Raw genomic sequence first — 72,089 nt, forward strand, 5'->3', positions numbered from 1 at the left:
CTGTTTCTCAACTTGAAAAAAAAAAACAATTAGCATCCAGATAAAACATGCCGGGATACGAATAGCAAAAAACTCTTCCGGCTGGGGCTTTACCGGGGTAGGTAATGCCCCAGGGCCAATGTTAAATCCCTCACTTTGCTAAAGCTTCTAACTTTCCTGGGGCATTACCTGGCTGGTAAAGCCCCCGCCTGTCTCGGTTTATTGTTTAATTATAAGCATTTCTTCATACTACAACAAATGCACAGGCTCGGCACTACAACGAACCAATGAGTGTCCACCACATTGCCTTGATATGGACAGAAGAACCATAACACTGGCTTTAATCTGGGGGAGACTGTTTCTGACACATTTGGACATTTTGATATACAATACAATATTGAAGAAGATATACAAAAATGAAATTATTTAATTGTACTAACATTGTAAAAATGGCTCCTTTCCTTGGCTGGTTTTCGTTTCTGATTATCACTTCCTATATATATTTCAGTCGTAGAGCGTTGCAATTGTCTCAATGAACAAAGCACATGATCAAAATGTAGTATAAGACTATACATTATTTTCTGATAGAAAGACATCATTCCATGATGGACAATCTGGTGCACAACTATTTTTTTCTTTTCAAATGCCCCTTTGAAAAGGGGAAGAGGACAAATAGCATCACCAAGGGTTCATAGTTGCTTTGCATACAATTAAAGAGTCTATATTTTGGGAACACAAGCATGACCACAGATCTTTATATTTGACAAATATATCTGTGATAAAACAGGGTTTATGGTCTTTCCAGTGAAAACTTTACAACGAAATGAAAATGCATCAAACGTTTTGCAACACATTTTTTTTCCATTGAATGCATTTTTTGTAATAATTATTTTGTGGGGGTCACATCCTAAACCCCCCTTTTTTTTGCCTTAAAATCCCACCCCAAACAAAATGAACCCTTTAACCCACACACACATACATTCGATGGAAAAATTAATTGCAAAACCTTTGATGGAAAAAGTTTCGTTGTAAACTTTTTCGATGGAAAGAATGGATACCATAAAACAGTTGTTTGTTTGAATTACTATGTAGGCGTACATTGGGCGTGGTGCCCATTTAGATTTTCACAACATTCATCGTAACATTAAAGTGTTTGCAACCATGAACCATATGCACTCATTCGGACAGCTTCTGGATTTAGATGTGAGGATAAAATAGCTCCAATGTTTATCACTCCTTAGGCTCTGAGCGCAGCCCTGTGTTGCTTTTTTTGCAGATAATAGTTCCTCTCCCTTATGAGGAGAGCCTCTCAGAAATGTTCAAGAGGAGAAGCTGAGGGCAAGTCAGGTCTCAGGGCAAGGATGTGTGTGGACATGCTCAGCCCCAATGCACAGACGTCCTTAGATAATTATGCCATCTGGTAAACACCTATTGAACTCTCTCCCAAAGCACCTCTATGAGAAAAGGGGTGACTAAGATCAACCAGGGATCCTGGCTGCTTTACATAAATCGAAAAGGATTCTGGCAATATAAGCATGACAACAAATCTTTATATTTGACAAATATGTTGGTGATAAAACAATTGCATGTTTTATTATACCCTTGGCTCAGTGATCACTTAATTTTTCACAACATTCACCCTAACATTAAAGTGATTGTAACCCTGTACCATGCTGAAAGTTTAGGTTTCGGATGTGGAGATAAAATAGCGAAGACACCTTTCACTCCATTGAAATTTAAGAGTTAACCGGGGTTTTCCTCCCTTAGACAATGTTTCCTTATCACATGCAGAATTTTAGAAGAGGAGTTACTTACAGATGGACAAGCCAGGTTTCAAATGCACAGACATCCTTAGGGAATCCACTTGTTTCCATGCCTGGGCCTTGCGAGACCCCTCATAAGTGTCTTCCATCTGCCCAGCCTGCTCGGTTTCTTGAGCCGTTGCCTCCATTCTAATTCCCTTCTTCCCTGTTCCCCATCACCGCTTTCCTCTACACTCCATTGCCCCCCCCCACCCAGATCCTCCCTCCCTGGGCATCAACTACTGCTACAGGTGTTGCAAGGTAGAGAATAGAGGCCACTGTGACCCCTAAATGACACCCATACCATCATATGCTGCAGTGATGTGTCAGGATTTTAACAGGGTAGGGGTCTTTTCCTTTGAAGGGCAAATACAACAAATGTGACAAAAATGAGGTTAATAGGGTAGCACTTGCTTTGAAAGCTGCTAGGGAGATTTTTGCACAACCCTCTGGTGAAGGCGATGTAACCCTCTAACCTGACGGGTTTCAGTTGTTTCAACCAAACGGCAAGATCAGAACTCTGTAAGGTAGCAGCAGCAATGGCAGAGCAGGTAGGCTTAACGTCAGGAAGGAGGAAAGCCGGCAGTGAAGTACTATTAGTACACACAGGTAATCCAAAAAACAACCACTCTGATGTATAAAACAGTGACAGTCAGTTAAGACACCACCCCCTCATATACTAACATGTATGGCCACTATCTGTGGAAAGGCAGAGTACGTATGAAGATAGGGTCCCGAAGATGCCCCTCCTCACCCCCAGATGCATGTCGAGACGAAGGGTCAGAAATGCTTGCAGCCACCCATCTTTTTTTGGATGGATCCCGAGTGCACCAATGATTGACAAGTACACTGAAAGGTATTCACTCAGCCAGCCATACAGACGGATTACAATGCAAGTCTTTACATGTGTGGGAGAAGAACTGGAGATCGTGGACAGAGAAACCTATATGGACAGTCTGGACTGAGCACCAAGAAGCCACGATACTGATGTCATTAGTGAAAACAAAGCGTTAGACATGAAGCATATTCGCAGTCCTGCACCGCATCACACAAACACACACTTGTATATATGAAGAACAAACTTGCACAGTTCTATAGCTAAAGGAAAGATAAATATACACACTGTCAATGCTTCTATTATTTTGTGCATTAGCCAAATGCAGTAACACAGAACCGCAAGGCACAAGAGATCCTGAGCAAGCTTGCAGATGCTTAACGCGAACAACCCTATGGGACTACAGGTATATATGTGAAACCTGGTAGGACCCTGTGTGACTAACATATAGAGAACCTGGCATAACATTGACAATGTAGAAACCTCATTATAAAGGTTAGGAAAATTACAGCAGGCCTCAAGCCACTGAGCATGAGAAGAGCAAAGCTGATTCAGGCTGCATGGAGCATAACGCAGACTCACAGCCAATGTTAGAGATACGTGCACACACAAACCCAGACAAGGGGACTAGCTGCAGGGAAGCGGAATACATCCTCATAATTACAGGCTGAAGAGCTCAATTTTGTGGTCACTAAACATGCGGTACAGCCAAACGAGACAATGGACAGTCATCCATGGTGGGAAAGGGGAGCCGATCTCAGCAAGCCAGACACAGACTCCAATAAGTGTTACGACGTGAGAAGCACATTCTCATAGGAAAAGCTGGTACACACAAGTTACAATGCAGACACATAATCGTTCACATTACTTTGAAAAGATACACAGCGAGCTGAGAACCAATTCAGATCCTAGGCATAGAGAGAGCAGCTCTAGCCATTCACAGAATAGAAACCCAAGGGTGGGTGGCGAGGGGTGCGAACCAATGGTAAGCCCATTACTCTGCAACAATGTAATAGATAGATTCTTGGGGACGGGACAGTCCAGCCACCTGACCTGCAAGGACCAGTAGGATAGGTCCCCTATAGGTAGCAATTGGGGATTGATACTCTCAATCCCCAATCCCCCATGCTGATAGTTTTTTTGGAGAAGGGCCCAAGTGATCATGACAGAGTCGCACAAAACTATGCTGCATGCCATGGAAAGCTGAGATGTACCAGAGAATTCCTGTGTTCTTGCATTGATCCCTGTTGGTTTTATTTACAATAAACCGCAGTATTACTTGCCGCTGGCTGAGTCCTCCGTTTATTCTGTGGAGGGTGTTGGGCCCTCGAAGTCGGCAGACCACCCAGCCATACTCGGGCATACTAGGGAGTCCCTTCCAACACGTATAGTAACACAAGGGGTTAACCTCTAGGACATACAGGCTCAATAAAGTGCCAGAGTACTGGCACTTTACCAGATCGTCCAACCACATGTTTGCCGGTAGGTGCTCTTTACTACCAGCAGGCCTGACCTGTGGGTAGTTCAGGCCCCTACCAGCAAAGAATTGCCAGAATTACCAGCAGCAGTATTACCCGTGCCGGCAACCCCATCCCATGGTGTCCTATGGGACATCATGGAATGGGGAGTTCCCGCCATCTCACCCGCCTATAATATCCTGGTAATACCAGGCGGTGAAGACGGTGGCACCGTTTGCCAGTATCACACCGGATACCGCAAACACAGAGGGCCTATAGTATTAGAAAGAATATAAATGTACACCATACATACAGTAAATGTAGGATCTAGGGGAGGATATAGGGGAGCACAATTAAGAACATGAACGCAGAGGCCACCAAAGTCAGAATATGCTGCTCAGGCTCACATCAACAACCCATTATATACCTAGGAAAAATGAATGCAGTAACGTTGTGCAGTAATACATTGTATTAAGACCTTTCGCGTAGGCAGGGGTGTAATGCACAACTATAAAACTACACATAAATCAGTGGTACAAGCTAACATTCTACTTTTTGTCCTAGAACTTCAGTGACCAAGGGGGTGAAGAGGCCGGTTAGCACCTTAAGAATGACGTTTGGAGAGGTAAATTCACAAGTAGCCCCATCAGATTAAACAGGTCAATAGGGAAAAGTAAGCTAAGTACCAGTTCTAACCATTAGGTGCGGAGATAGCAGCAACCATCCATAGGGGACCCAAAAGGAGAAACTTAGCAAGTGTTACAGTGCCTGGTTTGAGACTCAGCAACTAGAAAATGCAAAGGAGAGGGGCACTACAGGTGTAACTAGGGTACACATCATATTCCATAGGATTATGAGTGTCAAGTGTTTCTAAGATTAAGGGCCTCATTACACGGAAGGCGGTGAGCCATGGCGCTATTAGCGCCATGGCTCATGCCGGTAAAATACCGGCACCGCCTTGGCGGAAAGGGGATTTACCGCCCCATTCCAAGGTTGGAGGGGCGGTAAATCCCCCTTCCGCCATTGCCCTTCCCCATACCCATTTCTGCCCCATAGGGCTCTATGGGAATGGGGAAGGCGCTAATTACGGCACCACAATTTTGCGGTGCCGTAATTAGCTCTGAGGTCCCTTAGGGGGTTGGTTTTTAACGCCTGCAAAAAGCAGGCGCTAAAGCACCAACCCGCTAAGGGACCTCGTAGTACGGCGGTAAGGGTTAACGGTCACCGTTGCCATTAACGGTGACCGTTAACCCTTACCGCCGTCCGTGTAATGAGGCCCTAAGTGTGATTTATGGTGCAGCAAGGTATAGTCTCCAGGCCTATGGAGACTCGATACAACTGTCACATCACGGAATACCTGGCGTTTGTGGAACCGATGGCGACACGAACGCTAGTTTTGTTTTCATTTACCTCCGTTTTGGCCACGCCCCCTTTCCTACGTTTTTCTTCCCTCTGCCCTGATTTCATTGGTTGTGACGCTCCCCGACTCGGACTCTTTACCAGCTCCTTCCGGGTCGGGGATGCGTCGCAACGTTTCCGGGTTTTTCGTATCCCTGAGCCTTGCTGCTAGTTTCCCGTTTCGCCTCCCCCGTGCCAGCTACTACTTCCATTCCTTTTTATTTTTGTTTTGTAGTACTGCGCCTTTCTAGGCGCCACTTTTTTCCACCTTAACTAGCCTTTTGCTGTTTTCCCTTTTCCGTAACTTTTCTTACACCTACCTTCTTCGCCTCCTTCCAGCCTGTTACCCCCCTTCCTTCCTTCTTCGTTCTACCCTTTTCCCGTCTTCCCCTTCTTGTTTTCCTTATCTTTATTATATCTTTTTTACCAGGTCCTCCCTTCCTTTTTCACTCCTTGTTCCTTTGTGTATCGCTACCATTGCCCTGCCGTGTACCAGACCCTTGCCTGTACTCCGGATTACCTATTCTTGCCGCCTAAAGATACCTGCCTATTACTCACCGTGTACCAGACTCCTGCCTGCATTTGGACTGCCTTTGTTTATCGATTTAAATTCAGACGCCTGTGTTTGTTCCTGGTTGTCTGTGGACTACCGCCCTTCCAAGATATCACTCCACGGAATACTTCCGGTCTACAGTTCTACCCACCTTTCCGGAGACCAATCTACGAACAATCTAAGATTTAGGGGTTTTTTGTGCCTTCTAGGCTTTTTCCCCTCCTAGGCGATTCCGGGAGAGGAGCCCCCTGGTCTTCCTTACTGGAGACAGGGTGGCTTCCTTTCGGGGCCGTCCTTACCTCCATAAAAAAAAGGAACCTTCCAGGAGAAGAGAAAAGAAGGGTACCTGGAAAGAAGAAGAAGGTGAGGAGTTAGGGGAGGGGGTAATTTCAGAATCTGATTCATCTGACAAAGAGAGCACTGATTCAACTAACAGACCTGACAGATTGCGACGCCCAAAGAAAGTGATGGCCACCAACAGCAGGTACAAGAGCTAGTAGCTGCCGTACAAAACTTAAATCTGGAAATGCAGAACCTAAAGGCTGCTAATGCCACCCTACAACAGCGACTGATGGACCGAGAAAGACTCTCACCGGACTTGCCTCCGCTCCCACTGGTGTCAGGGAAATTTGACGGCTCCCCAAAGAAAGTCAAAGAGTTTCTGGATGCATGTAATTTACATTTTTCTTTTCGCACACAGACCTGTGCCTCTGACCACGCAAAGGTAGGATTTATGATTACACACATGACCGGGAACGCCCTAGCCTGGGCTACTCCACTTGTTAATCTACCGGATCCGGTACTTCAAGATTTCAATGCCTTTAGAAATCTGCTACAACAAACTTTTCTACGAACTGAAAGTACTTTTCTTGCCTCAGAAGATCTGCTTGACATTAGACAGGGTAGCTCAGATCTCCTAACCTACATTACTACCTTTAAACAAGTGGCCGCCGAAGCGGGTTGGCAAGAGCAGGCCCAGTATGCGATATTCCGGAGGGGTTTAAGGGAAGATCTCAAGGACGAGCTAGCACGAATAGAAAGACCTGGATCTTTTGCAGAGCTCCTTACCGCGACCCTGCGGATCGATTTCAGAATATCAGAAAGACGTCAAGAGAAGAAAAGATGGAAATCGAACGCACCCCCTCTCTGGGATTCATCATCCTCATCGGTACCCTTCCAACGACCCACTAAAGAAGAACCCATGCAGATCGGAATGGCTCGAGCACCACTTACACCAGAAGAGCGAAAAAGGCGAAGAGAGAACTCCCTGTGTATGTACTGCGGGTCGCCTTCCCACTTACTCAGAGATTGTCCTGATGTACCAATCAGAAAGTCGGGAAACGTGCGCCCTCGGTAAATGTTGGGACACATAACCGAGGGGCCGTTTACAGTCCCTATGCTCCTCTCTCAGTATCTTCAACCGAAGTCTCTGAAGATTCACGGTTGATGGTACTTACCGTCACTCTCAGAATCGACTCGAAGGAAGTCACCACTTTAGCCCTACTTGATTGTGGGGCTGCAGGAAATTTCATGGACATCCAATGGGCAGACAGGCAAGGAATCAAGAGGATTGCTAAACAAGAAAATCAGAAAGTCGAAGGGGTGGATGGCAAGCCCCTGAGTTCGGGCATGATTACTCACACCACCATAGCTCTTACCTTGTCTGTCCAAAAACACGTTGAAAGTATCACATTTGATCTCATAAGAGCAGCCCACTTCCCCATTATTCTGGGTATCTGCTGGTTACGCAGACACAATCCCAAAATCGATTGGTCTGGTAATCTGTTAGACTTTCAATCTTCGTATACGCTTGCCTGAACCCGAATTCGAGATGGTAAAGACCTCCAACAGCTGTGAAGTACGAACAGTACATTGTCTACCACGCTACCTTGAAGAGTTCAACGAGGTGGTAACAGAAAAGATACCCATCGAACTCCCACCACATCGCCCTGAAGATTGCTGCATAGATCTAACCCCAGGAGCTTTGGTGCCTTTTGGGAGGATGTTTTCCCTGACTGTAGAAGAGAAACAATACCTTCGAGAATATCTGGATCACAACATGGAAAACAGACTCATCAGACCTTCAAAATCACCCGCCGGAGCCTCACTATTTTTCATCTCTAAGAAAGGATCTAAGGAATTGAGGCCGTGTATAGATTATCGCGGTCTCAACCAAGTCACCATCAAGGATAGATACCCCATGCCTTTGATCACCGAAATCCTACAAGCAGTTCATGGAGCCAAGATATTCACTAAACTTGATCTAAGAAATGCCTACCACCTCCTTCGGGTCCAAGACGGGGACGAATGGAAAACGGCGTTCCGGACACCATTCGGCCTTTTTGAGTACAGAGTAATGCCTTTTGGGTTAGTTAACGCTCCATCTATATTCCAACGATTTATGGACCGTCTATTTTCGGATCTTCTGTGTCAAACCACCTTGGTATATCTAGACGACATTCTTATCTTCTCCAAAACTCCGGAAGATCATGAAAGACACGTCAAAGAAGTTTTTCACAGGCTTCAAACAAATCATTTGTCTGTCAAACTTACTAAATGCGTATTCGCAGTCTCCTCCATCCCTTATCTCGGGTTCATACTCTCGGACCAGGGAATCGCCATGGATCCCTACAAAGTGTCTTCCATCCTGGAATGGCCTTCTCCGACTTCTCTCAAAGAGGTCCAACGGTTTTTGGGTTTGGCTAATTTCTATAGGAGGTTCATCCCAAACTTTTCTCAAAAAATCCTACCTATCACTTCTCTTCTAAAGAAGACGACAACATCATTCAAATGGTCTATCGAGGCCGAAAAGAGTTTCAAGACCCTCAAGAACGCTTTCTGCTCAGCCCCCATCCTACAGCAACCTAACCAACACCGGCCCTTCATTTTGGAGACGGATGCTTCCTCAGCAGCTATAGGAGCGGTCCTACTTCAAGAGATACAGAATGTTGAACATCCAGTGGCTTACTTCTCCAAAACCTTAACCACTAGTCAAAGGAATTATTCAGTCATAGAACGAGAGTTGCTAGCCATGAAAGCCGCATGTTTGGAATGGCGTCACCTCCTCCAGGGAGGAGTGTTTCCCTTCACCATTCGGACGGATCATAAAAACTTACAGGTCCTAAAACAATTTGAGTGCTACAACACCCGACAGGCACGATGGGCACATTTTTTCGCACAATTCGATTTTCGTATCACCTACATTCCAGGCAAACTGAACTTGGTAGCAGACTCGCTTTCCCGCCGAAGCGACTACCTGTCAGAGACAGAAATTTCTACCGAATACATGTTCCCCAAGCCAAAAACCATTGGTGTGGTTTCATCATTCCTCAGACAAGTACAAGAGGACTCTGGAGGTCGTTTCGAGTTGGAGAAACACCCCAAAAACGTGTCTTATGAAGTAAGAAAAGGTCTGTATCTAGTCAAGGGAAGACTGTACCTACCCACACAAACTTTCCGCAAAATGGCACTAAACTGGTGCCATGACTCCAAATTAGCGGGTCATCGAGGAGGAACCAACACTTTCGAATATCTCCAACGACACTTCTATTGGCCAAAGATGAAAGAGGATGTAGATCAATATGTTCAGTCCTGCATTGTCTGTCTTCGGAACAAATCTTCACGCCAACGACCGATCGGTCTCCTCAATCCATGTGAAGTGCCCAAGAGTCCCTGGAGCACCATCTCTACTGATTTTATCGTGGATTTACCCCCATCTCAAGGTTATACATGTATTATGGTAGTAGTGGACTCATTCACCAAACTAGCTCATTTTTCTCCACTACCAGGGGTTCCCACTGCGGATAAGATGGCAGACATATTTCTCCAAGACATCTTTCGGTTGCGTGGTATGCCAAATAAGATAATATCGGACCGCGGTAGTCAATACACCTCCCGGTTCTGGAAGGCAGTCTGTACCAGACTAGGGATCGAAAGAGCTCTCACTTCAGGTTTTCATCCACAATCCAACGGACAAACAGAACGATTGAACGGAACGCTAGAGCAGTATCTACGGTGCTTCATCAATTCCCAACAAGATAACTGGAAAACCTTGCTCCCACTAGCAGAATTCTCCTATAATAATTCAGTACATTCTGCTATCGGGTATAGTCCTTTTTTTTGCACCTACGGATACCATCCTCGTTCCATACTTCCTATCTCTGATCTTTCTTCTAATTTACCCGCTGTTGATTCATCCCTCTCTCTTCTCAAGGAAACCCATAAGAAGGCACAGGAAGGCCTTCGATCGGCTCAAGCGCGCTATTGCGTTCAAGCCAATAAACATCGTCGGCCAGTTCCGGGGTGGGAAGTAGGAACGAAAGTAATGCTTTCCACTAGATATCTCCCTCGCTGGGTTCATCCCTCCAAACTTTCTCCAAAGTTTCTAGGGCCATATGAGATAATCCAAAAGATCAACCCAGTGGCCTTTCGTTTACGACTACCCACTACACTAAAGAGGGTTCACCCTGTATTTCATGCCTCTCAACTCAAGTCTTTTCAGTCTGACCCTTGGGCACGTCGGGCTAAACAAAACCCGATCCCTCGGGGTTCCTCACAGACAGAGTTTGAAGTGGCCCAACTCTGTGACTCAAGATATCGCAGGGGTAGATTGGAGTATTTAGTCAAGTGGAAAGGCTATCCATCCTCAGAGAATTCTTGGGAACCCATCACTCACATTAATGCACCGTTCTTGCTTCGCAAGTTCCATTTTTTTCACCCGGGGAAGCCAGGGGGTGGAGCTTATCGGAGGGGGCATACTGTCACATCACGGAATACCTGGCGTTTGTGGAACCGATGGCGACACGAACGCTAGTTTTGTTTTCATTTACCTCCGTTTTGGCCACGCCCCCTTTCCTACGTTTTTCTTCCCTCTGCCCTGATTTCATTGGTTGTGACGCTCCCCGACTCGGACTCTTTACCAGCTCCTTCCGGGTCGGGGATGCGTCGCAACGTTTCCGGGTTTTTCGTATCCCTGAGCCTTGCTGCTAGTTTCCCGTTTCGCCTCCCCCGTGCCAGCTACTACTTCCATTCCTTTTTATTTTTGTTTTGTAGTACTGCGCCTTTCTAGGCGCCACTTTTTTCCACCTTAACTAGCCTTTTGCTGTTTTCCCTTTTCCGTAACTTTTCTTACACCTACCTTCTTCGCCTCCTTCCAGCCTGTTACCCCCCTTCCTTCCTTCTTCGTTCTACCCTTTTCCCGTCTTCCCCTTCTTGTTTTCCTTATCTTTATTATATCTTTTTTACCAGGTCCTCCCTTCCTTTTTCACTCCTTGTTCCTTTGTGTATCGCTACCATTGCCCTGCCGTGTACCAGACCCTTGCCTGTACTCCGGATTACCTATTCTTGCCGCCTAAAGATACCTGCCTATTACTCACCGTGTACCAGACTCCTGCCTGCATTTGGACTGCCTTTGTTTATCGATTTAAATTCAGACGCCTGTGTTTGTTCCTGGTTGTCTGTGGACTACCGCCCTTCCAAGATATCACTCCACGGAATACTTCCGGTCTACAGTTCTACCCACCTTTCCGGAGACCAATCTACGAACAATCTAAGATTTAGGGGTTTTTTGTGCCTTATAGGCTTTTTCCCCTCCTAGGCGATTCCGGGAAAGGAGCCCCCTGGTCTTCCTTACTGGAGACACGGTGGCTTCCTTTCGGGGCCGTCCTTACCTCCATAAAAAAAGGTACCTTCCAGGAGAAGAGAAAAGAAGGGTACCTGGAAAGAAGAAGAAGGTGAGGAGTTAGGGGAGGGGGTAATTTCAGAATCTGATTCATCTGACAAAGAGAGCACTGATTCAACTAACAGACCTGACAACAACACAACAACCACCCGACCTGTTGTTGTCAACAGGTAACCCCATTGCACTCTATGTGGACACAAGTCCTACTAAAAATTTTTAAAAATCATATGTTTAGGTTAGTGGTGCAGTAAGACGACACTTCACCAACAACCTCTCTAGGTATACAACTCAAATCAACATAAATCTCATTGTTAAAGAAAACTGAAATTTAATGTAGTCAGGGTTCATTTACCCACGAATACGAAACCAAAAGGTAAAGTCACAATTAAAGCCATAGTGGAATTATGTCTTTACCTATTTGGTTTTTATTTTGATTTTATAACGTGCTTAATACCGAGTCCAGTTTCTAAGCGCAAGACCGGGATTCAAACCTGTGATGCTATGTGTTGTCTTTCTTCCAAGACAAACGCGCTGCCCCAGAGCTATGCTCCTGACCATACAACAGTAATGTTACAGGGGAAGGAAACACGATGGGCCTCATTACCAGTATGATGGTAATTACCGTTACTGCCACTTGGTCCCGTAGGTTTACCATGAGATTACAAGTGGTGGTAGGGCAGTGTTAATGCTCATTTTCGGAGCTCACAGGACTCCATTTGAATATCGGCGGGATTACCACGAACAGTAATTACACTGTTGTAATTACGTTAATATTTTACATTCAAGTGGCGGATTTACTCCCATCATGATGTTGGAGGAAAATCATCAATTTTAAGGTCAAGCTTTTAGTTCGCGAAATGGTAAAAATGGTAGTCTAATGTTATTTTATCTTAACGGAACGTATAAAGCATACACATACTTCTGAGGCATCTTGGTGCTGGCCTAGACAAGTGAAGAAGAGAGAACTTAGAAAAGATATGTCTGCAGGGAACGCCTGAATGGCATAACGTCGTCAATCGTCCGTAGGGCTAAAGGAAGGGAGTTCATAACACAGACGATGCAACGTGACAACATTTCGGAAATCAATGAAGACACTGCTATTTAGTTGACTTACCATTGAACTGTTCTCTGTCATTTAGGCTGTTTTGTCTATGTGTGTGCCCTGATGCCTGCGGGCTATGGCGCATTATAAATACATAAATAAAATAAAATAAAATAACTGAAAAAGACCGGCCACCAAACCTGGTCAGCCTAAAGCGAGAACCCTCAACCAAAAAGGCCCCAGCAGAATGCAGGGAGCTGCGAGGCACATAGAACTTGAACTTCACCTGTTCATAGGCCACCCCTGTCCCATGGAGGGCACGGACGACCAAACCGAGTGCTTTAAAGTGTACCCACTTAGCCACTGGGAGCCAATGAAGGCTACGTAGGACAGGGGAGATATGGGCCCTACGGAAGGTGGATGTAGCCACACGGGCTGCCGAGTTCTGTAAAATCTGCAGGCGCCCAATAAGGTAGGCTGACTATGACAGGAACAGTGAGTTGCAATAGTCTGGGACGATAGTACCAGAGAGGGAACTACTGGTGCCGAAGGTGGAGAGGCAGAAACGGCAGGACCTTGCGGAGCATCTTAAGTTTAAAAAGCCCCGCCTGGCAAATTGCACTGACCTGGGCAGCCATTGATAAGGATGAGGTGATTTTCACCCCCAAGTCTTTCACTATCGACACTAGGGGGTGGGGGAGGACAGGGACCCAGCAAAGGCAGGGACACTAAAGAACAGCAGCCTCAGAAGGCCCCACCACCAGAACCTCTGTCTTTCCACCATTCAGTTTCAACCAGTTAATACACATCCATTCTCCCACGGCTTCCAGGCATGTCCTAAGCCTGAGAGTAGTCTCTGTAAAGTGCCAAGTCAAGGCGGACCAGGATCTGCACATCATCCGCATAGACGTAGCAAGAGAAGCCGTGGGAGGCAATGAGCTCTGGGAGCGGCTGTACATAAATGTTAAAAAGAACCGGGGAAACGGGGGAACCTTGAGGAACACCCCAAGCGATTAGGCGGAAGGGAGAGGGACTGGTAACGGTCAGACAAAAAGAAAGTGCACCAGGACAGCACTGCACCAGAGAGTGCAGCCCAAGTGAGGCAACTCAGCAGGACTGCATGATCAGTGGAATGAAAGGCGGAAGATGGGTCAAGCAATATCAGTGCCCCAGGGCCGCCCTGATCATGCAGTCACGCAAGATCTACCACCACTGAGACCAGGATCCCTGGCTGAAACCCTGACTCAGAAGGGTGAAAAAAAAGAAGAGGAAAGTGGTAAGAAGAGGACAGACCAGTGACTTGAGAAGTTTCATCAGAAATGGAACCAGAGAGATAGGCTGGAAGTTAGCAAGCACTGAGGAATCAAGGGTGGGTTCTTTCAATAGAGGGATCACCAGGGCGTGCTTGAGGGAGGCTGGAATAGAGCTGGTTTTATGATCAGTGGTATGAAAGGCGGAAGATGGGTCAAGCAATATCAGTGCCCCAGTGCCGCCCTGATCATGCAGTCACGCAAGATCTACCACCACTGAGACCAGGATCCCTGGCTGAAACCCTGACTCAGAAGGGTGAAAAAAAAGAAGAGGAAAGTGGTAAGAAGAGGACAGACCAGTGACTTGAGAAGTTTCATCAGAAATGGAACCAGAGAGATAGGCTGGAAGTTAGCAAGCACTGAGGAATCAAGGGTGGGTTCTTTCAATAGAGGGATCACCAGGGCGTGCTTGAGGGAGGCTGGAATAGAGCTGGTTTTATGATCAGTGGTATGAAAGGCGGAAGATGGGTCAAGCAATATCAGTGCCCCAGTGCCGCCCTGATCATGCAGTCACGCAAGATCTACCACCACTGAGACCAGGATCCCTGGCTGAAACCCTGACTCAGAAGGGTGAAAAAAAAGAAGAGGAAAGTGGTAAGAAGAGGACAGACCAGTGACTTGAGAAGTTTCATCAGAAATGGAACCAGAGAGATAGGCTGGAAGTTAGCAAGCACTGAGGAATCAAGGGTGGGTTCTTTCAATAGAGGGATCACCAGGGCGTGCTTGAGGGAGGCTGGAATAGAGCTGGTTTTATGATCAGTGGTATGAAAGGCGGAAGATGGGTCAAGCAATATCAGTGCCCCAGTGCCGCCCTGATCATGCAGTCACGCAAGATCTACCACCACTGAGACCAGGATCCCCTCCATGCCATGACCTGGCTGAAACCCTGACTCAGAAGGGTGAAAAAAAAAAGAAGAGGAAAGTGGTAAGAAGAGGACAGACCAGTGACTTGAGAAGTTTCATCAGAAATGGAACCAGAGAGATAGGCTGGAAGTTAGCAAGCACTGAGGAATCAAGGGTGGGTTCTTTCAATAGAGGGATCACCAGGGCGTGCTTGAGGGAGGCTGGAATAGAGCTGGTTTTATGATCAGTGGTATGAAAGGCGGAAGATGGGTCAAGCAATATCAGTGCCCCAGTGCCGCCCTGATCATGCAGTCACGCAAGATCTACCACCACTGAGACCAGGATCCCCTCCATGCCATGACCTGGCTGAAACCCTGACTCAGAAGGGTGAAAAAAAAAAGAAGAGGAAAGTGGTAAGAAGAGGACAGACCAGTGACTTGAGAAGTTTCATCAGAAATGGAACCAGAGAGATAGGCTGGAAGTTAGCGGAATCAAGGGTGGGTTCTTTCAATAGAGGGATCACCAGGGCGTGCTTAAGGGAGGCTGGAATAGAGCCGGTTTTCAAAGAGTCATTAACCGCCTGGGCGACTAATGGGGCAAGCTGAACGATCACCTCCTTCAGAACCCACAAAGGGATGGCATCGTAGGGGAGGCTGATTTCAGCCTACCAGAGGCGGCTACAATATCCTCAGATGAAAAAACAGGAAAGGCGCCCCCAATAGGGCCCAGTAGCACAACGGTCACCTCCCAAAAACGTGTGGGGGTGGGGGGGGCTGCAAGTAAGAACAGTGAGAGAGAGAGTCACACAAAATGTGTGACGTCGGGACCCAACCAGGGAGCGGACAGGCAGCAAATCAGTTTAAGTAATTCCTGAGGCTGGTTAAGAGATGTTTCAGAAATACCGTTATTGCCAAAAAAAGGTTTAGTATCAGAATTACCACACGTTTTTTCACAAACTGATGAACTTGTAAAGAGGCTCTATAACCTTACCAAATCATCTTATCTTTATGAATGCAATGCATTGTATCCCATTGCAACTGCAGCTGCGATATTGGCAAAGCAGTGAAGAGAGCTGTGAAGTAGAGTAGTACAGGAACATGTAGAGCACTGTGTGCGGCAATAACTCTAACGGCCACTCTGCTCCACCTCTACCTTCCTACCCCCAGAGCGTGATGTCACTTCTTCCTTACAGAATTGATGTGATTGGGATGAAGTGGGAGCTCTGAATGCACCACTGCTGTAGAGCTAAGATGTAAGCCCTGCAGCCAGCATTCTGTAAACATGTGTCCTGTCCTGTGGCGCTAAAGTTACACCTATAACCCAAAACTATTGCAGTGGAGTACCGATAGGAAATAGATGGCATGTGCTGAGGCATTCATAGCTTGTGGGTGTTGTTTGGTTATTTACCCACCCATTGTCTGGCCAGTGCCATGCTAATCTCTATGCCCATTTCCAGCCCGTACCTGCCCCTCTCCACTCAAAACTTATCCTCCTGGAATATCTTTGAGGAAGTTCTATCAAGCAGTAACATCAAACGTTGGCCTGCCAGTGTTATTTCTACTGACAGTTAATTGATTAGTTGCAGTTATGGATGTGCTACTGGTGTAATAAAAATATCTCAAACACGTGTGCCTTCAGCACTCAATCTATATCTGTTCCTTCCACTGAAATCCATTTAAAAACAAGCATTGCCAAAGCCAACAGTTGTAGTTTGTGCATAGGTATTAGATAGACATTTGCCAGGCCCTACTATCATAAACAAGCCCAGATAATCACACCATGTTACAGCTCTTGTTAGTTTATGGCCAGGCAGCACCATTATGTTGGCTTTGCGCTCTGAGGCCTATGGGCATGTGGCGTGTACATTTTTTTATAATAAATAAATAAAATAAATTGCTTGTTAGATGCATAGTCAGGAAACTGCCCAAGGGGCCGATGAAACCCACGGGTGATTGGGTGTGAAGAACACTGGTACCTGAGACCCGCAATGAAAGGCAACCAAGATTCACAATCATAAGCAACTGAGGTCCGCAATGAAAAGCAATTGAGGTCTGCAAGTGAGGTCCACAATGAAAAGCAACTACGGTCTGCAATGAAAAGCAATTGAGGTCTGCAATGAAAAGCAACTGAGGTCCACAATGAAAAGCAACTGAGGTCTACAATGAAAAGCAACTGAGGTCTGGAATAAAAAGCAACTGTCGTCTGCAATCAAAAGCAACTGAGGCCCACAACTGAGGTCCACAATCAAAAGTAATTGAGGTCTGCCATCAAAGGCCACTGAGGTCCATAATCAAAAACAACCCAGGGCCTCAAGCAGAAATAATTGAGGAATGCAAACAAAGATAACGTTGCTCTGCAATCAAATTCAACTGAGCACCACAATCAAAAGCAACTGATATCTGCAATCAGAAGTCACTGTGGTGTAGAATCAAAGGTAATTTAGGACTAAAATCAAAAGCAACTAAGGTCCGCAACGGAGGTTCGCAATCAAAGACAAATGAGGCCCGCAAACAAAAGCAACTGAGGTCTGCAATGAAAAGTCACTGAGGTCCGCAATGAAAAGCAACTGAGGTCTGCAATAAAAAGCAACTCTCGTCTGCAATCAAAAGCAACTGAGACCCACAACTGAGGTCCACAATCAAAAGTAATTGAGGTCTGCCATCAAACGCAAATGAGGTCCCTAACCAAAAGCAACTCAGGGCCTCAAGCAGAAGTAATTAAGGTGTGCAAACAAAGATAACTACGCCCTACAATCAAAGGCAACTGAGGTCCGCAATCAGAAGCAACTGAGGTCCGCAATCAGAAGCAACTGAGGTCCACAATCAGAAACAATTGAAGTCCACAAAAGGGATCTGCAATTGAAAGCAACTGATGTCCATATGTAAAGTCCCCATTCTAAAGCAAATAATGTCTGCCGTCAAAAGCAACCGATGTCCACAATCAAAAGTAACCGAGGTCTGTAATAAAAAGCCACTGAGGTCTTTGTCACCAGTAAGTAACCCCGTGATGGAAAATAACTCACTTCTGCAGTCAAAATGTAACTTGGATTCTGCTGGGAGGAAGCCACTTGCTGTGCAGGAAATGACACATTGTAGTATGAACCAGTAGGCCGGAGTAGTTACTATGTTGTGGTCATGATTGCCTTGTCAGCATCAGCACATGTGTTTATAACTTTTGTATAGACGACAACCTCGCCTTATGGTTGCTTCCGAGCACTGACTGGAATAGCAAAGTCTACAGGTAGTTAGAACCCAATTGACTGCAAGAGGGGATTCCTTATCCAATGTTTCTCAGTTGCTGCCCTGTCCAGTGAAGGCCCTCAGACAAAGTTCGGTCTGAACAGCATTTGCATCTAGGCGGGACCTGCTTGGGGGTCAGGGCATTCCAGTGTCTGAAACCTTGTACCCCCAGGGTTCTGCCTCTGTGCTTGCACTGCTTAACAGATGATTGGGTGATCAGGTGCACATAAGCCGCCCCAGGATTACTAATCAATGCCTAGTGATGGGGCAGTTTCTCTAGGAACCCAATACCTCTTCTCCAGTAGTAAGAATGGGGTTTATTCTGTTTCGTACTCCACTAAGAGGTGACATAATGCTTTCAGAGTTGATTTGCGGTGGTCCTGTTTATGAAGAGGCTGCTTGGTTGTGCAGTCTTTGCAGTTTTTTGAGAATGAAATGTTCAGGTGCCCCGTATAAAACCCCTTGGAGTTATCTATACATGCCATGACCAGGGCTCTCATCAGTTCCGCCCGGTGTCTGGCTTGGAGGAGCGGTCAGAGTGTATTGAGCAAGAACAGGGAGGGGTTAATGCCCTTGAACACAGCCTTGATATGATGTGCACATGACAACTCTGTGCGGAATCCCACTTGCAGGCTCTTCACCCAATATTCTCTCTCACCCATCACGACGATGACCGTCTTAGCCCCGTTGACCAAAGGAAAGATTCCCATATCCCATAGTGGATGTGGTCAAGACACTTGGTACTGTGTGCCATATTCCCAATAAGCTCTTAAAATACAAATGGATTTGGAGATCATCTGCATACTTTTGAAACTGTATATAATGTCCTAGAACCTGGGCAAGTAGGTGCATGCAGATATTGGACAAAGAGGGGAAGGTCAGGATCTCTGAGGCACTCAGCAAGCCATCCTCCATTAGGACAATACTAATGACCTAAGATGCCCTTCTCTTGAGGAGGAAAGAGCTACTCTTTTAACGTTAAACTTATGGGAATCCAAAATCGGCTTTAGCAAAATTTGGATTTAAAAGGATATTGTGCTATCTGGCCTAGTTTGAAGCTGTCTCATCCATTAATAGTCGTGTGTAGCTTCTTAATTTGTATTAATTTAATTTAATTATGGGCATAAATATGCAAGTCATGCTGTTGGAGATATTTTGTATGAGTCAGCACTGTATGCTGTGGGTCCTTTCATCTGTCTCAGAGGGATTTCTTGAAAGAGTAAACTACAAGTGTACAAGACTACCATCTTGGAATAATAAACCTCTATCAGAAAATAATATATATGGTTATTCTAGTTTTTGATAATGTCATTTCTCATTAAGTCAAATGTATTTTTAAGGATAAGGTTTGCCCTCTACTTCCACCGTTAAACCAGTATATAAAGCTAGAGCAGTGGTCTTCAAACATTTTTGGCCTGGGCCCCCCTGAGCAAAATCTGGGCAGGCCGGGCAAATGTGCCAGATGAACTTTTGCACGCCGTCATCACACCCTACTCCCAGTACAGAGCCTGGCCATTCCCCACCCTTCTCCCACCACTATCCCAGTGCACCCGCCCATCGTGCTCCCACCACAGTCCCATAACACAATCATACATGCATCCATACACATATTTAAATAAAAAATAAATCACCATAAACGTACCTTCTGCAGCGGCCTACACGTGGTTGCTGAAATGCCCCGCTCCAGCTTGCTCTGCCCGTATGTGCGAGGAGGCGCAGGAGCACCCTCTCGCAGGTACATACATGCAGTGCCCCAGCCAACATTTCCAATGAGTTATACAATGCTGGCGAAGCAAAACGCCCCTAGCGTTGCATGGCTCAGTGATCATGTGCGGCTGGGGAACTGAACTGTCAAAGGCAAACAGTGTTTCCCTTTGACAGTTCAGCCAGCCCAGGAGCACTCCCTCAGCTGGAAAAAGCAGCTGAGGGAGTGCTCAGTGTTTCACTGGGCTCGCTCCTCCATAATGGGTGAGGGGCCAGTGGGTGGACGCCCCCTCACCCATTATGGATGAGCCGCCAGACTTGGACTGGCCTATAGGGCAATAGGGCGATGACCGTACCAAAAATGCAAAATGCTAGTGTAGGCCAATCAAAATGGGCCACATTTTTGGCTAATGTGGGCCAGTTTGAGGAGTTACTTCACTATGCAGCTAGTAGTTTTGACCATTATTGCTGAATAAACATTCTTTAAATATCACAATTTGTTTACATTTGAACAAAAAACACCCCCTTGGGTACTATTTAAACAGTCGATGACTAAAGGACTGAATATCCATTTGCAACTGCTGGCCACTTTTTCATTGGTGCCTAAGGCCATTTTATGGTCCAGTCTGACTATGTGAGCTTCCCGTGCCCATTTCCTCCAATTAAAAAAAACTTTTTTTTTTAAACATTTCATGCTGGGCTCTTGCGCCCCCCCTGGGAGGTGGCCGCGCCCCCCTGAGGGGGTGCCCTCCACAGTTTGAAAACCTCTGCGCTAGAGTCATTCACTCAGGCATTTAGAAAGGCAACTAATCAAGCTTTTGAAGAACTGAAAATCTACTTAATTGAATAAATGGTTTTCTAGTGACATCCTTGAAGCTAGAAGAGCCAAGCGTAAAGCTGAGCGTCTCTGGAGGAAAGATCAATCCGAGTCATCGTTGGCACTTTATAAGCTAGCAGTTAAAGCCTATAAACTGCTCATCTTTCAAACCAAATCAGAACACTTTAATACTAGGATCCAGCATGATAAATCTCACTCGAAGGAAATCTCTTCTATCCTCAAAGAACTGAAAGACCCCCCATTACGCTCGCTGTTCAAGAAAGCGACAAGTGGTGTCAAGATATCCATGCAGGCTTCTCTGAAAAAAACAATAAACATCAACAGGCGATCGAAGTACAGAAAAAACAACTATCAGAATGCAAGGAAACCCTCCCATTAATACTGACAAATAAGAAGGACCCACTGGACCACCATTCAAATCTCTTTTCCTTTGAAAAGGTCACCCTGGTTGAGACATTGGAGGTTATAGTTAAACTAAGGCCATCTTCATGTCAGGGAGATACCTTCCCTGCCAACCTATTCAAGGAGTATGCGGCTACCTTAGCTCCTTGGGTAGTACAATTTTTCAATCAATCATTTGAAGAAGCCTATGCCGTGCTGATCTTAAGGAAGCTTGGATCACGCCTCTTATAAAAAAGGAACATTTAGATCCATCAATACCGGGTAATTATAGGCCTATAACTAATGTGCCGTTTCTACACAAAATTATCGATAAGATTGCCCACCTGTAGTGTCAGAAGTTCGTGGATGCAAATGAAATACTGGCAAATGAGCAATCCGGATTTAGGGCCAATCATGGAACGGAAACTGTGCTCTTGGATCTTCAGGTTAACATTGCTAATATCATTGAAAAAGAAAACCCTGCCTTACTTATGTTACTCGATCTTTCCTCAGCATTTGATCTCATAGATCACAATCTCCTGGCCGAGAGATTAAGCACAACGGGTAAATGCTCCTCATCAGCCATAAACTGGTTTAAATCATTTTTTGGCCCAAGAATGGCTGCCGTGGTGAAGAATAACTTCAGCTCCCTAAAAACGTTGTTGCCGTTACTCTTTAATATTTTCTCCAAACTCTTATGTGACATGCTCAAAAACATAGGTGTTCAGTTTACAAACTTCGCTGATGACACCCAATTGGTTTTTGAACTGACAGGTTGATACGAAAAGGATGTGCAGAGAGTAAACAAAGTTTTTAACGCCATACAAGAATGCATGGCCAACAACTCCCTTGCCCTTAATGAGGCAAAAACAGAACTGTTAATCCTTGGCACTCCTCCGAAAATAGGCAAGTTAAACCTACAATTCAAAAAAAGTAAGATTAACAATAGCTTCATTGAAGTTTCAGAGCATGTCAAAACCTTGGGGATTTTTATGGATTCTCATCTCTCTTATAAAAGTCATGTCTCCTACCTAAAATCATCATGTGCATTTCACACCAGTCTCATCTGTCAGATTCGACCATACGTATCTGAGAAAAATCTAGCTCTGATCGCAGGAGCAATAATCAATTAAAAATTGGATTGTTGCAACAGCCTTCTAATGGGCACTTCCAAAGGTAACATCACCAAACTGCAGACAATACAAAACAGTGTGGTTAGGGCTGTGTTTGGACCAAATAGACGAGAAAAAATCTCGGTAGCCAGAAAAAAACTTCACTGGCTACAGGTACAACAGAGAATAACATTTAAGTGCTTGGTTATGATCTACAAGTACTTGGCTGGCTCGGCCCCAAGCTATCTTATAAAGAGACTAAACAAGGCCCCTGTACAAAGAAGTCTTCGATCAAACGGGAAACATAACCTACAACAATCACGGAAAACATTGACCAAAGTTGGTGGTACTAATTTTGTTCACTGGGCCCCCATTATTTGGAACCCTTTGCCACGTTTGATTAAAAACAGTGCCTCTCTCACCACTTTTAAAAAACTACTCAAGACGCATCTCTTTGATGAAGAGGAAATCTAATGGCACTGGATGCTGTGTGGATGCTTGAGTCCTTTCTTGTTTTATGTTGTCTGTCCTTGTGAGCGCCTTGAGGCCTATGGGCGATAGGGCACAATACAAAAACTAAAAGAGATAGATAGATAATATTCTTATGACGTTTACAATATCCAATGGAAGTGATCAGCAGAAATGAACGTTGTAATTCTTTTTTTTTTAAACAGACAGTTGACAAGGTTAGAACACAACAAATGTCACTGTCTTATATCTTCTTTTGCAAAGAATACATATACTTTGTCTCTCAAAGGGTTGTGATCAGATTAGAAGGAATGATCTGCTTATTCTGTGAGAACCATGGCAATGTTTATTTTTGCATTATAGCTATTGATTGGTTGGGAATGCTGCTGAAACCACACATTTGTTATAGTATGCCCAAAAGCTAAAAATTACAAATTAACAAGATCCTTTAGCCTAGTCCTTTGGTCCCTCGCAAGATCTTTCTGAGCTCCAGGACCTCCTGCAGAGTGTTACGCTCACCTGGTCTCTGCAGGGACGTTGGGGCACGGTTGGAGCCCTCCATGGACTTGGCTCCCCTGGATTAGACTTCTTCCCCAGCTGCTGCAGTGTGGACTGCGCTGGTTGCTGACACTGCCCCTGAGAGAATATGAGAGGTAGTGAGAATGCTGCGGTTGGACTGTGATGTCCCTCAAACCCTTCTTCCCAGAATGAGGTGAGCATGCGTCTACCTATATAGTCTCACCTGTTTATTTATGAAGATGAGCTCTGTGTCCTGCTTCGCAACTGCAAGGGTGCCTTTAATGGACCTAGTTACTTCACTGGCCCGTGTGCGTGGCAGCCCAGACCGGCTGTGGCTGATCCACTTCAAAGGTAAGTGTTTCTTAACAATGATTATTGTCTGTATTCTTTTGCAATGTCTTTTTTTCTGTGATTATTGTCTGTAACCCTTGTAATGTCGTTCCTTCTCCCCAATAGGTGTGATGAAGGGCCCAGCGGAGTCGCGAAGTTGGAAGCGAGTCCACACGGGTGCCAAAGGAGGTTATGAGGTCCCCAGTAGAAGGTAAGGGTTTTAAGGTCAAGCGCAAGAATTGAGTAGTGCGCGACCTAGCGTAAAGTCTTTATGTAGTTTCTAACCGTGTTTGTCCTTTTCTCCTGCAGGGATAGCCTGGCGACATCTGACGAGAGGCAGCTATCTGAAGACCTGCTGGCGGTTACTGGATGGATGGATCAGCGAGGATGCTGGGCGAGAAGAGCTCCCACGTAGCTAGACGCCCGGAACAGGTGAGGAAGCGCCTCGACTACGATGACCGTTGGAATCAGGTAAGACGCGCTGCAGACAATGGGATTGCAGGAGTCAGGTAAGATGCGCTTCCGGCGGTGGCGTTGCTGGAGTCAGGTAAACTGCGCTTCAAGCGATGGTATTGCGGAAATATGGTAAGGTGCGCGCTGAAGATGATGTGCTGGAGTCAGGTAAGCTGAGCTTCAAGCAATGGTATTGCTGGAATCAGGTAAGAGCGCTTCAGGCGACGGTGTGCATTAAGATGCAAGAAGCAGACTAACGTGAAGCACTTGCATGGGGACGAGGCAGGCTTAAATAGCCTGGTCCCAGCCACGCCCCCTTGGCTCCACCTTGTGGCCCCACCTTGCCACTCCCAAAGGATGCAGCACGTACAGCCCAATGTTTCCCTATGGCCACGCCCGGCCTGGATGAACGTGGGGATCCTGCTGGGGAGGAAATCGCACGTGCCCTAGGAATAAAGTGTGCTGAGCACACTTTCTCATGAGCCTGGCGCCAAAGGCGCCAGGACTTGGTCCACCTGGACCCTTTAGATGATGGAGATAGTGGTCCTTGCCCAGTGGCCATGACACAGAGTCTATCTGTATTCCCTCTGTTATACATGCAATGCACTCTCATTGTGATGGTGACATTCCAGTAGGACATACGCAATGACAATGTGTGTCTTCAAATACCAGGCCAATCCCCACCTCACATTCTACTTTTAAACATAACCGTGTGACTCTGAGAGAGAGAGTGAGAGATCTAGAGAGAAATAGAGAGTCGGGAGAGAGAGAGAGGAACAGAGAGAGAGACCCACACAGACAGAGGGGCAGGCAGAGAGAGAGACAGAGTGAGTTAGCTGGCACTAGATTGCACTAGCTCTTTCAATATAAGAAGCTTTATCAAGAGTTTATCAAAACTCCTTATCATCAAATTTGAGCATGTATTGATAATATATTCTTTGACTTTTGAGAAATACTATTGACAACTTACCTGTTGAGGAACCACTTGCAACACAGAGCGGGGAAACACGTGTCGAGGGTACACGCAGTATTCCATAGCAACTCAGTGCAAGGTACATGCAACAAAACTTTAGAGACTCTGAGAAACTAAATCAGATTTTGAAACAACAATAACCATCGGCAAACAGTGAATCTTAACTAGATTGTCTCAATAACAAGGAACATGCTACAATTTTTCATTAAATCCGGTGGAATCGAATTGATTTGGAATTATGAATTATAAATATTGACAACCAGTGATTCTGAACTAGATTGTCAAAGAAATTTTCGTTAGACCAATGTACCTTACCTGATTTCTTTATACCATCATTTTACCTTCATTTTCTTTGACACAATATACTAAAAATAAACAACATTGAAGAAACACAACAAAGTATTCTATTGCATTCTTTAAGCAAAGACGCAACCAAGGACTTTGTATTTTTTCCATACATCAGACCTTAGCTCAAAAATCCCAGAGTAGTCCCACATGACCCAGCCAGCTATCGCATCATCTCAGACATGCCTTTCAATGGGAAACCTCTGGAAAAATGCATATATCGTCAACTCCAAAACCCTTTATCCAAACAAATCAACTGGTGAATGAAGCACATCACAGATGTAGATCTTCTAGCAGTACAGAATCGGCTCTCTGCTCCATCTGGGATACACTTAAAAACAATGCAGATGAAAACTAAGAGAGCACACTCATTCTGCTAGACATCTCAGCCGCTTTTGACACCATCAGTCACGAGATCCCGCCAAAAAGACTGGAAGATATTGGTATTAAAGAATTCGCTCTACACTGGATCACCTCCTGCCTCCTGGGTAGAATGAAAATCACAATCTTAGATCCCGACAATTTCTGGCCTCACTCGCTTGCAGAGTAACCCAAAGATCCATACTCTCACCTCTACCCTTCAACATCTATCTGACACTCCTACTAGACATCAATAATAAAGTGGGTATCTCCTGCTGCAACTACACGGATGGCATACAAATAATCTACACATTTGTGAACCACGCATCACCTAATGACCGAGACATCAAAAACTGCCTTACACAGCTGGACATATGCATGACAGCAAACAGACTAAAACTCAACCCTAAAAAACAGAGCTGATGCTCTGTAATCCTACAGATTCTAACTCCACCACAATCCCTTGGCCTGACGACATGGATCCCTGCCCAAGCCTGTGAACCATATTAAGAAATCTTGGAACAAAAACGGACAACACCCTCACTCTTGATCCACAGCTCAAAGCTATCGACAGAAGTTGTTTCCAGCTGCACATGTTACACCACATCTTACCTTACTTAACATTCACCCACAGGTCCAGGGACATCATTTCTCTAATACTATCAAAACATGACTATGCAAACAGCTTCTATCTCGGTCTCCAAGATTACCTAATGAGGAAACTTCAAAGAGTTCAAAATGTAGCGGCAAGACTACTTCTCAGAATGAAGCGATTTGAATATATCATGCCAGCAGTACTTACTCTACTAGCTCCCCATCAAAAAGGATTAATTTCAAAAGCGTGTGCATCGTCCATCGTTCATACCCTGGAGGGGATCCCTCTTCCTTCAGAAGTAAGTTTCAACACTACACTCCTTCCAGAGAACTTAGGTCCAGCAACGCAGCACTAGTACTAGTCCCCCACTTCAACAAGAAACGGCTAGGAAGATCCTGGCCATGAAACTGTGGAACACCCTACCCAAACCTCTCCTGCTGCAGGAGAACAACCCGACTTTCAGGAAACAGTTCAAGACTTGGCTTTTCAACCAACCAGTTTGAAAGAAATGAATAAGAATAGCAACCATCTAAACACTGTGCACCAAAAACCTGGGCTAATTTACAACAAGCATTTCCAAATCTTTTGGCACTACCATCTGCGGGAAACCAATCTCTCCCACATGACACTGGTCTGCACCTTTAATCTCAGTGAAATCTACCTTCAGGAGCCAGGAAGTAACAACACCATCACCCCCTCTCCATCCCCTTCACTCCTCAACTAACTTGTCACCTCTAAAATCTTGCATCCGCATACCTCCCACACTCCTATGGATGACATCCTAGGTCTAGTGTACTTAACAGATTCAGACCCTAGACATCTTCTTTCAACAAGCATGCTGTTAATTCTTTCACTCCACAATCCTGGGGCTGCCAATATGGCTAACCTGCCCGGTTGAGACCAACCATAAACAACACTGAGATTTCCATATATCGACACACAGGTATCGGGTACTTCCCACCTGCTTTCATCAACACTAAAGGTAACTACATCTGCCTTCCCGCTATCCTTCAAATACACCTTGCCCTCCTTCCTTACTTTTCACATGTGATGTAACAAGTCTATACCACATGATTACTGGATGAATGCTATGGAATGGTTCTGCTACAATGTGATGGGATTGGGGCTGATAAAGTATTTTTGTTGAACTACGTACATTGGTGCTTAAGAATATTTTTTTTCGGTTTCGAGATGATTTCTATTTACAAATCACAGGGACATCTATGGGGGCCGGTATGGCACCCTGTTATGCAAATGTATTTATGTATCATTTTGAAAAGGAGAAGATTTTAACAATGTCAGATATACAGACACATTTGATTTATTTTACAAGAGATATATAGATGATTTCTTCAGAATATGGGCAGGACCACATGGTGGTCTTAGTACGTTTCTTGAAAATTTGAATGCATTACATGATCATATTAAGTTTACATTCTGTACTGGACAACAAGAGATTTATTTTCTAGACACCCAGATACAGTGTGTGCAGGGGCACTTTATTACCAATTTGTTCACAAAACCCACTGATAAGAACAGTACACTGCATTTCCCCACACACTTCCTGTTCTGTTCACCTCAATGATCTGAATGTACCGTGCCTAGTAAGATCATTTGTCTTGTCTTCCCTATGTTCTCCCCTCCGATGCATGGTTGCGCTTTAAAACACTTGTGTATAAGTGCATACTAAATAAACAATCAATCAATCAATCAATAGTTTTCATCCACGCAGTACAATTAAAGGATTACCCTTTAATCAATTGGGCAGACTAAAACTTATTATTTCAGATCCAATAGAGTATGAAAGACAATGCCAGAATATGTTACTTAAATTTAATCTAAGGAACTATGATACACCAACCCTAGAGTAGGCTAAGAATAAAGCAGCGAGTTTGGAGAGAAGCAACGTACTACAAGGATAGTCTAAATCTGAGCAGAATCAACTGGTATATGTTTATACATACTCCAGACAAAGCAATAGGGTTAAGCAAGTTATTGCTAAACATTGGCAGATTTTGCAACATGATGGCACTACATTAGAGCTATTTACAACACCACCTATTTTTGCTTACAATAACAGCTCCTCCATTAGAAAGAATCTAGTGCGTGCAGAATGTGAAGCCAAGGCACAGTCCAGAAGAATTAAAGTAGGAACTAGACCATGTCATGCCTGCGAGCACTGCCATAACATCATGCAGGGACCCACTATCAAGTATCCGTATTCTGGCAAGGATATCAGGAATTCGTTCTTGTTGTACATGTGATTCCATGAATGTGGTGTACGGACTAAGGTGCCCGTGTGGCATTTATTATGTTGGATTGACTACACGTAAGGCGAAACAGTGATGGACAGAGCACACGTCACTAACCAGAACTCACAATTAACGATCCCCTGTTGCTTTACACTTCAAGAAAAAGCAGCACACCATTGCATAGTTGCAATGCGTTATCTTGGAACAAGTGAACAGCAACAAGAGAGGAGGGGACCTCACCAACCAGCAGCATCAACGAGCGATCTGGTGGATTGACACTCTGGCTGCCCTACATCCAAGAGGATGGAATATTGATTTTGATCTGAATTGTTTTCTGTAAAGGTGCATATGGATATTCATTGTGTTAATTTGGATTATAGACATGGCTATATTCTGAGACCCCGGGTTGGATTGTGACACTGGTGGTGAACTGTAGGGAATATTCTTTCTTTACTATTTTTCCTAATACCTTTAATTATTGGGTCTTTTTGATTACTTCCCTATTGTCTTTTCACAAAATTGAAGGTTCTTTGCTTTTCGTTATTCTCTGTTTAGGGGTACATTATTTGTGTATGACACTCCAAGTGTCTTGATTGAGTAATGCCTCACTCGCATTTACATATTCTTTTTGATGACACCCGGGCGGTAGCACCGCTTATTCTGAGTGCCCCATGAGGAATCGGAGCATCGAGCTGTGGGTGCCTTTGTCGCTTGGTAGCTCCTCCCCGGAGTTCCTGGGCACCCAGGCCCCAGGCTCGCCCTCGTTCCCTATGGGTCTTTCGCTTGAGTGGGTTCATTTTCCCTATCAAAGATGGGGATGGACGCATGTTTCGAACGCTATAACAGCGTGATCTCAACTCCATTACTTAATAGGTTAGAAGTACTTCCGGGTCTTGTCTGGCAGTGTAGGTTATGCCGACACCAACAGCCTCAGCTATAGATGTTAATGTTAATGTTAAAGGACATTTGTACCGCACACTATCACCACTGTAGTGGTCCCTTGGCGCTCTGGCGGCTCTGAAAAGGGAGAGGGGGGGTTGAGTTAGTGGGAGGAAGCAGGAAAAATGCAAGAGAGCAGTGATGTGCTGTTGGCGGCCTCAGCCCGGTGGGTCCGTTGGCTGGGCCTGGGGTGTTTGTGGCCGGTAGTCGTCGTGTACTGTTGTGCAAGGCTATGTGTGTTTTGTTTTGTTGTTGCAATGTAGTGAAGTTTGTGCGGTTTGTTGTGCTGTAGGTTTTGGTTGTGTTTGGTTTGGAGTTTGAGAGGTGTATGCAGAAAGGGAAGTTGTTAGTAGGGTTGGTTAGTTTGCATCTCTATCCTGAATTGAAGCGCTCGGCTTGCGTAGTCTCCCCTGTTGAGGCTCTGTCCTGATCTGGGTCTGACTGGCCTACAGGTTCCTTACTCCTCTGGCCCCCACCTCTAACATGCTCTCTCATGGCTCCCCTTATCCTCCATTTAGACTCTAGTGGCCAGAGTATCTGTTAATGAGAACCTCTCAGGTAGTGGGGATTGTCAATGTCTCGATAATTCCACACCAACGTGGTACCTGGCGGCAATTAAATTGCGGTGCGGGCGAAAGAGTTGGTGGGATTGTCTGGGTTAGTTGACTCAGTCTCCGTATGTGCCGCCTTTGTTCCTGTCTATCCGATGTCACCCGTCCAGCTGCCGTGGGCTTTACTCTCCCCGGTCCGGGATGTCCGTGTCTTTTCGGTTTAGTTATCCTTTTTTACCAGTTTCGTTTTTCAGGTTTAGTCTGTGGTGTTGTAGAGCCAGGTTTTTAGTGATTTCCTGAATTTTAGGTGATCTTCAGTGTTTCTTATTTCCTTTGGGATGTTGTTCCAGGCTTTTGCGGCTACGTGGTAGAAGGAGGTGCCTCCAAGTTTTTTCTTGAGGTATGGTTTGAGTTCCAGGTGGATTTTGTTGCTCGATCGGAGGGGTCTCGTTGGTTTCTAGACTGTTATTTTCTTTTGTAGGAATTCTGCTCCTTGTCCACTGATTGCCCTGTGCGTTATGCACATTGTTTTGAAGGTGATGCAATGTTTAACTGGGAGCCAGTGTAGGGTTTTAGGGCTGGAGTGATGCGATCTCTTCTGGATACTTTGAGGAGTAATCTTACTGCTGCATTTTGGATCTGTTGCATTTTCCTCAGGAGGTATTCAGGTATTCCGAGGTAGAGGCTGTTTGCATAGTCTATTTTAGACATGATTAGGGTGACGATAGTGAGTGTTTTGTGCGCGAAGGAGAGGAAAGGTAGAATTCTTCTTGCTGTCCGGAGGAGGAAAAAGCATTTCTTCACTGTTGCATTTATTTGTGGCTCCAGGGTTAGGTTGTTGTCCATTAGGACTCCCAGATTTTTTACTACCTTCGATGGTGTTGGTGCGTTTCCCATTTCTGTAGGCCATGGAATGGTGGTTTCGTTCTCTTGGTCTTTGGATACAATCATGATTTCTGTCTTTCCTGGGTTGATTTTCAGGTTGTTGGCATCCATCCAGTCGAAGACTTCTTTTAGACAGTCGGTAAGGGATGAATGGTCGGCATCAGTGTCTTTGATTTTGTATATCATCTGAGTGTCATCTGCGTAGTTGTAACATGTAATGTTGTATTTTTTGAAGATTCTGATGACTGGAGTCTGGTAGATGTTGAAGTATAGTGGAGATAGTGAGGATCCTTGTGGTACTCCACAGTCGTTAACTCGTGGAGTGGATTTGAAAGGTTTTATCCATACAGTTTCTGTTCTGTCTGTTAGGAATGATTTGGTCCAGCGTAGTGCTGTGCCTGTTATACCTATGTTTTCTAGTCTTTTGGTCAGGGTGTTGTGGCTAACTGTGTCAAAGGCTGCGGAGAGGTCGAGCAGAATAAGGGCTGAAGTAGTGTTTGAGTCTGCGTTAGTTTTGAGGTCGTCCCAGATGAATAGTAGTGCTGTTTCCGTTCCTCTCACTGGTCTGAAACCGATTTGAGCTTGGTCCAGCAGGTGGTGTTTTTCTACCTGTTCTTGGGTTAGTTTATATACGTAGGTTTCTAGAAGTTTCGCTGGGTAGGGGATGTTAGAGATCGGTCTGTAGTGGGAAAGGTCATCTACGTCACCACTTGTATTTTTTAAGAGTGGCTTGATGTATGCTGATTTGAAGATCTTCGGTACAGTCCCTGTTGATAGTGATAGATTTAGAAGGTTTCTGTAGTGTTCTGCTGGCGATCCTTGCGCGAGGATTGATTTGTAGATGTCTGGGGGCATGGGTCCATGGGTGAACCCGCTTTCTTGCTTCGTTTAACCAGCATTGCGAATGCCTCTGCTGTTATTTCAGGAAAGCTTCGGAGTTTGTGTTGTGGTTCCGAGTTGGGTTCGTTGGGTTGTATGTTGTGGTTGGTTGGTCGCTTTTGTATAGTTTGACGGATGTCATTGATTTTTTTTTTGAAGTGATCTGCCAGGTTGTTGCATAGTTTTTCTGAGGGGGTTGGGGTGTTATCACAGCCTGGTGGGTTTCTCATTTCTTTAATGATGCTAAACATTTCTGTTTGTGTGTTGGTGGCATTGTTGATTCTGTCATCGTAGATGAACGATTGACGGTAGTGAAGGTAAGAAGAATTTGCCTTCTTTACATTTACAAGTAAGTAGTGAATGTATGAATGTAGTCTTTTATTAAGTTGGTCCTATTTATCTATAGGAGACGCGACTACTGTCAGGACATTGAAGCAGCGGTGTATAGATGCCCTTATTTACGGCTACCTGCAGGTATTATTTTGAGATTGAGGGACACGATTACTACTGGGCTTCGAGCACATGATGACCCTCATGTACAACTTATTTTGTTTTCACTTCTAGCCGTAAATTGGGATATGCAGATTAAAAATGGCTTGACGAGATTTTTTACAGTTGAACAAAGCGACTGAAAACCCATCTTCGGGGGTTGTGAAATATTCCTGCATTTTTCACCTTTGAGGTAGTATAGTGGCTCCTACTCTGCATGGGCGATGGTATTAGGGTCTTGTATGAGACTGTGCATATGGTGTATTTGTGGAGTTAAGAGTTCTTGCAACTATGTATCTTTTGTTTTGGTACAGTGGTTTTTTTAAAGATTCTTACTTCAATGTCGGTCCTCTGCTAGGCATGTCGGGTTTTAAGGAATTATTATTCCATGCCCTGATGGGTGGATTGAACTAGGGACAGCTACTTTGAAGTGTGATTGAATGCTGTGGTTGGAATGTGATATTTAAAGATGTCTTGCAAGATCAATGCTTGCTAATAATAGCATATTACCCTTGTTTTACATTTGCAGACATATGAGGGTATTTTCCCTGATGATGGGACTTATGTTCCCGAAATGCATAGGATGTACTTCAACAGTATCCCTCATTTTTTGAATGTGTACTTTATGTCTATGGAGAAAGTGTTTGGCTAATATTTTCTTCATTTTATTCGTCACGATGTTAAACTTAGATAGACTTGTGAATATTAGCATGCCCACACTTAGATAGAATTGTGAATGTTGGCATGTCCACCCTTGATAGAATTGTGAACCTGCGTCGCATCTAGATAAAATTGTGAATATTAGCATGTCCACACTTAGATAGAATTGTGAATATTAGCATGTCCACACTTAGGTAGAACTGTGAACATTAGCATGTCCACACTTAGATAGAATTGTGAATATTAGCATGTCCACACTTAGAATTGTGAATGTTGGCATGTCCACACCTAGATAGAATTGTGAACATTGGCCTGCTTCGCATCTAGATAGAGTTGTGAATATTAGCATGTCCACACTTAGATAGAATTCTGAACAGTGGCCTGCGCCGCATCTAGATAGGATTGTGAATGTTGGCATGCCCACACCTAGATAGAATTCTGAACAGTGGCCTGCGCCGTGTCTAGATAGTATTGTGAAGGACAAGTGCCACGCTTAGACAATACTGTGAATGTTAGCATGCTAAAGGTCAGGTAACCCACTAACCAATATAACCTTAAACTCTGCATACTTATGTTACTCAAAAACTCACACAACCATCTCTCGCACCACAAGCCGCACGCACTTCACAACACTGCAACAACACATAAGCCAGAGCAACAGCACACGCAGACTGACACCGATCCAATACCCGCACCAAAGCTCAGCATCCGGTGTATACCGAGTTGAAGCTGCCAACAGAACACCACTCCTCTCACTATCCTACTCCCTCTTCACCTTACTAACCCACCCTCCCCCTTATCGTTTACAGGTCCGCCAGAGCGCCTGGGGACCAATTCCGTTGGTGACGGTGCGCGGTACAAATACCTTTAACATTTAACATTTAACATATCCCTCTCTCTCCTGGAGGGTATGATAATAGGATGTGTTGTTTATTTGGATCCAGACGACTGTAGGACACGGCTCACCAAATACCCAAGTTACTGTGAGCAGACTGTGAAGATTCAAGATGGGACGATCTCAACAACAGCATTGCTACAAAGTAACCCTCCAGATCTTTCTTCACACAGCTCCCCAGCTCTAGTGTAAGCCATAACAACATTTCCCAAGGTGACATCATGCTCTGGTGACCTCATCAACATGGATTCCAAAATTGAGAAGAAGAAGGTTGTGACACAAATAATCTGAACTTTGATGATAATGGAACAGTAACTCCTCAGAGAGGGGCGCTTACCCAGTTTAACCAGTTTATTGGAGGCACATACTATTTTCCCCAGTTGGCCAACTCATTTTTTAACCCCAGTTCTCTGCACATTGATCCCCGCCAACCTGACAAATCATAACCAGCATGGCTTTTTTTATAGCATGTGTTCTGGCTATTGAAGGCTGTTTCTGCATATATCAAATGGGTTGTCAAGTTCTGCCAATTGCCTGGTTCTTTTGGAATGAAAAACTGTCATCCTGGTCATAATCTCCAAATTGGGTTAAAAGTCAGAAAATCCACAAATTCAGCAAACAGAATATTTGGAAGAATGTTTAGGCCAATCTAGAATTACGAATCACTTATTTTCTTTATTAGGAAATGCAATATATGTTGCAACTAAAAAATTCCTATTCATGAAGAATCAATTATTTTGTGTCCCAAATTCTCACAATGTTAAACATTTCAAAGGAATTGATTCTTTTTCTAAACGCCATTGGCATTTGTAACAAAATCATTTTTGTTTTACAAAATCAAATAATTTTTGTCACAAATTGATTTGCTTCTTTTTTAACCCATTGATACATTTTTCTACGTTGTCAATTTGTCTTTGCCAATGAAATACAATTTGTGGCAAAAAAAACAAAAACTTCCAATTCAATTCTGGTCGAAATTCTCCCAGTCCTGTGGTTGAAATATTTATTGAACAAGGATGTTTAAAGTGTGTGTCTCTTAAGGCTGTGTTTGCCACATTACCACCACGTCTCTCTTCCTCGTTACAGTACTCACGTGTGAGTTGTTCCATCTCCCCAAGGAATCCATTATTTCTTTCTAAAAGCTTTTAGGTCCCGCCCTTGCTTGGGGGATATTTAGGCATTGCCCACCCAACAGGCCTCACTTTTAAAATGTCCTACCCCGGGCAGAAACACTACTTCCTTTTGGGAATTTTGATCCTCAGCTATCCGGGCTATTGGAGGCAGCCCACACTGCGGAGCTCTTCGGGCAGGCCATCTGGGATCTCTGCATAGCTGTCGGGGCACCGGTAGAGCTGCAATATCGTTAGCCATGGCGATGCCGTGCATCAGCTGAGCTTTGGGCTTGGTGGGTGTGAATGACTCGGCGGGGAGCGTACTGCTGAGCAGCCGCTCTCCCGGTGTTGGTGATGCCCCGGACGGATCCGGCGCTCGGCTAAGGAGTCAGGGGGGCGGACGACGGTGTGCAATGTGTACATGTTGCCATGGAGTAGGCCGGGGCTAGGCATCCATGTCTCCCACACACATTTCTGGAACATAAGCACGCTGCTGGGCTAGTTCGGGCTTGTTTTTGTTGGTATGATGAAGCCCTGGGGACGCGCTTGGCAGGATGGGATGCACATTGTGGGGCCTCCTCGGATTCGTCTTCTCCGGACAAACCCTGCGACTGGACTGCTGCATGACCTGGCCAGAGCTTTTTTGTTCTCTTTCGTCAGTCTACACTGGAGGTGATGTTGTGAGATGGTAGGGGCTTCTGGCCCTCTGGTCCATCTTCCTCCTCCTTCCCTCTCCTCAGACTCATCTGGATCCCCAAAGTCTACAGTTGGAGAACGTGGGGGTACCAGTTTGGCTGTGGAAGCTGTGGCCTTGGTTCTTATTCAAGTTGCCCATTGTTTGGAATTTGCAACGCCGGCTCCTGCTGCTGTGCATAGAGCACCCTGCCCCCACTCCTCTGTTATTGGTAGTTCTGGGGACTGGTCTCCCTCTTGTCCTATGCTTAGGGAGGAATTTTGGGTGGATGGGAGGAGCCTGACAGTCTTGCGGTCTCACGGTTCCCGTCCATGCTCTTTCCAGTCCAGGGGGTAGAAGACATCTTGCTGCAGAGGGTGCAAGTCGTTGTCATGCTGCTGTGTTTGGTGGATCATTCTTCCATGGCCCAGGAGGACTCAGTTACAGAGGCAACCAATGGGCCTGCAGGTTGGCCTTGGGCAGGGCCCACATGTCTTTGACCTTGGCTGCTGGTTCCTCCTATGCTGCTGAGGCAGAGCTGGTTAGCCTGTGGACTGTCTAAAGGGGCCTGCCAGGCAGCACAGGTGGGGCTGCTGTCTGCAGTTCAGCCCGACTGCACTCGATCGGGAGTTGTCAGGATGCCATTGCCCAGGTGTTTGGTGTTGGATTCTGGCTTGCAGTGAGCTGTCATGATTCTCCTTCGAGAAGAGCATGGTAGCGATGGTTCTATGCCACAGGAGAGGCCACGGTTCTTCTGCTGTCATCTTTCTGATCCCCCAGCCAGGGGGAAGGTTTTGCTTGTTCCTGGACCTGGTGGGGCTTTGTCATCACATCGTTGCTCTCTAGTTTGTGATAGAATGTTTGCGGCAGGTGCTCCTCCTGGCCTGGGTCAGGCACTTCTTGATGTCTCTCATCCTCCTGGACATTTGTTTTCACGTTCAGATTTAGTGGTGTCTCAAGGGCTTCCTGCAGTTTTCGGTGTGGGGAATGCTTTCTCGATTCCGAGCCATTCCGTTCAAGTGTTATGTCTGTGCCCAGGATTTATGGGGGGTGCTTGGGCGCCTGTTGGACATCTTATGTCTTCGTAGAGTCCTGGTCTTCCCATGCTGGACAACTGGCTGCCGACAGCATCATCGTACTCCAGCCTTTCGGGTCCCTCTATGTCGGTTGTTCTAGGTTCTCCAGGTTTTGTGGTTTTTTTATCTTGTGTCTGTCGTCTTCCAAGGTTCTCCTTTTTTCAGTATACCTGTTTCTTTGGCCGGGGTTCTGTTGCCAGGGGACAGGGCCTTCGACCTGATACAGACCTGATACACACTCTCAGGACTCTGTTGGTGGGACCAGTGGGGCCTGCATGGTTGTTTCTCGGTTCCGCATATGGGGTATAATCAAAGGCCTCAAATAAATGGACCAGTAGTGCCATGTGAAAAAGGCATATCTGTCATAACCAAAAAAAACCTAGAATTTTAATTCACAAAGGAAGAAGAAATTCAAAGGTCCCTTTCACATGAAAAACAGGAATTTTAAACACTGACACAAAAACGGCTTTGCATGTGGGTTTTCAAGTTGAAGCAAGACATGAGAAAAATGTTCCCCTGCAACATAAAGATGTCAGGGAAAAGACATGGGGCCTCATTACAAGTATGCCGGTCAGGATATAGTGGTGCCAGTAGCACTGTACCAGCACCGTTTTCCGGACTGGCACATTCAGAGTCGCAATTGTGGAAACACCGTCACTGCAAAGTGGCACCGTGAACCTAAACAGCGGAAAGAGTCGGCGTACATCCCTGAATTACCGGCACGGTGGTAGTACGGGCACATTTATAGTTCCGGCTACAAGGAAACACCGCCATAAAAATGGAGGTGGCACCGTGACCACCGCGCCTGTAATACTGGCACCGTGGACCAAGCGTTAAACAATGCCAGGTGAGCAGCAAAAGGCCCCAGGTGTACCTAACCAGCACAGCTGCACACCATTGACCACTGTGAATGCAGAAAAGGACCACACCCACACCCAACCCACCTCCCGACACAACCATGCTGGCAAACAGGCCACAGGTGTACACAATTAGCCCAGCTGCACACCATTGACCACTAGGAATGTACAAAAGGAGCACACCCACACCCTACCCACTTCCCAACACAACCATGCTGGCAGTCGCTGTAGCAGCAATTGGGCTGGGGAACCTGCAAGGAGGTATTTAGGATGAAGCAGCTGAGAGGCAGAGTAGGTGGCGTAGGCATAGGAGACGAATGAGTAACCAGTTGGCCATGCCTAACATCAATGTCCAGCAGGTAGCACCGCGCAGGCAGCCACCAATAACCTGCATCAGGCCTCGCCCTGGAACCTGACACCAGGACAAATCCACACTGTGTACCAGCTTGACTGGGAGACCATATTATTAATAGTCACCCTCATTAATGACGACATCAGCAGCATGATAAACATAGGGACTGCAATCCCCCTCTTTCTGAAGGTAGTGTCGGTACTGCACTTCCTTGATACCGGCACATACCAGCACACTGTGGGTGACCTGCATGGGCTGTCACAACCCTGTTTTGCCAGGGTTTTGTTCCAGGTACTGGATGCACTGCTGTGCCATGTGACAGACCACATCACCCTACCCCAACCCCTGCCCATGTTAATCCATGCCCTTGCAGGCATGCCCAATTGCATTGGTGCGCTAGATTGCACCCATGTGGAGTTAGTGGCCTGACATGCCATTGAGGCAGTGTATAGAAAATGCTAACTTTTCCACTCCCTCAACGTGCCGGCGGTCTGTGATGCTGAACACCTCATCACCCATTGCTGTGCACGGTTTCCAGGATTAAACACACGACTCAAGGGTCTTGTGGAACTCCAAGTTGCCAGGGTACATGGCATGGCACATCGGAGAGCGCACCTTGCTGTTGGGTGAGTAGAATGACCAATGCATGACCCCTGTGTAGTGGGGGGTTAAATAGGCACTCACCAGAGTGCATCCTGCTGTTGGGTGAGTAGAATGTCCAATGCATGACCTCTGTGTAGTGTGGGGGGGCGGGGGGGTAAGCAAGCACTCACCAGAATGCACCGTGCTGTTGGGTGAGTAGAATGACCAATGCATGACCTCTGTGTAGGGGGGTAGCAGCACAGTCAGCAGAGCATGTGGCAAATGCAACCTAACACTAATACATTGCATCCCTTATTCCAAATTCATGTAACGCATGTACCAAACGGGCATATGAATCCCACCCAATACGAATCAATGATAAGCCAAATGAGGCAACACTAAACTACCACATCACCCATTGCTGTGCACGGTTTCCAGGATTAAACACACGACTCAAGGGTCTTGTGGAACTCCAAGTTGCCAGGGTACATGGCATGGCACATCGGAGAGCGCACCTTGCTGTTGGGTGAGTAGAATGACCAATGCATGACCCCTGTGTAGTGGGGGGTTAAATAGGCACTCACCAGAGTGCATCCTGCTGTTGGGTGAGTAGAATGTCCAATGCATGACCTCTGTGTAGTGTGGGGGGGGCGGGGGGGTAAGCAAGCACTCACCAGAATGCACCGTGCTGTTGGGTGAGTAGAATGACCAATGCATGACCTCTGTGTAGGGGGGTAGCAGCACAGTCAGCAGAGCATGTGGCAAATGCAACCTAACACTAATACATTGCATCCCTTATTCCAAATTCATGTAACGCATGTACCAAACGGGCATATGAATCCCACCCAATACGAATCAATGATAAGCCAAATGAGGCAACACTAAACTACCACATGTACCTGAATGCATCAGACAATCAACACATGTGCCAGCTAAAAGACTGTGCACATCCCCCACCACCAGCTTCACAGCCAAGTCAAAATCATGCAAACCTACATACCAACGTCATTGAACCCCACAACAGGTATCCAGTACACATGCCTAAACAAGTGGTCAGCAACCACCAAGTACTCATTACAGGGTATATACCCACTTCAATATGACCTATGAGCACTACGAAGATGTTTGTTAGCATGTAGAAGCAGGCAAAACACACAACATGAAAGAGCAATGCAGTAGGATAGTGCATCAATACGTGAGAGACATCAAAGCCAACACGCACATGGCCCACATCCGTAGGCCTGCGCGAAGCTCGAGCTATCGTCTGCTGTGGTTGTGCTGGTGTCAGGCTGAGGATCCAAGTCCAGTGTCCGCGGAAGCTGTTGAACCCCCAACAGTCCCCCCGGAGTGTAACACCCAGAACCAGGATATCTGACAGTTCTGCATGCTACACTCCCAAGAGAAAGGGGAAAGTGGATAAAATAATAAACACCAGGTTGGCTGCACCAGTGTTAAACTCAGAACCTGCAGATGGAACAAAAAGAACACAATCCACCTTTAAATCACGTTTTTGGTTTACCTGCATTTCTGGAATTATCCAAACATATTAACTAATTAACCATACCTGGTACTTCTCAAATGAATGCCCAGAGAAGTTTGTGTGCTCGCTGAAGATTTGAGGTTTTAAATAGTTCTGCTGCTCTACTCTCCCAGGCACCCTCTTGCTGCCCTTGATGCACCTTGACTGGAATAAGAACAGCTTCTATCTCTTTCGTATACCTCAGTTCTCTGTCTCTTCTTGGAAGTATGTGTATCTTTCTTAGCGTCTTTACTTCTCACCCTTTTGTCCAGAAAGAACAGAAGGAGCTTTAAAGTCTTTTTAGGTTAGTTCTGCTCGTGTGCTCATGACCACTATAAATCCTTTTCTTTCTGTGCACTCACGCAAATCTTAATAGAATGAAGAATCAAACCGCGCACAAACTATGTTGGTTTCTCTTTCATCCCGAGAGCACACTCGAACGGAAAAATGCGAGGGAAAGGAGTAAATCCGCACACCCGTTCAATGAAGACCGTGAAATTGTTGAACCGTGCATGTGTGCAGCGAAGACTCTGTATAGCTGAATCGCGCAACCGCAAGACGAAGACACTGCAATTGTTGAACGGCGCACACGCCCAACGAAATCACTGCTATTGTTGAACCGTGAATGCACTCAACGGAAACACTGTGATCTACTGCACCACGCACGCACGTATTATCAGATTGTTTTCATGTTTTCAAAAATCGGACTCGCGCACAAGAAAATACTGTGACTGCTGATTCCGCGCACATGCGCACTTTTTACCCGGCGTATCCGCACACTTTCAACAAAATACGGTCACAATGTTTGTCATGAGAGACACACACTCTTCAGCATAGAATCGAAGGTGAAGTAATGACTAAATTAGAGCGCAAGCTTGTTGTGGAGGTATCATAGCAACCAACCTCTCGCTCAATGTAGCAGCTCCAAGAACGGACTTAAAATCAAATACTAGCAAGACGCTTGTACTCTATTCTTTAGTAGATTTTCTCAGATTAGATAAAATGTCATTGGGCTGCTTTTTAGACGACTTTTAAATATATTTACAGTTAGTTCCTAAAAAACCAAGTACCAGAAAAGAGTTTTAAAAGCCTGATGGCCAGTCACTTATCTTCGGAGTCCATGGATAATCTTCTGCCACCACAACCTGACCAGTGGCAGATTTAAGGCAAAGGGCCCCGTGGGGAGCACCTGGTGTGGGCCCTAGGTGGGCAGGTCATGGAGGCGGAGCTTTGGGTGGGCGGTGTTAAGTGTGGTCACAAGAGCAGGATGATGAAAAAGAGGGGCGAGGGAGACAGAGGGACAAGGGAGAAGTGAGATGAAGGGATGAGAACGAAGGAGAAAGAAATATAAGTAAAGACAGAGAGGCTGGGAGAGGTAGTAAGAAATAATATATAAAGTGAGTAAAGAGAAAGAAAGATGGAACATAGGATGGAAGAGGAAGTCGTGGGGGAAGGGCGATGGGGTTAGAGAAGAACACAGGTGAGAGAATGGCAGAGAAACAGATGAAAAACGAGATAGGGCGATGGAGGGGAAGGGAGACGAAGGCGGGCCGGACAAGAAAGATAGAGAAACACGCTCAGAGAGCTACAGAGGTAACAAGGTGGGCCCCTGAGGGCAGCCTGTGTGCTGCAGGGGAGCTGTGCAGCTGCTATACGCATTGCTGCGGTCCATGAATTCCCTCTGAGCCGGGCCCTGAGTCTCTGACTCAACAGGCTAGGGACAGTCCCTGTCCTGGGGCTTCCTTTGGGGCAGCCCCCAACTTCAGGGCGCACATCAGTGCAGGCGGCAGTTCCCTTCACGGCTTCGGACTGTAGTGTAGCGCCTAGGGAAGGAAACCGCAGCGCTAGCGAATAAGACAGGAAACTTGGCCCATACTTGGTGTCCTGCCTCCAACACAGCCAACATGTAACTCATACCTGGTGGCCTGCCTCCCCATTCCCAAAATAACAAACGCACACTGTAACAGTTCTGCTCTTCTTTCACAATTTTAGGCTAAAGTTTTGACACTGTGAAAGAAGGGCAGAACAAACACACACACGACTCAACTCGAACTGGAGTGACATCACAACAGAAAGGGCCTTTTGCTTTGTGGAAGGGGTGGGGCCTGGGACAGGGGCCCCGTCGCCATTTGTCTGCCTGGCGACCGTTAGATCCGCCTCTGAACCTGACTCCTGTATGACTCCTGTAATTCCAAATGAACTTCAAACTCTGCTGCTTGATGCCCAAAATTCTTAAAGGCCCATAAATACAAGAGCAGCTTCTAAAAATGTCCTCTCAGCTGGGGATAAGACAATGAAAGGCAGTTTAGAATGTCCATTGTCTCCCCTTCAGAGATCTCCAGCCTATCGGGGCGCCAGCAGAGAACCTCCATCTTGGCTAGGGACACTTTCCATACTCTGCAAAGGAAAGTTAAGGCCAAACCAACTACATAATATGAAACAACCTTCTTACACTCTCTAACTCCCCAAAGCCCAAATTGCAGAACCTGACAGTACCCCCTCCTAACTCCCAGTCCCTAGGCTACACTTGAAACGGAATTTCCTGTGAAACTTCTTTACCAATCGAGGAGCATGTACCTCACTCCAATTCCATTCCGTTCAAGTGTTATGTCTGTGCCCAGGATTTATGGGGGGTGCTTGGGCGCCTGTTGGACATCTTATGTCTTCGTAGAGTCCTGGTCTTCCCATGCTGGACAACTGGCTGCCGACAGCATCATCGTACTCCAGCCTTTCGGGTCCCTCTATGTCGGTTGTTCTAGGTTCTCCAGGTTTTGTGGTTTTTTTATCTTGTGTCTGTCGTCTTCCAAGGTTCTCCTTTTTTCAGTATACCTGTTTCTTTGGCCGGGGTTCTGTTGCCAGGGGACAGGGCCTTCGACCTGATACAGACCTGATACACACTCTCAGGACTCTGTTGGTGGGACCAGTGGGGCCTGCATGGTTGTTTCTCGGTTCCGCATATGGGGTATAATCAAAGGCCTCAAATAAATGGACCAGTAGTGCCATGTGAAAAAGGCATATCTGTCATAACCAAAAAAAACCTAGAATTTTAATTCACAAAGGAAGAAGAAATTCAAAGGTCCCTTTCACATGAAAAACAGGAATTTTAAACACTGACACAAAAACGGCTTTGCATGTGGGTTTTCAAGTTGAAGCAAGACATGAGAAAAATGTTCCCCTGCAACATAAAGATGTCAGGGAAAAGACATGGGGCCTCATTACAAGTATGCCGGTCAGGATATAGTGGTGCCAGTAGCACTGTACCAGCACCGTTTTCCGGACTGGCACATTCAGAGTCGCAATTGTGGAAACACCGTCACTGCAATGTGGCACCGTGAACCTAAACAGCGGAAAGAGTCGGCGTACATCCCTGAATTACCGGCACGGTGGTAGTACGGGCACATTTATAGTTCCGCCTACAAGGAAACACCGCCATAAAAATGGAGGTGGAACCGTGACCACCGCGCCTGTAATACTGGCACCGTGGACCAAGCGTTAAACAATGCCAGGTGAGCAGCAAAAGGCCCCAGGTGTACCTAACCAGCACAGCTGCACACCATTGACCACTGTGAATGCAGAAAAGGACCACACCCACACCCAACCCACCTCCCAACACAACCATGCTGGCAAACAGGCCACAGGTGTACACAATTAGCCCAGCTGCACACCATTGACCACTAGGAATGTACAAAAGGAGCACACCCACACCCTACCCACTTCCCAACACAACCATGCTGGCAGTCGCTGTAGCAGCAATTGGGCTGGGGAACCTGCAAGGAGGTATTTAGGATGAAGCAGCTGAGTGGCAGAGTAGGTGGCGTAGGCATAGGAGACGAATGAGTAACCAGTTGGCCATGCCTAACATCAATGTCCAGCAGGTAGCACCGCGCAGGCAGCCACCAATAACCTGCATCAGGCCTCGCCCTGGAACCTGACACCAGGACAAATCCACACTGTGTACCAGCTTGACTGGGAGACCATATTATTAATAGTCACCCTCATTAATGACGACATCAGCAGCATGATAAACATAGGGACTGCAATCCCCCTCTTTCTGAAGGTAGTGTCGGTACTGCACTTCCTTGATACCGGCACATACCAGCACACTGTGGGTGACCTGCATGGGCTGTCACAACCCTGTTTTGCCAGGGTTTTGTTCCAGGTACTGGATGCACTGCTGTGCCATGTGACAGACCACATCACCCTACCCCAACCCCTGCCCATGTTAATCCATGCCCTTGCAGGCATGCCCAATTGCATTGGTGCGCTAGATTGCACCCATGTGGAGTTAGTGGCCTGACATGCCATTGAGGCAGTGTATAGAAAATGCTAACTTTTCCACTCCCTCAACGTGCCGGCGGTCTGTGATGCTGAACACCTCATCACCCATTGCTGTGCACGGTTTCCAGGATTAAACACACGACTCAAGGGTCTTGTGGAACTCCAAGTTGCCAGGGTACATGGCATGGCACATCGGAGAGCGCACCTTGCTGTTGGGTGAGTAGAATGACCAATGCATGACCCCTGTGTAGTGGGGGGTTAAATAGGCACTCACCAGAGTGCATCCTGCTGTTGGGTGAGTAGAATGTCCAATGCATGACCTCTGTGTAGTGTGGGGGGGCGGAGGGGTAAGCAAGCACTCACCAGAATGCACCGTGCTGTTGGGTGAGTAGAATGACCAATGCATGACCTCTGTGTAGGGGGGTAGCAGCACAGTCAGCAGAGCATGTGGCAAATGCAACCTAACACTAATACATTGCATCCCTTATTCCAAATTCATGTAACGCATGTACCAAACGGGCATATGAATCCCACCCAATACGTATCAATGATAAGCCAAATGAGGCAACACTAAACTACCACATGTACCTGAATGCATCAGACAATCAACACATGTGCCAGCTAAAAGACTGTGCACATCCCCCACCACCAGCTTCACAGCCAAGTCAAAATCATGCAAACCTACATACCAACGTCATTGAACCCCACAACAGGTATCCAGTACACATGCCTAAACAAGTGGTCAGCAACCACCAAGTACTCATTACAGGGTATATACCCACTTCAATATGACCTATGAGCACTACGAAGATGTTTGTTAGCATGTAGAAGCAGGCAAAACACACAACATGAAAGAGCAATGCAGTAGGATAGTGCATCAATACGTGAGAGACATCAAAGCCAACACGCACATGGCCCACATCCGTAGGCCTGCGCGAAGCTCGAGCTATCGTCTGCTGTGGTTGTGCTGGTGTCAGGCTGAGGATCCAAGTCCAGTGTCCGCGGAAGCTGTTGAACCCCCAACAGTCCCCCCGGAGTGTAACACCCAGAACCAGGATATCTGACAGTTCTGCATGCTACACTCCCAAGAGAAAGGGGAAAGTGGATAAAATAATAAACACCAGGTTGGCTGCACCAGTGTTAAACTCAGAACCTGCAGATGGAACAAAAAGAACACAATCCACCTTTAAATCACGTTTTTGGTTTACCTGCATTTCTGGAATTATCCAAACATATTAACTAATTAACCATACCTGGTACTTCTCAAATGAATGCCCAGAGAAGTTTGTGTGCTCGCTGAAGATTTGAGGTTTTAAATAGTTCTGCTGCTCTACTCTCCCAGGCACCCTCTTGCTGCCCTTGATGCACCTTGACTGGAATAAGAACAGCTTCTATCTCTTTCGTATACCTCAGTTCTCTGTCTCTTCTTGGAAGTATGTGTATCTTTCTTAGCGTCTTTACTTCTCACCCTTTTGTCCAGAAAGAACAGAAGGAGCTTTAAAGTCTTTTTAGGTTAGTTCTGCTCGTGTGCTCATGACCACTATAAATCCTTTTCTTTCTGTGCACTCACGCAAATCTTAATAGAATGAAGAATCAAACCGCGCACAAACTATGTTGGTTTCTCTTTCATCCCGAGAGCACACTCGAACGGAAAAATGCGAGGGAAAGGAGTAAATCCGCACACCCGTTCAATGAAGACCGTGAAATTGTTGAACCGTGCATGTGTGCAGCGAAGAGTCTGTATAGCTGAATCGCGCAACCGCAAGACGAAGACACTGCAATTGTTGAACGGCGCACACGCCCAACGAAATCACTGCTATTGTTGAACCGTGAATGCACTCAACGGAAACACTGTGACCTACTGCACCACGCACGCACGTATTATCAGATTGTTTTCATGTTTTCAAAAATCGGACTCGCGCACAAGAAAATACTGTGACTGGTGATTCCGCGCACATGCGCACTTTTTACCCGGCGTATCCGCACACTTTCAACAAAATACGGTCACAATGTTTGTCATGAGAGACACACACTCTTCAGCATAGAATCGAAGGTGAAGTAATGACTAAATTAGAGCGCAAGCTTGTTGTGGAGGTATCATAGCAACCAACCTCTCGCTCAATGTAGCAGCTCCAAGAACGGACTTAAAATCAAATACTAGCAAGACGCTTGTACTCTATTCTTTAGTAGATTTTCTCAGATTAGATAAAATGTCATTGGGCTGCTTTTTAGACGACTTTTAAATATATTTACAGTTAGTTCCTAAAAAACCAAGTACCAGAAAAGAGTTTTAAAAGCCTGATGGCCAGTCACTTATCTTCGGAGTCCATGGATAATCTTCTGCCACCACAACCTGACCAGTGGCAGATTTAAGGCAAAGGGCCCCGTGGGGAGCACCTGGTGTGGGCCCTAGGTGGGCAGGTCATGGAGGCGGAGCTTTGGGTGGGCGGTGTTAAGTGTGGTCACAAGAGCAGGATGATGAAAAAGAGGGGCGAGGGAGACAGAGGGACAAGGGAGAAGTGAGATGAAGGGATGAGAACGAAGGAGAAAGAAATATAAGTAAAGACAGAGAGGCTGGGAGAGGTAGTAAGAAATAATATATAAAGTGAGTAAAGAGAAAGAAAGATGGAACATAGGATGGAAGAGGAAGTCGTGGGGGAAGGGCGATGGGGTTAGAGAAGAACACAGGTGAGAGAATGGCAGAGAAACAGATGAAAAACGAGATAGGGCGATGGAGGGGAAGGGAGACGAAGGCGGGCCGGACAAGAAAGATAGAGAAACACGCTCAGAGAGCTACAGAGGTAACAAGGTGGGCCCCTGAGGGCAGCCTGTGTGCTGCAGGGGAGCTGTGCAGCTGCTATACGCATTGCTGCGGTCCATGAATTCCCTCTGAGCCGGGCCCTGAGTCTCTGACTCAACAGGCTAGGGACAGTCCCTGTCCTGGGGCTTCCTTTGGGGCAGCCCCCAACTTCAGGGCGCACATCAGTGCAGGCGGCAGTTCCCTTCACGGCTTCGGACTGTAGTGTAGCGCCTAGGGAAGGAAACCGCAGCGCTAGCGAATAAGACAAGAAACTTGGCCCATACTTGGTGTCCTGCCTCCAACACAGCCAACATGTAACTCATACCTGGTGGCCTGCCTCCCCATTCCCAAAATAACAAACGCACACTGTAACAGTTCTGCTCTTCTTTCACAATTTTAGGCTAAAGTTTTGACACTGTGAAAGAAGGGCAGAACAAACACACACACGACTCAACTCGAACTGGAGTGACATCACAACAGAAAGGGCCTTTTGCTTTGTGGAAGGGGTGGGGCCTGGGACAGGGGCCCCGTCGCCATTTGTCTGCCTGGCGACCGTTAGATCCGCCTCTGAACCTGACTCCTGTATGACTCCTGTAATTCCAAATGAACTTCAAACTCTGCTGCTTGATGCCCAAAATTCTTAAAGGCCCATAAATACAAGAGCAGCTTCTAAAAATGTCCTCTCAGCTGGGGATAAGACAATGAAAGGCAGTTTAGAATGTCCATTGTCTCCCCTTCAGAGATCTCCAGCCTATCGGGGCGCCAGCAGAGAACCTCCATCTTGGCTAGGGACACTTTCCATACTCTGCAAAGGAAAGTTAAGGCCAAACCAACTACATAATATGAAACAACCTTCTTACACTCTCTAACTCCCCAAAGCCCAAATTGCAGAACCTGACAGTACCCCCTCCTAACTCCCAGTCCCTAGGCTACACTTGAAACGGAATTTCCTGTGAAACTTCTTTACCAATCGAGGAGCATGTACCTCACTCGCATCCCCCCAAGTGCGTTCTTCTGGACCAAAACTTTCCCATTCAATAAGGTACTGCAGTTTACTTCTCACGCTTCTAGATTCTAAAATTTTTTTTACAAGGAAATCCTCAGATAAACCTTCTACCACCGCTGGAGGGGGGATGCTAGCACCCTGGTTCCCTGATTCACTGGCTTTACAAGACTAATATGGAAGGTTGGATGAACCTTTATATTTCCTAGCAACTTTAAATGAACGGCTACAGGATTGATAACTCTTTCTAATACAAACGGCCCCACATAGCGAGGACTGAACTTATGTCTCCCATTGATTCTCAAATATTTGGTAGACAGCCAGACCAGATCCCCCTCACAATACCCATAGCGTGGGCACCCCAGTGCCTTGACCTCCCCCCCTCCTCCATGACCTGGCCCCTCACACTCCCCCCTCCTTCCCTCATACCACCCGGCATATGTCGTACATCACATGTTGAAAAAACAACTCAGACACCTTTTAAAGTTGGAAGAGTAAAATGCCTCAGCAGCTTTATTTTGCATAAAGTCTTGGAGTTATCTTACAGGCGATCCGTAATTCACCACCACAGGTATACTACTCCGTGTGCGGCTACCTAGGCATCCCTTGCCCTCCCCCCTCACCCTCCTCGTCCGGTGGACGCCTCAGGTTGAGCCCGGCCCTTGCTATTAACCTCTCTCTACCCCTGGCCGTTTGTAGATTTCCCATGAGCGACTTTTGACATTTTTTTTTTTTTTTTCTAGGTCTTTGTTGGGAATCCCCTGCCCCGACACTTCACCGTGTCCTGTGTTTGGGTCTAGGTAAAACCGGCAGCCACGCGGTGCCTCGCTAGTGATCAGGTTCCTATACCGGCACCACCACAAGTGCCCCAACGTTACACATATCCACATCCGTACGTTAAGGCCGACACCGCCCTCTGGTGCCGGCCCACAACTTTCTGCCTGCCTATATGGTCATCGCTTTGCGATGCCCGTCTATTTTTTGGCCATTCTACTCTACTCTGTCCCCCCCCCACCGTCCCCCAAGTGCCGCTTGTACCGGAAGCCCTATCCTATCTATGCTGCCCCCCATGTCTCCCTTCCGTCTTGCCGAGCCCCTAAATCCTCCCAGTACCCTCTCCCCCAGGCCTCCCTGTGGAGTCTGGCCCAGTGCCCCCCCTGCCAGCGTAATATCTCTTAGGTGTACCCTATCCCATCTCCTTCCTTCCTTCCTTTCCCTCGCTTGCTCCTCCACTCACCAGGTCCCCAGTTTTTTGGGTCCCGCCAAACCCCCCCCTCCCTGCCGTTTCTGCCCCTCCATCTCCTAGCTCCATTTCCCCCCAGAGGCAGACTTCCCAGCCCTGTTCTTCCGTACCCCGTCTCCTGTCCCCCAGCTTTTGGTCCTTGCCCCCCCCTTATTCCTTGGGGCTGGCTTCCTCCCCCCTGTTCCCTCTATTCGCCTAGCCGCACTATCTTGGATCCTCCACCTCCCTCCCCCTCATGCCCCCCTCCTTCCGTGAAGACTTCCCCTTGCTGATTTTGTCACCGTTACCTGAGCCCCCCGTAGTCTCCATTTGCTCCCCCCCGACCGACTTCCCTCGATGGCCTTGATTGTGAGTTTATGTTGATTCCTCCCCCCCCTGCAATTTTGGGCTTGGAATTGGTTCCCAAGTCCCCTACGTCCCTCCCCTTTTTCCCAGGGCCTCCCCTGAGCCTAGTACTCTTGGGGCGCCGTAAGATCTAAGCTGTTGGCTGAGCGTTCCCCTATGGGCCTGCCAGTACTTCGCTACAGGGATCGCAATGTAACTCCGCTGGGCGACCTGCAAAACAAAAGACAATCATTACAGACATTTTGTTTCTTGGGAGGGTGGGTGGGAAACAAAATCCACGATCCGGTGGGGGCAGGAAGGGCAGGAAACCGAGGGAGAATGTGTTTGGAAAAACCCGTGCCTTTATGAGGCCGGCTTCTCCCTCGGCTCCCTGCCCCGCCCCTTACGTTTCGCGCGCTCCGTCCACGGGCTACGTGTTCCTCCTCCACCCCTGCCCCCTGCCCTGCTTGAGTAGAGGGGGGAGGAGGCCGGCTGGGCAGCCCCCACTAAGGGGCGGCGCCCACCATGCCACCTTCGCTGGCGCGTTCGCCCGCCAGGAAGAGATTTTCACCTAAGATCGGCACATTTCTTGTACTTCCACTTACTCTCCATCAAAACTTTCTTAGCTCTTTCCAAATTCTCCCTCATAGCCGCCAACCGTTCTTCCACCACTGGACTTCCCGAATCACTGTTTGCTTCAAAGCTTAAAAACCGAGGATGGAAACCCCACCCCAAATAAAAAGGAGACATGGATGTAGCATCTATCTGATAGCTGGTCCGATAGCACAGCGAGTAGAGTGCTCACTTTGACATCTGTGCAGAGCCAGCTGACGCAGGTTCGAATCCCGGCAGGGCCAAACTCAGCTTTTCATCCTTCCGAGGTTGATAAATGAGCACCACACACTGTGGGTAATAATAAGCAGCACTCAGATACTTGAGGGTTCGTAGCGCTATATAAATGCTAAATTATTATTATTATCTTTACTGCAATTGTTATATGCAAATTCTGCTAACCAAATCAAATCTACCCACTCTTCTCCTGCCTGTAAATAACACCTAAGATACTTTTCCAGCTCCTGATTGACTCACTCTACTTATCCATTAGTTTCGGGGTGATAGCCAGATGTCAAACTCACCTCAACCCCCAATCTTTTGTAAAAAGCTCTCCAGAACTTGGAAATAAATTGTGACCCCCTGTCTGAGATAGCCTGATTAGGAAGACCATGCAACGTTACAACTTCCTGCAAAAAACTACGAGCCAGTCTGTCCGTGGTAACCTCTCCCTCCATGGGTATACAATGTGCCCCTTAGAAAGTAAGTCAAACACCACCAAAACTGATGAACATCCTTTATCCCTTTGGAGGTCTGTGATAAAATCCAAGGATACTGTGTGCCACGGTCAAGGTGGAACTGGTAAAGGGTTTAACAATCTGGACGGTTTCCCAACTAGAGTCTTCGCTTGCGCACAGAGCACGCAAGTCTTAACAAATTTCAGAGTGTCTTGCCGAATTTTCTCCTACCAAAAATGTCTTCTTACCAGCTCCAGAGTCTTCAGAAAACCAGGATGCCCCGTTAATACTGATTCATGGCACTCCCTCAAAATGTTCTCTCTCAGTTCAAGCGAAGGCAAATAAAGTCTATCATCCAAAAGAGGTAACCCATCTTTAACCTTGCCTGCAGGATCCAAACAAGCCCATTCTTCCATTTGCAATGGAGTCATGCATTCCCAAACTTTCTTCAAAACCTCATCCTCCCTTCGAGTTCCTGCAAGAATAAAACATTCAGGAGCAATTAAAGGTGAAGACTCACAAACTGACTTGACCTCACTCCCCGGGAATTGCCAAGACAATGCATCCGCCTTCCCATTCAAATTCCCAGGTTTGAAAGTCACCACAAAGTCATAGTCAGCGAAGAACAAGGACCACTTAAGTTGTTGTGGTATCAAGGGTTTTGCCGTCTTCAAGAAGAGAAAATTACGATGATCGGTCAACACTCTCACAGTATGCCGGGCTCCTTCAAGAAAATATCGCTATTCCTCAAATGCAGATTTAATTGCCAGAAGTTTACGATCTGAGATCGTATAATTCTCCTCAGCCGACGAAAGCCTCTTTGAAAAATAGACCACTTGATGTAACTGTCCCGTAACTTTGTGCCTTTGTGAAAGTACTGCACCCATCGCCAAATTTGAGGCATACACCTCCACAAAAAAAGGTTTAGCAGGATCTGGATGGACTAAAATTGGACTGGTTGTAAACCTCTCTTTCAAAGTCTGAAAAGCTGCCTCCGCTTCTTCATTCCAGACAAAAGGTACTCCTTTTTTCAAGAGACAAATAATTGGAACTACCAAACAGGAAAAACCTTCAATGAATCTTCTGTAAAAGTTTGCAAACCCTAAGAAGCTCTGTATCTCCTTCACCTTAGTCGGAGTCGGCCAATCTCAAACATGTATCTTCTTTGGGTTTATTTCCAACCCCGTCAGAGAAATAATAAATCCCAATAATTCCACTGAGTCTGTGTGGAATTGACTTTTCTACAATTTTGCAAAAAGATGATTCTCACAAAGCTTCTGCAAAACCCGCCAAACATGAAACTGTTGTTCCTCTAAGTCTTGGGAAAAAAATAAAAATATCGTCGATATATGCTATGACAAATATGTCCAAAAATTCTCGAAGAACTTCATCGATAAAGAATTGAAAGGCAGCAGGAGCATTGCAGAGACCGAACAGCATAACTTGATATTCATATAGACCAAACCTGGTCTTGAACGCTGTCTTCCATTTATCTCCTTCTTGCACCCTCACCAGATGGTACGCTCCACGCAGATCCAGTTTGGAGAAGACAGTTGCTCCTTGAACCTGGTTCAACATTTCTGAGATAAGAGGGAGAGGATACCGGTTCTTGACTGTAACTCTATTCACTGCCCTATAGTCAATGCAAGTCCTGAGAGTACCGTCCGGCTTAGGGACAAAAAACAAAGGAGAAGCCTCCGGCGATTGGGAATGACAGATAAACCCCTTGGCCAAAATTTCAGTTAAATACTCCTTTAAATAATCATTTTCTTTTTCAGTTAAGACGTACACCCTGCTGTTAGGCAAAATGGCCCCTGGCTCCAACTCAATCTTCCAATCAAAGGGCCTATGTGGGGGTAATTTCCCAGCCACCTTTTCATCAAAAACATCCCAATAATCCTGGTAACATTTAGGAAGTTCTCCCAACACAGCTCCAATATCATAACCAATTGCCCCTCTCTCGGCTAGGAAAAATGACACTGAATCGACATGCCTCCAATCACCCTCCAGAACCAAAGAAACAGTGCTCCTGACAAACTTTTGATTCCAAATCCACTGTTCTAGCACTCCAGTCAATCCTAGGGTTATGAAGTGTAAGCCAGGGCATACCTAAAATAATCTTTAAAAGAGGGGCATCTATCAATTCAAAAGAAATAGTTTCCCTATGAACTCCAGACAATTCCATAACCAATAACCTTGTCTCGTGAGTGATCGGTCCTGACAAAAGAGATGTCCCATCCACTGTCCTGACCTGCTCCACCACCTCCTTTAGGACTATGGGAATCCCTAAGGTCTTAGCTAATCCCCAGTCCATAAAAATGACATTTGCTCCTGAGTCTATCATAACTGGACCCGTCCCCTTAATTTCCTTTTCCAAAATCAAGGATATGTTCATCGTGATGTCGGGAACTGCAGTCTGCAACGTGTTGGCAACCTGCTACAACTTGCCTTAGGAATTGGAGAACTTCTTTGGAGTGAAAAGGCAGTTACCTAGAAAGTGACGACTCCTCCCGCAGTATAGACACAGATTATCGTCCCTTCTCTTCGCCTTCTCTTCTTTAGTCAGAGGACGCCTAACTCTAGACTGTTGATTATTTCCCTTAACCTTATCCTCCCTGTTTACCATCTCCACCTTTGGTTGCTCCATCCTAACCTGGTACCTCACATCTCCCTGGGTGCGCCTTCGCTCTAATCTCCTTTCACTTAGACGAAAATCTAGTTGAACAACCAAATCTATTAAATCATCGCAGGACGAGGGGCGTTCCAAAATTCCTGACATAGCATCTTTTAGCTCCTCCCTCAAGCCTCTGTAAAACAAAGAAGCTCTCTTTTCCTCTGGCCATTTAATTTCCAGAACTAGGGATCTAAATTGAGTTATATATGTCACCAGTTACTTGTTTCCCTGACATAATTCTAATAATTCTCCATCTACTTCCAGAGAAACCTGTCTTCTATCAAACATTTTTCTAAACTCTGCCAAGAAGATAGATTTATTATTCAACGCCGCACTCTTCTGACTAACCAATAGGCTTGCCCAAGATGGCGCCTCTCCAGATAGATAAGACAACATAAAGGTGACTTTCGAAGCGTCAGTAGGAAAAATCTCGGGACAGCTCAGAAAGTGCAACTCACACTGCGTTAAAAAAAACCTGGAATTTCTTGGAATCCCTTTCTGAAGCGCTCCGGCACGGCCAACGGAACTGGCATCACCAATGCCCTAATGCCTCACTCGGCCCCTGGACTCCTGAAGGACATTCACTCATCACACTCTCTTTCCAACTCTGGAGGAGACCCAGTGCCCCCAGAAACCTCCTCTTCTCTGCTAGCTCTAGCCTCCGGCATCTGAGTTACCCTTAAACTCAATTCGTCCACCTTTTGACGTAGGTTCATGTTATCCTTATGAGCAATTCGTAACTCCTCCCGCCACTCCCTAATCATAGAACCCAATGCCTCCATGGATGTCTCGTTGGGGTTCATAACAGCTCGGGCGGACTTAAAATCTTTGGCCTTTCATACTGTCAGGCTGAGGATCCAAGTCCAGTGTCCGCGGAAGCTGCTGAACCCCCAACAGTCCGCCCGGAGCGTAACACCCAGAACCAGGATATCTGACAGTTCTGCATGCTACACTCCCAAGGGAATGGGGGAAGTGGATACAATAATAAACATCAGGTTGGTTGCACCAGTGTTAAACTCAGAACCTGCAGATGGAACAAAAAGAACAAACACAATCGAAATTTAAATCACGTTTTTGGTTTACCTTCATTTCTTGAATTATCCAAAACATATTAACTAATTAACCATACCTGGTACTTCTCAAATGAATGCCCAGAGAGGTTTGTATACTTGCTGAAGATTTGTGGTTTTAAATAGTTCTGCGACTCCACTCTCCCAGGCACCCTCTTGCTGGCCCTGATGCACCTTGACTGGAATAAGAACAGCTTCTATCTCTTTCTTATACCTCAGTTCTCAGTTTCTTCTTGGAAGATCTTTCTTAGGGTTTTTACTTATCACCCATTGGTCCAGAAAGAACAGATTGGAGTTAAAAACTTGCCAATGAGCTTTAAAGTCTTTTTAGGTTAATTCTGCTTGTGTGCTCATGACCACTAGAAATCCTTTTCTTTCCACGCACTCACATGAATCTGAATGAAGAATCGAACCGCGCACTAACTATGTTGGTTTCTCTTTCATCCCGAGAGCACACTCGAACAGAAAAACGCGAGGGAAAGGAGTAAATCTGCGCACCCGTGCAATGAAGACCCTGAAATTGTTGAACCGCGCATGCGTGCAGTGAAGACTCTGTATAGTTGACCTGCGCACGCGCGTGATGAAGACACTGCAATTGTTGAACCGCGCGCGACAGAAACACTGTGATCGACTGGACTGCGCATGCGCGTATTATCAAATTGTTTTCTTGGTTCCAAAAACTGCACTCACACTAGCAAGACGCTTGTACTCTATTCTCTAGTAGATTCTTTCAGATTAGATAAAATGTCATAGAGCTGCTTTTTAGACGACTTTAAAATATATTTACTTTTAGTTCCTAAAAAAACAAGTAACAGAAAAGAGTTTTAAAAGCCTGATGGCCAGTCACTTATCTTCTGAGTCCATGGATAATCCTCTGCCACCACAACCTGACTCCTGTATTACTCCTGTAATTCCAAATGAACTTCAAACTCTGCTGCTTGATGCCCAAAATCCTTAAAGGCCCAAAAATACAAGAGCTGCCTCTAAACATGTTCTCTCAACTGGGCATAAGGCAATGAAGGGCAGTTTGGAATGTGCATTGTCTCCCCTTCAGAGATCTCCAGCCATTCAGGGCACCAGCAGAGAACCTCCATCTTGGCTAGGGACACTTTCCATACTCTGCAAAGAAATGTTAAGGCCAAACCAACTACATCATATGAAACAACCTACTGAGACTCTCTAACTCCCCAAAGCCCAAGGAGCAGAACCTGACAGTTGGACACCACACACCTTACATGCACCTGGCTTACTGATGCCTGAGGCCCATTAGAGGTTACTGCGCCACAGGAATCCAGGTGCTGGTCAATTGAAAGTCCCCTTAACCATGGAGTGCCACAGTACGCAATGGTGATATGTACATGGGAGTATTGTCACTGGTGAGAAAGTAGCTGATGCTCCTCTGAGCACACTGCCTACTGGGCCCGCTGCGCACAGCAATGTCTGACCTCTTGGGCGCTGTGGGTGCGGAAGGCAGATTGTTAGCACCATACAAGATAGAAGGCTCCTAGTAGGCAGACAAGCACCCTTGTTTCCATACAAATCAAAACATGTAGTAGCATTGAAGGGCATATCATGACTGCAGTGAGCAGGCCAGTCTCAGATCGAATGAGTGACCTAACATTTGAATATGCTAATGGTATTACATCTAACGTTGAAAAAAATCAATAGGGTCATCTGTGGCATGTGCTACGTTGTGTGCTAATTAAATCTTGGAAATGTGTACATGCTCACATCAATGACATGGAATTGACACCACAAACATTAAATCACCAATCTGTCACTCCCATGCAGTTGATGCCAGATATCCCCTCAGGCCTTGGCTGATGACACCCGATAGACGCCCACAAAACATGCATGAGGAGGCCTACAACCGGGCACATATCCATACACGGGGCACCATAGAACGGACATTTGGACTGCTCAAGGAAAGGTTCCGCTGCTTCAGCAGATCTGGTTGGGCACTAATGTATAGCCCCATCAAGGTTGGGAAGATTGTCCTGGCATGTGCCATGCTACACAATATGTGTATTCGACGCAACTTTGCACTGCCCCCGAACATGGACCCTGCAGAGGAGGAAGATGGAGATGACGATGATGACGGGATGCAGTGCGACCCCGGCGGGATGCAATAGATGGTCAACATGCATGGGATGCACTGATACACAATTCTTTTTGAACAATCCTTACAAGCACATGGTGCACAATTTCTGGCACGTAATTTGAAGCACTTCTATTAAATCATTTATACTCACGCAGAAAAAGAATGTCCAGTCGTGATTGATATGCACAACCAAGTGTATTATTATTAAGACAATAAAAAACAGGTGCAACAGCAATACCCGCCCAAACGTACCCTCCTACCTCCAGCGCCCCAACTATCTATCCTAAACGTACCCTACCACCTCCCACGCCCCAATTAGTCACACGTGGAGCAAGTGTCCATGTTTCGAAACTACTTTAGGGCACACTTGGCAGCATGTGTGTCCTTCTGAGAGGAGCCAGACAGGCGCATGGATCGCTTCCTGGGGCTGGCTGCCTGGGAGCTTGCAGGCGTGGAGCTGATGGAGGGCACCGGCGTGTTTTCACGCGAGAGTCGTGAAATGCATGTCTGGAGGGCCAGTGCCATTGCATCTGCAACATTTGACTGTACACTATTGGTCTCACGGACCCTCCTAGACAAAAGGACGGTGGCACAAGTTGACCGCCCAATGGCACGGGCAACCCGCCGTCCGATTGCCTGATTGCTCTCCCTCATCAGACGGGACTCTTCTAAGTGCTGCTGCACTACGGCGGTTAGTGTGTCCTATCACTCCTCCATGCATTGGAGATGCACATTCATCTCCGATAGTGAGGGGAAGGGCAAGCACTGGGGACTTCTCAGGCTCATGGGGCTCAATGTTCCCAAAACATCCGGGGTGTGGTCTGTGTGTCCTATCACTCCTCCTTGCCTGGTGTTAAGGCCTGCCTCAGCAGCTCCATCCCCATCACTGCTGTCTGTAGCATTTGAGTCGGACTGCTGGGGTGGTGGTGGTGCACGTCCCCATGGAATTCCACTTGGGGGTGCCTGGGTGTCAGGGGAAGCTGGTGGAGCAAGCAGAGGGGCTGCCTGGGTGACAGGGGCAGCTGGGGTATCTGCAGGCTCTGCCTGGTGTATGGTAGCAGTTGTCACTCCCACAATGCCAGATGTGCTTGCACGGGAGGTTGATGGACGTTGTGATGTGTCCCTTGCACGTCCGCTAGCCCTTGATGTCTGTGGTTAGCCGCCGTCCGTGTCAGACGATGTTCCTGTGAGGGTTAGACATGCATGATGTTAGGGAACTGCCTGGCTGACAATTGTACATTTACATGCAACATGATCATCATGCAATATTACATTGTGGGGGCATGCACTGCTGCATGGTATGTTTAACTCATGCTTGTGTTGCGTAGACTCAGCTGCAGGCACTGTGCAGATGGCACATGTGACACAGCTTTGCTGGGTATGCTGACATGTACACCGACGTTGGGCTGTGGGTAGTGCCATGCAGGTCTGCCCGTGTGCAGTTATTTGGGATGTGTTGCAGGGGTTGTTGGGGGGAGGGCCGCGTGCCTGGAGTCGATGTGTGACCTGGTTGCATGGCCAGGGTGTGTGTGGGATTTTCATGCTAGGGCTGGCTGGGTCCTGTAAGGGACATGCACTGAACAATTGGTGGGTGCTCATGTGTATGTGCAGGTGAGGGCGTACCATTGTTGTGCTGTGCTGGCAGTGGCAGCACGGCAGACACACATGCAGTACTCGTGACCAGGATGAACAGTGTTGGCGTTGTGGATTACGTTTTCTCCTATTGTCAGCTGAGTCTAGCTATGAGTTTTTCATCAGTGTTCTCATGTGTGGGTTATAGGGGGTGCCTGGGTGCGTGGCCTACGCTGTAGCCATGCTGTACATACAGCTGTGTATGGGTGTGGTGTCCCTGTATGGGTGTGTGTGTTGCAGTGTGCAGGTGACACTGTGCCTCATTATGGATCCTGTGTTAACCATGCAAGTGCTACCGGCGGCTTGCTGCCGGAGCCTTTAACAATGTACATATACTGACTTCACAGTGCCACTGGCCTATTCCAAGTCCAGGGGCCAGGAAGTCAGGCAGCAGGATGTTCTTGACACACATTCCCATTGAGTCCCATACGGACCCATGGTAGTGGGTAGGCAGGAGCAGTGGCAACGTTGTTCACGGTGGCGGTGCTTCCATGGCAACTCAGCATGTCAGGACTGCAGCACCCACCACGGACAGGCCTGTTGGGCGCTGCAACCCCGGCAGCCACTGTAATGGAGCATCATCATGTGTTTGCCGGTCCTGTCACATGTGTGGCAGTCTACTTACAGGCACCCTTGTTTTGGTGCACACACAGTCATGTGTGGTGCCTTCTCATGTGGTTGTGTATGGGGCATGCATGGGGTCAGTGCATGCGACTGGCTTGCTTAGCGCTAAATTCACTAGGGGGGCATGGGAGTGCTGGGTCTGGTCAGGGTGATGTGGCCAGTGCTATGGACATTTATGTGCATTGATGGTACAGGGGGGCAGGATGTGCAGGTGTGAGCTTTATATTTGTGCAGTTTGTCTACTCACCAGCCTCGCCAGGTGTCCCAGCCCCCGCCTCCGCTGCACCGACTCCCTCTATACCCTCCAAATGCAGCACACTGCTGCACTTCTCCTCCCAGGGCAGCAGCTTGATGGGTGAGGGTGGTCCGCTGCCTGTAGCTGTGCAGTGGTGGCGGTGTGCAGCCAGAAGGTTGCGCACTCTCAGCCGGATGTCATCCCACCACTTGTGGCAGTCTTTCACACTGCATGCTTTCACCTTCACTGCAGTCACCTTCCGGGCTGCTTCCGCCCAGATTTTCTTCCACCGGAGTTGCATGCTGCAGCACTGGTCTGCTGAGAATAGCTCCCCAGCATTGTTGACTATGTGGTCGACCAGCATGGTCAGCTCGGCCTCACCGAAGCGTGGCTTTCGCTGGCGGGTTTGGGGAATTTTGGAGGACATGTCCCTGGATGTGTTCTTGCAGTCAGTAAGGCTGGATGACTTCAGACAGGGGGAGATTGCAGTGTATTGTGATTTTTGTATTGGCCGCCGGGCTCTTTCCGGTTTCCGGCGATCATGTTATTTCCGGTTCCGGCTCCGTGTCCGCAGTGCCGCTATGTCTGGCATGCACGCAGCAGAGGCGGATGCACCAGCAACATTGGTGGCGGTACATCCGTCTCCACTGGCATACCGTGAGGGTGGTGGCACTGGTTCCGCAGATAAGGGATGCACACGGCCGACATGGCGTAATCCTAACTTGTTTCTGGTGCCTCGTGGTGGCAGAACCGGTAGGATCGCCATCACGGTAATACCAGATTTTTACCACCAGACTCAGAATGAGGCCCATGGGGTGTGTGTTGGCAAAACGTAAGGTAGATTATGCTTCACATGCAAAGTACCAGCAAAACATTTGAAAAGAAAAGCCTGCTCGGTTGACATGAAAAGTTCCTGTAGGCCTATTTAGGCAGACTATGCAGTTGTCATTCTGCAAGGGAAATACAGAGATGGGCTGGAGTTGGGAGGTGAGAGAAGTTGCAACTGTCCAATCCTATTTGTGAGAAATCTTGCAAAGTACTCCCCAAGAATGTAAACTTGATGGTGTCATCGCTGCTAATTAAAGTGGAATGCACTATTGTAAAGACGGGAGGGGGGGGTCTGTACTTCTGCTCTCTAAATGGTAGAGGAGAGGCACAGAGGACCCCAGCCAAGATTCTCTATTACGGTAGCAGTGGACGAGTAATCAAGGCCTAGCTTCTCACGAGGTGATGCAGGCTGGTTCTTAAGTACAGTGTAGTCCCCAAGCCCCCGCAAAGGAATGTCCACACACTGTATTAGTTAAAACAGTGTACCACAATTATTATCAGATCTCATTAAAGTGCATCAACTATACTCTGGTTAAATGTCACACAGATCACTTAATAAAGGCAACCAACAATTAGACATAGGAGGGAAAGCAGTTGGTTAGAACAATTGGCAGAATACTGGCCCCTACCACTAGACACAGTTCTGTGTGGAGATCCCCCCACCTTGGCAACCTGTAATGTAAAGATATATCACAAGCCCAGTCCATATATTGTTCTATAAGTCTTATTTCCTTCTATAATGTTTCTACCACCCCATTGTACCTGACCTGGAATAGCAGAGTTCGACGTCGGGTCGTTGACGGATCCTTCTTGAGCGGCTCCCTTTAAAGCAGGAGCCACGGATCGTCGAGATCCCTCGAAGAAAGTGAACTCAGCATCGAGGCGGCAGCTTCGGTCCCAGCGGTGCTCGCCGTCGATGAATCAAAGGCGTGCAAATTACGATGATCGGTCAACAGTCTCACAGTATGCCGGGCTCCTTCAAGAAAATATCGCTATTCCTCAAATGCAGATTTAATTGCCAGAAGTTTACGATCTGAGATCGTATAATTCTCCTCAGCCGACGAAAGCCTCTTTGAAAAATAGACCACTTGATGTAACTGTCCCGTAACTTTGTGCCTTTGTGAAAGTACTGCACCCATCGCCAAATTTGAGGCATACACCTCCACAAAAAAAGGTTTAGCAGGATCTGGATGGACTAAAATTGGACTGGTTGTAAACCTCTCTTTCAAAGTCTGAAAAGCTGCCTCAGCTTCTTCATTCCAGACAAAAGGTACTCCTTTTTTCAAGAGACAAATAATTGGAACTACAAAACAGGAAAAACCTTCAATGAATCTTCTGTAAAAGTTTGCAAACCCTAAGAAGCTCTGTATCTCCTTCACCTTAGTCGGAGTCGGCCAATCTCAAACATGTATCTTCTTTGGGTTTATTTCCAACCCCCTCAGAGAAATAATAAATCCCAATAATTCCACTGAGTCAGTGTGGAATTGACTTTTCTACAATTTTGCAAAAAGATGATTCTCACAAAGCTTCTGCAAAACCCGCCAAACATGAAACTGTTGTTCCTCTAAGTCTTGGGAAAAAAATAAAAATATCGTCGATATATGCTATGACAAATATGTCCAAAAATTCCCGAAGAACTTCATCGATAAAGAATTGAAAGGCAGCAGGAGCATTGCAGAGACCGAACAGCATAACTTGATATTCATATAGACCAAACCTGGTCTTGAACGCTGTCTTCCATTTATCTCCTTCTTGCACCCTCACCAGATGGTACGCTCCACGCAATCCAGTTTGGAGAAGACAGTTGCTCCTTGAACCTGGTTCAACATTTCTGAGATAAGAGGGAGAGGATACCGGTTCTTGACTGTAACTCTATTCACTGCCCTATAGTCAATGCAAGTCCTGAGAGTACCGTCCGGCTTAGGGACAAAAAACAAAGGAGAAGCCTCCGGCGATTGGGAATGACAGATAAACCCCTTGTCCAAAATTTCAGTTAAATACTCCTTTAAATAATCATTTTCTTTTTCAGTTAAGACGTACACCCAGCTGTTAGGCAAAATGGCCCCTGGCTCCAACTCAATCTTCCAATCAAAGGGCCTATGTGGGGGTAATTTCCCAGCCACCTTTTCATCAAAAACATCCCAATAATCCTGGTAACATTTAGGAAGTTCTCCCAACACAGCTCCAATATCATAACCAATTGCCCCTCTCTCGGCTAGGAAAAATGACACTGAATCGACATGCCTCCAATCACCCTCTAGAACCAAAGAAACAGTGCTCCTGACAAACTTTTGATTCCAAATCCACTGTTCTAGCACTCCAGTCAATCCTAGGGTTATGAAGTGTAAGCCAGGGCATACCTAAAATAATCTTTAAAAGAGGGGCATCTATCAATTCAAAAGAAATAGTTACCCTATGAACTCCAGACAATTCCATAACCAATAACCTTGTCTCGTGAGTGATCGGTCCTGACAAAAGAGATGTCCCATCCACTGTCCTGACCTGCTCCACCACCTTCTTTAGGACTATGGGAATCCCTAAGGTCTTAGCTAATCCCCAGTCCATAAAAATGACATTTGCTCCTGAGTCTATCATAACTGGACCCGTCCCCTTAATTTCCTTTTCCAAAATCAAGGATATGTTCATCGTGATGTCGGGAACTGCAGTCTGCAACGTGTTGGCAACCTGCTACAACTTGCCTTAGGAATTGGAGAACTTCTTTGGAGTGAAAGGGCAGTTACCTAGAAAGTGACGACTCCTCCCGCAGTATAGACACAGATTATCGTCCCTTCTCTTCGCCTTCTCTTCTTTAGTCAGAGGACGCCTAACTCTAGACTGTTGATTATTTCCCTTAACCTTAACCTCCCTGTTTACCATCTCCACCTTTGGTTGCTCCATCCTAACCTGGTACCTCACATCTCCCTGGGTGCGCCTTCGCTCTAATCTCCTTTCACTTAGACGAAAATCTAGTTGAACAACCAAATCTATTAAATCATCGCAGGACGAGGGGCGTTCCCAAATTCCTGACATAGCATCTTTTAGCTCCTCCCTCAAGCCTCTGTAAAACAAAGAAGCTCTCTTTTCCTCTGGCCATTTAATTTCCAGAACTAGGGATCTAAATTGAGTTATATATGTCACCAGTTACTTGTTTCCCTGACATAATTCTAATAATTCTCCATCTACTTCCAGAGAAACCTGTCTTCTATCAAACATTTTTCTAAACTCTGCCAAGAAGATAGATTTATTATTCAACGCCGCACTCTTCTGACTAACCAATAGGCTTGCCCAAGATGACGCCTCTCCAGATAGATAAGACAACATAAAGGTGACTTTCGAAGCGTCAGTAGGAAAAATCTCGGGACAGCTCAGAAAGTGCAACTCACACTGCGTTAAAAAAACCTGGAATTTCTTGGAATCCCTTTCTGAAGCGCTCCGGCACGGCCAACGGAACTGGCATCAGCAATGCCCTAATGCCTCACTCGGCCCCTGGACTCCTGAAGGACATTCACTCATCACACTCTCTTTCCAACTCTGGAGGAGACCCAGTGCCCCCAGAAACCTCCTCTTCTCTGCTAGCTCTAGCCTCCGGCATCTGAGTTACCCTTAAACTCAATTCGTCCACCTTTTGACGTAGGTTCATGTTATCCTTATGAGCAATTCGTAACTCCTCCCGCCACTCCCTAATCATAGAACCCAATGCCTCCATGGATGTCTCGTCGGGGTTCATAACAGCTCGGGCGGACTTAAAATCTTTGGCCTTTCATACTGTCAGGCTGAGGATCCAAGTCCAGTGTCCGCGGAAGCTGCTGAACCCCCAACAGTCCGCCCGGAGCGTTAACACCCAGAACCAGGATATCTGACAGTTCTGCACGCTACACTCCCAAGGGAATGGGGGAAGTGGATACAATAATAAACATCAGGTTGGTTGCACCAGTGTTAAACTCAGAACCTGCAGATGGAACAAAAAGAACAAACACAATCGAAATTTAAATCACGTTTTTGGTTTACCTTCATTTCTTGAATTATCCAAAACATATTAACTAATTAACCATACCTGGTACTTCTCAAATGAATGCCCAGAGAGGTTTGTATACTTGCTGAAGATTTGTGGTTTTAAATAGTTCTGCGACTCCACTCTCCCAGGCACCCTCTTGCTGGCCCTGATGCACCTTGACTGGAATAAGAACAGCTTCTATCTCTTTCTTATACCTCAGTTCTCAGTCTCTTCTTGGAAGATCTTTCTTAGGGTTTTTACTTATCACCCATTTGTCCAGAAAGAACAGATTGGAGTTAAAAACTTGCTAATGAGCTTTAAAGTCTTTTTACGTTAATTCTGCTTGTGTGCTCATGACCACTAGAAATCCTTTTCTTTCCACGCACTCACATGAATCTGAATGAAGAATCGAACCGCGCACTAACTATGTTGGTTTCTCTTTCATCCCGAGAGCACACTCGAACAGAAAAACGCGAGGGAAAGGAGTAAATCTGCGCACCCGTGCAATGAAGACCCTGAAATTGTTGAACCGCGCATGCGTGCAGTGAAGACTCTGTATAGATGACCTGCGCACGCGCGTGATGAAGACACTGCAATTGTTGAACCGCGCACGCGCGCGACAGAAACACTGTGATCGACTGGACTGCGCAGGCGCGTATTATCAAATTGTTTTCTTGGTTCCAAAAACTGCACTCACACTAGCAAGACGCTTGTACTCTATTCTCTAGTAGATTCTTTCAGATTAGATAAAATGTCATAGAGCTGCTTTTTAGACGACTTTAAAATATATTTACTTTTAGTTCCTAAAAAAACAAGTAACAGAAAAGAGTTTTAAAAGCCTGATGGCCAGTCACTTATCTTCTGAGTCCATGGATAATCCTCTACCACCACAACCTGACTCCTGTATTACTCCTGTAATTCCAAATGAACTTCAAACTCTGCTGCTTGATGCCCAAAATCCTTAAAGGCCCAAAAATACAAGAGCAGCCTCTAAACATGTTCTCTCAACTGGGCATAAGGCAATGAAGGGCAGTTTGGAATGTGCATTGTCTCCCCTTCAGAGATCTCCAGCCATTCAGGGCACCAGCAGAGAACCTCCATCTTGGCTAGGGACACTTTCCATACTCTGCAAAGAAATGTTAAGGCCAAACCAACTACATCATATGAAACAACCTACTGAGACTCTCTAACTCCCCAAAGCCCAAGGAGCAGAACCTGACAGTTGGATACCACACACCTTACATGCACCTGGCTTACTGATGCCTGAGGCCCATTAGAGGTTACTGCGCCACAGGAATCCAGGTGCTGGTCAATTGAAAGTCCCCTTAACCATGGAGTGCCACAGTACGCAATGGTGATATGTACATGGGAGTATTGTCACTGGTGAGAAAGTAGCTGATGCTCCTCTGAGCACACTGCCTACTGGGCCCGCTGCGCACAGCAATGTCTGACCTCTTGGGCGCTGAAGGCAGATTGTTAGCACCATACAAGATAGAAGGCTCCTAGTAGGCAGACAAGCACCCTTGTTTCCATACAAATCAAAACATGTAGTAGCATTGAAGGGCATATCATGACTGCAGTGAGCAGGCCAGTCTCAGATCGAATGAGTGACCTAACATTTGAATATGCTAATGGTATTACATCTAACGTTGAAAAAAATCAATAGGGTCATCTGTGGCATGTGCTACGTTGTGTGCTAATTAAATCTTGGAAATGTGTACATGCTCACATCAATGACATGGAATTGACACCACAAACATTAAATCACCAATCTGTCACTCCCATGCAGTTGATGCCAGATATCCCCTCAGGCCTTGGCTGATGACACCCGATAGACGCCCACAAAACATGCATGAGGAGGCCTACAACCGGGCACATATCCATACACGGGGCACCATAGAATGGACATTTGGACTGCTCAAGGCAAGGTTCCGCTGCTTCAGCAGATCTGGTTGGGCACTAATGTATAGCCCCATCAAGGTTGGGAAGATTGTCCTGGCATGTGCCATGCTGCACAATATGTGTATTCGACGCAACTTTGCACTGCCCCCGAACATGGACCCTGCAGAGGAGGAAGATGGAGATGACGATGATGACGGGATGCAGTGCGACCCCGGCGGGATGCAATAGATGGTCAATATGCATGGGATGCACTGATACACAATTCTTTTTGAACAATCCTTACAAGCACATGGTGCACAATTTCTGGCACGTAATTTGAAGCACTTCTATTAAATCATTTATACTCACGCAGAAAAAGAATGTCCAGTCGTGATTGATATGCACAACCAAGTGTATTATTATTAAGACAATAAAAAACAGGTGCAACAGCAATACCCGCCCAAACGTACCCTCCTACCTCCAGCGCCCCAACTATCTATCCTAAACGTACCCTACCACCTCCCACACCCCAATTAGTCACACGTGGAGCAAGTGTCCATGTTTCGAAACTACTTTAGGGCACACTTGGCAGCATGTGTGTCCTTCTGAGAGGAGCCAGACAGGCGCATGGATCGCCTCCTGGGGCTGGCTGCCTGGGAGCTTGCAGGCGTGGAGCTGATGGAGGGCACCGGCGTGTTTTCACGCGAGAGTCGTGAAATGCATGTCTGGAGGGCCAGTGCCATTGCATCTGCAACATTTGACTGTACACTATTGGTCTCACGGACCCTCCTAGACAAAAGGACGGTGGCACAAGTTGACCGCCCAATGGCACGGGCAACCTGCCGTCCGATTGCCTGATTGTTCTCCCTCATCAGACGGGACTCTTCTAAGTGCTGCTGCACTAGGGCGGTTAGTGTGTCCTATCACTCCTCCATGCATTGGAGATGCACATTCATCTCCGATAGTGAGGGGAAGGGCAAGCACTGGGGACTTCTCAGGCTCATGGGGCTCAATGTTCCCAAAACATCCGGGGTGTGGTCTGTGTGTCCTATCACTCCTCCTTGCCTGGTGTTAAGGCCTGCCTCAGCAGCTCCATCCCCATCACTGCTGTCTGTAGCATTTGAGTCGGACTGCTGGGATGGTGGTGGTGCACGTCCCCATGGAATTCCACTTGGGGGTGCCTGGGTGTCAGGGGAAGCTGGTGGAGCAAGCAGAGGGGCTGCCTGGGTGACAGGGGCAGCTGGGGTATCTGCAGGCTCTACCTGGTGTATGGTAGCAGTTGTCACTCCCACAATGCCAGATGTGCTTGCACGGGAGGTTGATGGACGTTGTGATGTGTCCCTTGCACGTCCGTTAGCCCTTGATGTCTGTGGTTAGCCGCCGTCTGTGTCAGACGATGTTCCTGTGAGGGTTAGACATGCATGATGTTAGGGAACTGCCTGGCTGACAATTGTACATTTACATGCAACATGATCATCATGCAATATTACATTGTGGGGGCATGCACTGCTGCATGGTATGTTTAACTCATGCTTGTGTTGCGTAGACTCAGCTGCAGGCACTGTGCAGATGGCACATGTGACACAGCTTTGCTGGGTTTGCTGACATGTACACCGACGTTGGGCTGTGGGTAGTGCCATGCAGGTCTGCCCGTGTGCAGTTATTTGGGATGTGTTGCAGGGGTTGTTGGGGGGAGGGCCGCGTGCCTGGAGTCGATGTGTGACCTGGTTGCATGGCCATGGTGTGTGTGGGATTTTCATGCTAGGGCTGGCAGGGTCCTGTAAGGGACATGCACTCAACAATTGGTGGGTGCTCATGTGTATGTGCAGGTGAGGGCGTACCATTGTTGTGCTGTGCTGGCAGTGGCAGCACGGCAGACACACATGCAGTACTCGTGACCAGGATGAACAGTGTTGGCGTTGTGGATTACGTTTTCTCCTATTGTCAGCTGAGTCTAGCTATGAGTTGTTCATCAGTGTTCTCATGTGTGGGTTATAGTGGGTGCCTGGGTGCGTGGCCTACGCCGTAGCCATGCTGTACATACAGCTGTGTATGGGTGTGGTGTCCCTGTATGGGTGTGTGTGTTGCAGTGTGCAGGTGACACTGTGCCTCATTATGGATCCTGTGTTAACCATGCAAGTGCTACCGGCGGCTTGCTGCCGGAGCCATTAACAATGTACATATGCTGACTTCACAGTGCCACTGGCCTATTCCAAGTCTAGGGGCCAGGAAGTCAGGCAGCAGGATGTTCTTGATACACATTCCCATTGAGTCCCATACGGACCCATGGTAGTGGGTAGGCAGGAGCAGTGGCAACGTTGTTCACGGTGGCGGTGCTTCCATGGCAACTCAGCATGTCAGGACTGCAGCACCCACCACGGACAGGCCTGTTGGGCGCTGCAACCCCGGCAGCCACTGTAATGGAGCATCATCATGTGTTTGCCGGTCCTGTCACATGTGTGGCAGTCTACTTACAGGCACCCTTGTTTTGGTGCACACACAGTCATGTGTGGTGCCTTCTCATGTGGTTGTGTATGGGGCATGCATGGAGTCAGTGCATGCGACTGGCTTGCTTAGCGCTAAATTCACTAGGGGGGCATGGGAGTGCTGGGTCTGGTCAGGGTGATGTGGCCAGTGCTATGGACATTTATGTGCATTGATGGTACAGGGGGGCAGGATGTGCAGGTGTGAGCTTTATATTTGTGCAGTTTGTCTACTCACCAGCCTCGCCAGGTGTCCCAGCCCCCGCCTCCGCTGCACCGACTCCCTCTATACCCTCCAAATGCAGCACACTGCTGCACTTCTCCTCCCAGGGCAGCAGCTTGATGGGTGAGGGTGGTCCGCTGCCTGTAGCTGTGCTGTGGTGGCGGTGTGCAGCCAGAAGGTTGCGCACTCTCAGCCGGATGTCATCCCACCACTTGTGGCAGTCTTTCACACTGCATGCTTTCACCTTCACTGCAGTCACCTTCCGGGCTGCTTCCGCCCAGATTTTCTTCCACCGGAGTTGCATGCTGCAGCACTGGTCTGCTGAGAATAGCTCCCCAGCATTGTTGACTATGTGGTCGACCAGCATGGTCAGCTCTGCCTCACTGAAGCGTGGCTTTCGCTGGCGGGTTTGGGGAATTTTGGAGGACATGTCCCTGGATGTGTTCTTGCAGTCAGTAAGGCTGGATGACTTCAGACAGGGGGAGATTGCAGTGTATTGTGATTTTTGTATTGGCCGCCGGGCTCTTTCCGGTTTCCGGCGATCATGTTATTTCCGGTTCCGGCTCCGTGTCCGCAGTGCCGCTATGTCTGGCATGCACGCAGCAGAGGCGGATGCACCAGCAACATTGGTGGCGGTACATCCGTCTCCACTGGCATACCGTGAGGGTGGTGGCACTGGTTCCGCAGATAAGGGATGCACACGGCCGACATGGCGTAATCCTAACTTGTTTCTGGTGCCTCGTGGTGGCAGAACCGGTAGGATCGCCATCACGGTAATACCAGATTTTTACCACCAGACTCAGAATGAGGCCCATGGGGTGTGTGTTGGCAAAACGTAAGGTAGATTATGCTTCACATGCAAAGTACCAGCAAAACATTTGAAAAGAAAAGCCTGCTCGGTTGACATGAAAAGTTCCTGTAGGCCTATTTAGGCAGACTATGCAGTTGTCATTCTGCAAGGGAAATACAGAGATGGGCTGGAGTTGGGAGGTGAGAGAAGTTGCAACTGTCCAATCCTATTTGTGAGAAATCTTGCAAAGTACTCCCCAAGAATGTAAACTTGATGGTGTCATCGCTGCTAATTAAAGTGGAATGCACTATTGTAAAGACGGGAGGGGGGGGTCTGTACTTCTGCTCTCTAAATGGTAGAGGAGAGGCACAGAGGACCCCAGCCAAGATTCTCTATTACGGTAGCGGTGGAGGAGTAATCAAGGCCTAGCTTCTCAGGAGGTGATGCAGGCTGGTTCTTAAGTACAGTGTAGTCCCCAAGCCCCCGCAAAGGAATGTCCACACACTGTATTAGTTAAAACAGTGTACCACAATTATTATCAGATCTCATTAAAGTGCATCAACTATACTCTGGTTAAATGTCACACAGATCACTTAATAAAGGCAACCAACAATTAGACATAGGAGGGAAAGCAGTTGGTTAGAACAATTGGCAGAATACTGGCCCCTACCACTAGACACAGTTCTGTGTGGAGATCCCCCCACCTTGGCAACCTGTAATGTAAAGATATATCACAAGCCCAGTCCATATATTGTTCTATAAGTCTTATTTCCTTCTATAATGTTTCTACCACCCCATTGTACCTGACCTGGAATAGCAGAGTTCGACGTCGGGTCGTTGACAGATCCTTCTTGAGCGGCTCCCTTTAAAGCAGGAGCCACGGATCGTCGAGATCCCTCGAAGAAAGTGAACTCGGCATCGAGGCGGCAGCTTCGGTCCCAGCGGTGCTCGCCGTCGATGAATCAAAGGCGTCCTGCCAGAAAGAAGCGTGCGGGGCACCTCAATGACGATAGGTCGGGACCGCGAAGGGTTTATGAAGAACTGTGCCCCAGAAGGGCGTCGAGTCGTACGGCGGCTCTACGGTCGTTGGGTGGCGGGAAACCCACCGGCGGATGCTCCTCGGCGCGTCAACGGTCTGGCCTTCTCCGGTGGGATAAGGTGGGCAGCGTTGCGGAAGAGCACGTCCATCAATCAAAATCAATCAAAATCTTAGGCAAAGGAGCGTGCGGCTCCGGTTGTCGGCAGCTCGGCGTCAAGCGGTCCCCTCTTCTGGGCAACACGGCTTTGACGGGCCTCCAGCGGTTACAGCAAACTTGCGAACCCTGGTCGACGATGGTGGACGGAATGTCCGGTGCTGATCTTCGTTCTCCACGGTGGTCCCAGTCTCCGGTCGGCAGCCTTTCGAGGGTCTGACTCCCAGGGCGCTTCGGCGAAGGTTAGCGGTGCTCAATGGTCCGTCGGAGCACGGGAAGAGGGTGCCTAACCAGGTCCTCTCTTGGATCAGTCTCGACGGCTTTCGGCTAAGGGAGACAGCAGTCAACTTCAGCTTCTGAACAATTTCCAGTGGTGAGAGGTCCCCAGATATACTATTAAGTCCCTCATCCACACTGCTGGGTCACACTCAGCAGCCAATCATACAGTAGGGCATTCATGCAGTTAGTCAGCCAATCAGGCATACAGTGCATTCAGGCCATTCTCCTCCCTCTCAGACACAACAAGGAATGTGTATTGGGACAAGTACCCAGCCATTCAACACTACACACTGCATTCGTACCAGTTTCGGGCAGGGCTGTCTCAGTCATTGTGTCAAACACCAGAAACCAGACATCCACAACAAGAAGTGCATATTGGTCACACACTCCATTCACCCAGGTCCCACCCACAGGGTGTACCCACAACATACAATCACTGGGAAGGCTCCAGCCAGTCTTGCCTGGACTTCACAACAACACCATATATGGAACTTCCACCCAACATCAAGTCAGGGGGAAGGGACAGAGTCATGGCTTCCCAGGACTTTGGGAAAAACAAGGTAACAGGCAATAAAAGCAAGAGGCCACAGGCGCCATCTTTTTTCCTATCAGGAATCAACTGATTCCAATGGCAGGGCCTGGGTATCCCAAAATGGAGGATACTCGGAGCACCTGTCAAATTCAGCATGGAGCTGCCACCAGCCCATACCCTGCTATGTGGGCCACACACAGGTGCCCAAAAACATACACTAGGGGCACAGGGTTGTACCCCCACCTGTGGGTCTATACACCAAACCAAAAACAGGAAGAGCTGCACTGCCAGGAGTCCCACATGGACTCCTGGTCAGAAAATAATGCAGAACATAATGAAAAAGGACTACAGGACAAGGACAGGGTGGCCCTGTCCCTCCCATGCATTTCCAGCATCACAACTATGAGGAAGGGGAGAGCTGCTGAAACGTGACATCTTACAGCCGCAAGGAATCACCAAAGGAGATTGCATTTGGGTGAACCGGTCTAGTTCTGGGAAGGCCTAACAGCTGACTGGGTCCTATGGTGGAGTGCTGGGGGCCTTCCTTGAGAGTGGAGTGACCTTGAAACACTTGTGTATGGGTGCGTTATAAATGCCATATCATATCATAACAGACCCCTGCAAGAGGGATCTGAAATGCACCTGGTTTTCCTTAACTTCAAACAGAGCTTTCTAT

Source organism: Ambystoma mexicanum, chromosome 10 (genome assembly GCF_040938575.1).
Source record: "Ambystoma mexicanum isolate Mex_15411 chromosome 10, UKY_AmexF1_1, whole genome shotgun sequence".
Lineage (NCBI taxonomy): Eukaryota > Metazoa > Chordata > Amphibia > Caudata > Ambystomatidae > Ambystoma > Ambystoma mexicanum.